Raw genomic sequence first — 60,948 nt, forward strand, 5'->3', positions numbered from 1 at the left:
CTTAAATGCTCCTTTCACAAGAAACTTCAAGAGCAACTTAAATCCAAGCGACTTCATGGCCACCATGAAAAACAGACGCATCGGGAGTTTGTAGACCAGAAAGACACACATCAATGGCTTAAGTCGGCGGGACTAAGAGGTGAAACTGAAGGGTTCGTCTATGCTATTCAGGACCAGGTGGTGAGGACCCGTGCCTACGAAAAATCTATCCTCAGAAGAGACACAGACGACACTTGCAGGATGTGTGGAAAAGAGACCGAAACAATCATGCATTTGGTATCAGCATGTTCGACTCTTGCTGGAACTGAGTACATCACAAGACATGACAATATTGCCAAACTTATCCATTGGCAACTACTGAAGGATCGCGGTAAAATGACTTGTGATCACGCTTGGGAACATCAGCCACAAACGATCACCACGATCAATAACAGCACCATATATTGGAACTGTGGCATACTAACGGATAGAACCATCAACTGCAACAAGCCGGACATCATCGTCAGAGACAACAACGTAGTAAATATCATTGAGGTCTCTGTTCCCCATGATATCAACATTGCTGTAAAGGAAAGAGACAAACGGCTCAAGTATCAAGACCTAAGGATTGAGATCGAGAGGATGTGGAACGTGAAAGCAGAGGTCACACCAGTCATCATTGGTCACTCAGGAATGGTGAAGAAGGGAATGGAAGCCTGCATAACCAAGATCTCTCCTCACCTTCGGATGTACGACATTCAGAAGGCAGCTATCTTGGGTACAACCAGATTGATAAGAAAGACTCTCGGACATTAGTAGTGTAAAGTTCCTAGTTGCACTTGAAATTACTTGGTGCTTTTTGTTAGAGCAAAGTTATTCAAGAAAAAAATACGGACTTGATCCTGTTTAGAGAAATAATAATAATAATAATAATAATAATAATAATAATAATAATAATATTAATAATAATAATAATAACAATAATAATGATAATGATAATGATAATAATGATAAGAATAGTAATATTAATAATAACAATATGTTATTGCCGGGATTATTGCATGCTTGTGTATAGGGGCCCCATGGATAACTGTTGTTGAATGGGCTACCCCTTATTAAATACACAATAAACAAACAATAGCTATCGCGTTGACACTTTCGCATTTTTTATTTTAGTAATTTATCCAGTTTCGGAATTCCTATACAGTCACACAACTCACATTTGCAATATATATATATATATATATATATATATATATATATATATATATATATATATATATATATATATATATATTGATTTAAGCTACGCCTACCATTGTTCTCTTCATACATTTCTTTCACAAAATATTGAAATAAAAGAGTTGCCAAACTGTTGTACATGTATAATTTCACACATTTATATATATATATATATATATATATATGAAATACGTAGGCATTTTTGCTGTTAAAGAATTCAAACGGTCCCGTTTGTGGGTCAGTGTTTAGCTTGCTATTCGCGCTCAGATCATTTTATTTGGTGACGTACGTATTACGTTTTTCGTGTTAATGTTTGCAAGACTGTTCAAAATATAAATCTTTCTGAGATCAGCACTATCAAATTAACTATTTATTGAGAAAGTTTCATGTTTATTATCACAAACGGTGCTTAAAAATACTCTTTTCCAAGTCTTTTCATAAAAACTATTCTCTGTTTTTACAAGCGTTGAAATGTGTTATTTTCAGAGCTCGCGCCTTGCTAAGGGAATACACCTATATCGAGATACGGGGTAATTAATCTTGTAGACTATATATCAGTGCCATGTGTGACAAAATATCTTAAATGTCCCGAGAAGGAGAATGAGCAAAATTTTTGACCTTTCAAAAATGATTTTTTTTTTTGTGGTCGAGCATTAGGCCTATACTCAGAAAATAATATCATATCACAGGCCTACATCCTTCCATAACTTTAGTACCTTGTGGAATTTTTTAGGGGGTGTATTACCTTCTGTACGCCAGTGGGTCCAGGGGCGTAGCTAGGCAATTTCTAGGGGGGGGGGGGGAGTGTGAAGGCCCTGATTACCGATAAATATTGGTACCGATTACCGACGACCATGAGTCATGGTAGAGCTCCCTTTTCTCCTCAGTCACATTTTCTTTCGTCATACCCAGGGGCAGATCCAGCTTTCATCAATGACCGGAAAACTATTTTCATTCACACTTTCCCCGTCGCGGCCGCCAAACTCCGATTTTTTTTTTAGGGGTTAGTCCTAACTAAATTTTCATTCTTCGAAACATGTTCGGGTATTTCATGTGACCAGAATATCAAATACCATGTGAGCGCGAAGCGCGACCTCATTTTTTAAATATTTATATAATGTAGATCTAAGAATTTAACATTTTGAGCAGCTTAATTTTCATGAACCAGATGCCTATCGAACTGAACGATCCATGCGAGCGCGAAGCGCAAGCTGAAACTTTTTATGCACTGGCCTGCAAACATGTCTGTTAAAGACTGTTCGCAGTGATCCACACTGTAAAAACGCTGTATAAAATTTTAAGCACGTTGTTTAAGTAAACAATTACAAAAAGTTTAAACAACATGTTGTTAGAGTGACAGGCTTAAACAAGCCTGTTTAAAGCTTTTTTTTTTTTTTTTACTGTGCATGAATCGAATACATATCTCTCAGATCCAAAAATGCGAGCGCGAAGCGCGAGCTGAAAATTTTGATGTTTCGACTTGAAAACTCGACTGTAACTATAAAGAGGATGGATATATTAACCAAACAATTGATGCGAGCGCAAAGCGCGAGCTGAAAATTTTGATTTCCGACCATAAAACCAGGCATTTTAAGGCGACCGCACACCTTACGACTGGTCTGCGACCCGATTTTGGAACAAATCACGTTTTGCTCATTATCTGAAGATGTGAATGGAACATATCATTTTATTTGAGGTTAGAATTAATTGAAATAATTATATTATAACAATTTTGAAAAATTGCAAGCCCTTATTTTGGAGTAAAGTCCAAATTAGTTTCAAATCGTAGCCAATCGTAAGACTGCTATGACGTCATTACGACTAGATATTAAATTCGCTTTTATTCTAAGAATGATGATAGCATAGTCACAAATTTGATCATAGGTATTCGTACGATGATTTCGAACATTACACAGTAACTTATTCCAAGTCTCAATATTAGCATCAAATTCTATTACATTTTATTCTGAAATCGGGTCGGAGACCAGTCGTAAGGTGTGCGGTGGCCTTTAAGCACTATAATATGAATGATATGCGTATGTAACCAAGCAATTCATGCGAGCGCGAGCTTTAACTCTAGTCTAAATTAACTAATCTGAAAAAGGGATATGTTAATGAGCACCTTTTGTTGCGAGCGCGAAACGCGAGCTGAAAATATTTGATTTACTGACCCGAAAGGGACCCTTGTAAGCACTGTCCAACATGAAGGAAAATTGTAAAGAGGATATGGATTTCACTATGTAGTGCTGCGAGCGCGAAGCGCGAGCTGATTTTTTTTTTTGGGGGGGACTTACACCGTTAACCAGGAAATACTAATCATTGTCTGTACAGAAGCGCGAGCTAAAACCTTTGATTTTACAACCTGAAAATTTGACATTCTAAACGCTTTTTGCAAAAAAGATGGGTAGTTAATCAAAAAAGTTATGCGAGCGCAAAGCGCGAGTTACTTTTTTTAAAGATTTAGACTTGAAATCGGACATTCCATGCAGTTTTTGTAATCACGAAATTGAAGGGTATCGATGAATAATGTAAGCGCGAAGCGCAAGCTTAATTATTCCATATTTTTTATCTGAAAACTATAAATTTTTACACGTTTTTATACAAAGAACAAACTCGGATTCCGCATATCTAATTGGCCAAGCTGTGACGTAGCTCAATAGACATAATGTGAGCTGAATTTTTTGTATTTGCTGACCCGAAAGAGGGATCATTTCAAGCACTGTCCAACAAGAAAGAAAAGTGCAGAGAAGATGTGGATGATGGATCTCACTAAATAAGTATGCGAGCGCGAAGTGCGAGCTGAAAAAAAGGAGATTAAAGCTTAAACAGGGAAATACTAATTACTGACGATACAGGAGATCTGAAAACTTTTGATATTTTTAAACTTGTAAACTTCACATTTTTACAAGTTTTTATATAAAGAATAAACTCAGATTCTGCATATGTAATTGAACAAGCTGTGTATCTTAATAAACATCTTGCGAGTGCGAAGCGCGAGCTGAAATTTTTGATGTACTGACCCGAAAGGAACTGTTAAGCACTGCTCAACATCTCAGAATCCGCAACTTTAGTTACAATTTAGTTACACCGACACACAGTTTTACCTCGTCGACCCCGTCCCCACTCCCCTCTCTCTCTGATTTTCTCCTTTCGTTGTCCTTTCATTTTCATTTTGTTTTCCTCTTTCTTTCTGCCCCTCTCTTTCTTTCGTGTTGTCTTTCTTTTTGTCTTTCTCTTCTCTTCTTTCCATAATATTTCCTTTTTCTCCCTTTTTTTTTCTTTTTACCCCTTTTCTTCATTTCTCCCCGACGCGTCGGCAGCTCAGATTTACCGACGGGGGGGGGGGGGGTGTCGCACCCCAACCCCCCCCCTTTAGCGACGGCCCTGAGTGGGTCCTTTATTGAACTTTAGCTATATACTGATAAAGGACTGTGCAGTGGCGTAGCTATGGTTTTTTCGTGGTGGGGGGCACTGGGGGTCTTTGTTTTTTAATGGGGAGCAATAATTTTTTTTGTGTGTATGTGTCACAGGGGCGGAACCATGCAGCTTTCGCCAATAGGAGATGGGGCCCGAATTTTTACCCATATTTTCCCCGATCGGCCGCTCAAAGTTGATTATTGTTTGATTGAAAGAGTAGTCCTCACAGTCACTTTTTAGCTTTATTCTTATAAAATAACATAAATATGAAATAATCTCGTAAGCCCTATATAATAAGTGCGAGCGCGAAGCGCGAGCTTTTTTTAAATAAACTTTCATGTTTTTTTTCCTGAAAATTTAACTTTCATTTGGGTAATGTTTGTGATCCTGAACAAGATGCTTATATACTCCTCCGAACGCCGAGCGCGAGCAGAAATTTGTAATAAATGATCTGGCCTGATCGAAAAGGGACCTGTTAAGGACTGTTTCCAGTATACCCATGAAGACGATACATATTTCAACAATTAAATAGTGCGAGCACGAGACGCGAGCTGAAATTTTTTTGACATTCCGACCAAAAAATTCTTTTTCTTTTTTTCTTTCTTTCCCTTTTTTTTCTTCATTTTTTTTGCTCCGCCAATAGGGGGGGGGGGGGCGGGCCCCTCGGGCCCCCCTGGATCCGCCTATGGTATATATACATAACTCACCAATCAAAATGCGAGCGTGCAGCGCTAGCTGATAGACCTACATCGAACGTTTTGACAACGTAATTCCAAACACTTTTTTACCCGGTAGGATGCGAAAGATATTGTATGTTTGATTTTGCCAGCGCCATAATGAGGCTGCGATGAATGCAAGGAATGCTCCCCAGGGAGTGGAAATTGTGCACTTTTCGTGCAGGATTGAAACGAATCCAATGACCGGGGTAATAATATGCTGTAACGCGCTTTGAGCCATTCTGGGAAAAGCGCTTTATAAAAATTGGATATTATTATTATTATTATTATTAATCACGAAAGGAATATGCGAGCGCGAAGCGCGAGCGGAAGAAAATTCAGAATTTAGACCTAAAACGAGACACTCTATTCATGTTTTAAAAATCATGAATATGACGGCTAGTTAGGTATTTTCCTACATTGATAATACGAGCGTGAAGTGCATGCAGAAAATTATTGATATTCTGATCTGAAACTGGATAATTTAAGCACGTTCTAAATTAAAAACAAGCTGCATATGTTATGTTATGTTATGTTATGTTATATCGAGGTTTTTTACCTGACTGCTAAGAAAGCACGAATGCCTGTGAGCAAGCAACCAGGGGACCGACAGCTTAAGGTCCTCTCCGAGGGATCTCAATATCTCAATATACATGCGTGCGCGTATTTTAGATTTAGACCTAGAATCTGGGCATTCTGAATACATTTTTTAATCATAAAGATCAATAATGCGAGTTCGAAGCACGGGCTGAAAACATTTGATATTCCGATCTGAAAAAAGGGACAATTTAAGCACTATTTCAAGCACTGTGTAGGAAAATTGCGAAGTGGATATGGATCACACTTAATAAATAACGCGAACGCGAAGCGCGAGCTGATATATTTTGAAAATTATTATTTTGACCTAGGCCGGGACATTCTAAGGACATTTTGTCATCATATGAAAATGATAACTATCTTCTTATTATTCCTAAGCGCGAGTGAAACTTGTCGATATTCCATTCTAAAAAAGGGCAAATTTAGTTATTAGAAATTCATGAAAATGTTACTTTCTTATTTTATCAATGTAATATATTTAATGAGAGCTTGGAATTTATTGATATTGAGGCCTGAAATCTGGACATTTTAAGCATTTTGTGATTATGAATAGGACACATGGCTTAATACACTTTTAACAATTAATGCCAGCGCAAATCGCGAACCGATTTGTGTTTTATAAACTGTAATGGAAAGGGGATTTTAAGTAGCTTGTTTTAGAGTTAATATAGATACAGGGGCGGATCCAGCTTCCGCCAATAGGGGGGGGGGGGGGCGAAATTGTTTTCACCCGTATTTTCCCCGATCGGCCGATTAAAGGTGATTTTTGTTTGTTTGAAGGGGTTGTCCAGTGGCGTAATGAGCCAAAATATTTCAGGGGGCTCGATACGGCATATTGCACAAATTAATAAGAAGTTGCGAGCGAGCGAAGCAAGCGAGCAAAAATGTTGACATTTTTATAAAAAAAAACACAGTTTGTGATAGATTTTTACATAACACTTGGAAAAAATAGGCCTATATGGCAATATTTCACCCTTATCCCTTTCCTTTTCTCTTTTTTTTCTTGGTCGTGAAAAATGGGAGGGGGGGGGGGGGAGGCAACACGCCCATGTCCTAACAGCTTTATTCTTATAAAACAACATAAAAGTGTAATCATCTCATAAGCCCTATTTAAATAATGCGAGCGCGAATGGGAGTTTCATGTATTTTGTCCTGAAAATTGAACATTCTGGGCAATGTTTGTAAACCTGAACAAGAAGCGTAACTAGATAATTACTGCGAGCGCGAAGCGCGAGCAGAAATTTTTAATATGGGTTCTGGCTTGATCGGAAAGGATCTCTTAAGGAAGTTTTGCAGTTAGCCATTAAGACGATGCATATTTTAACTATTAAATAATGCGAGAGCTGAAAATTTTTGATATTTCGACCTAAAAATTTGACATTCTATGCACTTTTTGTAATCATTAACAGTATAGGTAAATCATACCAAACAATTTATGATGCGAGCGCTGAGCGCGAGCGGAAAAAAATGAGATTTCAGACCTAAAAATGAGACACCCTATTCATCTTTTGTAAATCATGAAAAGGATGGGTAATTTGGTATCTTTCTACATTAATAATGCTAGCGCAAAGCGCGAGCAGAAAATGTTTGATGTTCTGATCTGAAACTGGATGATTTTAGCACGTTTTGAATAAAGATCAAGCTGCTTATTTCAATAAACATGCATGTGTGCGCGTGTTTTAGAGTTAGACAGAATCTGGGCATTCTGAATACATTTCATTTTTTATCATGAAAATCAATAATGCGAGCGGTAAATATTTGATCCGGTATGAAAGGGTAAATTTAAGCACTGTGTAGGGGAATTGTGAAGTGGATGTGGATAGCACTTAATATATGATGCGAGTGCGAAGCGCGAGCTGATTATTTATTATAACTTATTTTGATATTATTTTGACCTAGGACCTGGAACATTCTAGGCCTAAGGACATTTTGTCATCATATTAAAATGATGCCTATCTTCCTATTCCTCTTCCTAAGCGCGATATGAAACTTGTCGATATTTCTTTCTGAAAAGGGACAATTTAGTTATTAGGAATTCATGAAAATTTTATGATCATATTTATTAATGTAATAAGCCTAATGAGTAAGTGAAATTTGTTGTCATTGAGGAATGAAAACTGGATATTTTATGCACTTTTGTAATCATGAATAGGATTCATGAGTTGATATCTTTGTAAAAATTAATGCGAGCGCAAATTGCGAGATGAAATTTTTGATAAACTCATAAAAAGGGGATTTTAACTAGTTTGTCATAGAATTAATATATGAAGAATCTTATGGAATAAACACAGATAATATGTAGGCCTACTTGGAAAATCAAATAATGCGAGCACACAGCGCAAAAAGCTGCAAATGATATTCACAACATAAAACTGACATTTTACAGAGCACTTTAAAAAAATATCAATTAGTAAATCAAACAAAATAATGAAAGCTCGATGTCCAAGCTGAAATATGTTTTGTATATTGACTTCAAAACTTAATATTTTAAGCTACATATCAGCATATTGAGCAAGATGTGTATCTCATCGAACAGGCAATGCGAGCGCGAAGCGCGAACGAAAATTTAATATAGTGACATGAAATATTAAAAAAAAATCATTTTCCATGACTTCCCCTGACCTTATTTTATTCACTCGTCTCCCTCCTCTTATTATTCCTCCTTTCTTTCCCATTCTTTTTCTTTTTTTCTTTCTTTCCCTTTTTTTTCTTCATTTTTTTGCTCCGCCAATGGGGGGGGGGGGGGGGCAGGCCCCTCGGGCCCCCCTGGATCCGCCTATGGTATATATACATAACTCACCAATCAAAATGCGAGCGTGCAGCGCTAGCTGATAGACCTATATACATCGAACGTTTTGACAAATCAAATCTGAATAGGGATGTTTTGAAACTTGATGGAATACACGAAGACAATAGGAACCCAAATAATGCGACCGCACAGCGTGAGCTGAAAACGTTGATATTTAGACCATAAAACAGACATTTTACAGAGCACTTTAACAAATCAATTTTAAATAACAATAAAAAAAATAATGAAAGCTAGCTCGATGTCTAAGCTGGTCGCGAAATATGTTTTGTATATTGACTTCAAAACTTGATATTTTAAACTTCATATCAGCCTATTGAGCAAGATATGAATCTCATCGAAAAGGCAGTGCGAGCGCGAAGCGCGAGAGAAAATTTTATAGTGACATGAACGATTTTTTTGCATATTTTCCCCTCACCATATTTTAATCACTCTTCTTCCTACTTTTATTTTCCTCTTCTTTCTTCCTTCTTTCCCATTCATTTTCTTTTTTTCTCCCTCAGTCTTTTGCTCCGCCAATTTTTTCAGGGGGGCACCAGGGGAGGGGGGGCACACCAAATCTCAGGGGGCACGTGCCCCCCAGGCCCCCCGTAGCTACGACCTGGGACTGGGGTATCTGGGGGCACGATGAGCCCCCTTCTGATCTTGGCCGCCGTTCGCGCGATCGTCTCGAAATTTAACAAGCACGTCCTTTACCATACAACCCAGTATAAAAAAGGACTAAAATTATCTAAAATAATTATTTGTATTTGTTATGAATGAAAATATGCAAATTTATTTTGTGAAAAAAAATATGTACATATTTCCCAGTCCCAGGGATTAACGAGAACCCGGCCGGATTTTAGCCGAGATTCAGGATTAGCTGTGATGTAAATCCCCTCCCCTATTGGACAATACTATCCTCCTGCAAACCCAACTGTGATATAGGTCTACTTGGATATGGACATCCCTTGTTTATTATTCAGCGTGTTATGAGTATATGTTCCTCATTCGCACGGACATAATTGAGCGAAATATTTTGCTTGCACTTTTACCATTTGGGTAATTATTTGGGAATTCACCCACTTTGTGTATTAGCATGATTAGGAAAATTAGTATTTTTCAGTTTAGATCCACGGATAGAATAGGCCTTAATGACTAATATCTTTCTTAGACAGGAAAAAATGAGGAAAAGCGATCAATAGGCCTACCGTTTAATTAGGCCCTGTTTGTAACCTATGATCCTCAAGAAAACAACACAACTATTTTATAATGGACGATAACACATTTTTCAATGAATAGATCTAGGTTTAATCTTTATAATTTAAAACACCCATTAATTTTCCGCTACAATGTCAGCTGACAACTAGCTACAATTCCTTAGCATAGACCTATATGTAATTTTACTTTAATAGTTGTGTAGCATACCCTAGACCAAGTTCACCCGCCTGGTGGCCCCACGGAATTAAAAGTTTAGTGGGTGGCCTACGCTTCCCCTACAAACACCATTAGATTTTCTTCAAAACACCTCATTATAGAATAATCAGAGAAAATTTTAGATTTTTTTTGTTTTAATCAAGTTTAGGGTACATTAAAATGTTAAAACATTAAATTGTTGTCCTACTTCACCATTTCTCCCTTAATTGTGGTAAAAAAATGAGATACAACTCACAACTTGATCACTAAAGTCTTTAGCAGAAGTTTGGAATGATGGGGGTAGGGTAAAGAGATGCTACCGGTATAAAAGTGACTGCACGTTGAAAGGAAAAATAAAATAAGGATACCAGTATGGATGTTATTAAAAGCAAGAGTGGTGCTAAAAGTCTATCAGCAGAATCAAAACAGTTTCATTTTCATTATAAAATCATTATAATCATATCAGGGTTTTCAATCCCTCATCGGCAATAGGTATATCCATCAATATATGACTCAGTGATAATCATACAATAATTTTGGACATTTTTCGTGTAATTTGCATAATTGGTTTAATTGGCACTCATCAATTGAAAGTTTCTTATCCAATGGCCTATTGGCGAAATCGCCTCGTGGGCTGTTTTATCAACCAATGGCAGCGGAGTTCTTTCAACTCTCCATCTCTCATATCAATGCTCTTTAAACATGGCTGCTGTGTGTATGCGGAGAACGTGATATTGTCTAAAATTAATAAAGTCGGAGACTTCGTATCCCGTATCGACATTATCAGTATTCTGACGGCAGTAGAGCTGGTAACGTATTTTTATATATCAAAATATATATGTACTCTTGATTTTTTTTTTATCTAATAGATTCCCTTGAGATGCAAAGGCCCAGTAAATTTGGTGCGATGAAGGCTCCAAGCGGGGAAAGCCTAGTATGAAGTCCCCTTGGGTTTGCCGTGTGTAGCTTTCGTAATGCCCTGGCACTGCACTGAGCTGAGTAGAGCCGCTTATTACCGGCTCGTATCGACTATTGTGTGTCGCTGAATGCGATGCGCCTACGGCCGTAATGTGTCGATGACTTTACCTGTGAAGCTTTGTGGCCTGTGCCTGTGGCCTGTGGGCTTGCTACACGCAAATAAAATAACTTCTAACTTAGATCTACTTAACTTTCTGAAGGTGCTAACACTAGTAACAGGAATATAGATCTAGGCCTAGATTAGATCTAGATCTATTACTTTTATTAGTACATTTTTACAAATGATTTTTGTTAGTAATTTTGAAATTTTGAAAATTTGGTATTTGTTATCAGTCACCTCTGTCTGACTCTGACCGCCCTCTGTAAAAAGACAGACAGCCTCGGACTCTGTCTTGAAGAGTGGGAAAAATATGTAATCTAGATGGATTAGATCTAGGTCAAATTTGAAAATTGTTATTCCAAATTTAAACGGCCTAAATAAATATAGGTCTAGTATAGATCTAGTACAATATATAGAGAGGTTTAAATCTTAACCCAGGGAGCTCCGGCCCGCGCAGCGGGCCGGAGCCCAGGGGCTTACCGTGTACTTGACCATACTCACGGGACCTGCGTGATTTATGGTCTAAATATTTCTCCAAATGAATTGTGAAAACAGAAATTATGCACTTACCACGATTATATGGATGAAGGTCTAACGAGTGGCAGTTTCCTGACATCGAGGCACAGACTGGAACTTCAAAAAAACGTTCTCTCCTTCTACCCCCGTCTCGATCGGCCATTTTTGACATGAATCGTTCCCTGGGTTATTTAAATCTATGATCGTCAGTGTCGACTTTGTCTGAAAAAGTTTCCTCCACTGGAATTTAAACAAGATCTAGACAAGTTAAGTTTAGTTTAGTTTACTCCAACGATGTATGGTTGGAACTACCCCTTATCGACCACCATCGTATCTGCAAAAATATTTATCAGATTAATCTAGTTTTCGTCTCATTTGTGCAGAAAATTGAGCAGATCAGATTCCCATGTTTTGATCAGCGACTCCGATTCAATTCGCGTATATATCGGCGAACAACGAATACGACGGTTTTACATTTGCTCATTTGCACCCTTTTTAAACCGACCACCCGCAATACAGGTACACTAAGTTTACGGCCGATTCTTGTCGCGGTGGCGAAATATTTTGACTCTTCCAAATCATTTCTATGATGTCAACATGCTAAATGATCGTATCACTACTTCCACTGCGAGCTCCGGCACATGATTCGACAATTGACGACGGATATTTGTTCTACGCAATAATTTTAATGCGCGCAAGTTGGTCGGTTTCAAAAGAGGTGGTCGATATGTAGTGGTCTCACTATATATATAGTAGGACTAAGCCTGTTCATTGATCAAAGTAGAATGTCTATTACTGCTCTCCTTCAGACAAAATTCGGGCCTACATAATGTAGGGTTGGAATCAGTTGGTACATGTATCTCTACATGGATAACTTTGTATCGTAAAGAAAGTATTTCACAATCACTGAAGCTTGGATCCTTCACCATGTCCTTATTCACATTGAAAGAAAATACAAGATCTGTTGTGACCAGTTCCCAAAAGTGTGACTAACATATTAGTTAGGTAGGACAAAAAAAAAAATCGAAACAGCATTTCTACTAAAAAGAATTACCTTAATATATTCTTTATTAGCATTATTATCACAGACATTGCTCAAAACTTACCTCAAAATTTCCTAAATAGTGAAAAAATAAGGCTTAGATCTAAATACTCCATAAAATCATGTATGCATATTGGTCAATCACTATATGCTACACTGTGTGGGCTAGTGGCTATGGTAAAGTCTTTATGCTGACGTAGGACTGTTTGAGCCTCTGAGAAGAGCCGTGGAAACATGTCACATTAATAGATAATCAACTTGGCTGCCAGAAAATATGAAGATGTCCCGAAGTTTAACTACATTGTTCACTCAAAATATAGAAAGAAAATTTGAGGCCAACTCACCTATTGACTTTTAGGACACATGTCTATAGCACAATCTAGTGCCATTGCCTAGCCTAATTATTAAGCCTGAGTCATATCGATTATTTTGAAAACCGGTGTTCGACAGCTTTAATTCGATCGAACATCGATGCATGGAATTTTGAAGGCGGGGAAATCGAGTCATTTTTTGTTTGCTCCGGCCGTCGCGTCGATGCGCTATGCACGCACCGCATGCACTGACGGTATGCGCTGGCCGGGTGAGCGTTGCACAAGCAGATGACGGAGCAAATTTCGTTTGTATTTTCCATCACCACAAAACACAAAAAAGGCCGGGTACCAATGCAGAATTCTTCCCAAAATATCTCCAACAATGATATTTGCAGATGACAACATATAAGTTTAAAATGAAACGATATTAAAGACACTCTCCCGAAACGACAGGCGTGCTTGCCAGCGCCAGCAAACTAGTGCGACCAGCGGAGAGCGCTGTTACCTGCCAGAGATTGTGTAGTTGGCGGGGTAGTTAGATCCAAAATTAGCTCCAAATAAATTGATGGGAATAAATACGTAATTTTCTATGGATGGTCATTTGAATTGGTATTCAATGCTGATATAACGATTGTGAGGAAATATTGTGGAATATGAGTTATGACGATGTTCGAGAATTAATCCTGATAATCCATTCTTTATTTTAGAGTCAGACACGAGCATGTGGTGGAAATAAATACGAATGTCTCGGATCGAGCTTTAAATTCATATAAATTATTATTGGATTACGATTTAATAAGATTTTATGGCCATACTAAAAATAATGACGATGTCAGCAAAGTATGTTATGTTCATATGGAAGAATTACTAGTATTATAGTGGCATTATCTTTATTTTTATTCCATCTCTGGACGACGTCTCTGTGCTCCGAGAAAAGAAGCACAATGCGCATGCGCGTTCGATGACGTATGACATATTTTCCATTCATGAAATCAGAGCCCAAAGTTGGGCACAAACTAGCTTCAAATTGATAGGAAAAAATTTCAAACGCAATTTTCTCTGTTTTGTCATGTAAAATGTTATTATATGGTGATATTACGATCTTGAAAAGAGTTTCTGCATGTTGACAATGTTCGAGAATCAATCCTGACGTGATAATTATTTTTTTAGACAAGTGCACTCACTCAAGTCGATCGTCATGTGATGTCCGTCATTGAAAATTGATACGAAATACAAACGTTTCACATCAAGCTCTAAATTCATATTAATGATTATCATATGTGAATTATTGTTAATTATTACGATTAAATTGTGTTCTAAGGTCATGATATTAATATTGTTCATGAAAGCAAGATTTATTTTACGTTGATCGCGCCAATTTTCCGGCCATTTTCTGGTTTGATTAAGGCACAGTACTGCGCATGCACGATCGAGGGCGATGAATTCCATTCATGAATTCATCGTGCATAAATTATCTCGGCATGAGCAGACGAGTAAGACTCGAACTATGATCGAAATAAACTTCAAATTAATGGTGAATAGGCATCATAATTACACAATCAATTTCATTTGGGGGGCAATATAAATCAAGTAAGTAGTAGTCAAGTTGGACATTACTGTTATTTTGATTTTTGATGATTGATTGTGTGAACCAAACGAATCGGCCGGCCGACGTATTTTATTTTTTTTTTTTTCGATGCACTGATTTTGCAAAATCTGCACTGGCACTCGATGACATCGATCGAACACCGATTTTAAAATCAATTCGACTCAGGCTTACTAATTTTACAGTATTGTACTTACTGTTCTATTTCTATTGTTAAAAGACATATGAAAATTAATCATGTAATGATAACAGGAATGTGAGAGAATATCAGTAATTCTAACTGACATTCCTCTGTATAAAAGTATGGGAATGCTTTCAATTTCAGCTTTTTGCAACTCCTGCTTTTTCTCTTTTTGTTTGTGATCACTCACACCCTGTGTGTTTTAGCAGTCAGAGGCCCAGTTTTAAACAGTAATGAATATAAGATTAAGAATGACCTGTTACTACATGTAGGTGCTTTAGTCATTACAACTATTTTGGACAAAAAAATTGTTTTGATTAAAGGGATGGTCCAGGCTGGAGATATTTCTATCTCAATAAATGAGTAAAATTCACAGAGCAAAATGCCAAAAATTTGATCAAAATCAGATAACAAATAAAGAAGTTATTGAATTTTAAAGATTTGCATTATTCCGGTGAAACAGTTCTTCTAGGCCTGTCATCATGAATATTCATTAGGTGGGCTGATGTCATATTCCAACTTGTTCTTTTGTATTTTATTTTATGAAATTAGGTTTATTTCAAAAATTTTCTACCAGGCACTAAACCAATTGGATTGACAACTGATTAAGTGCATTAGTTATATACAGTATTGCCGCAACTTATTTCATCATAACAGAGACACATCATTTACACATGTATGAAAAAAGGAAACATGATTTCATGTCATAACATAAGAAAAAGAAAGTGGGGATGTGACATCATCAGCCCACCTAATGAATATTCATGACAATGTAACTGTTTTCACAAAATATTTATAGACTTAAAAATTCAATAACTTTGCTATTTGTTATCCGATTTTGATGAAATTTTCAGCATTTTGCTCTGTGAATTTTACTCTATTTATTAAATATAATATGAATAAATAATATAAATATTTTCAGCCAGGACCATCCCTTTAAAATTCGTATCCTAGGTAAAATACCTGGGACTTACTCAGATATGCTTTAGCCTTGTCTTTAAGGTCAAGCAAACCAGTATCCTTAATACCTCCACCTTCATCTACTCATATCTGGCCAGGTTCATTACCCATAAGGTCGCATGTCATAAGGTGGTCCAATTTCGCGAACAGGGTAAAAATGGTCAAAAATTTTATTTTTTTATATGTTATAGCTATTACCATTCTCTAAATAATGAAAAAGTTTTAAGTCTCGAATATCTTTATTTTTCCTTAAAATGACTAATTAACAGCTAATTATTACATAGACGTCAATGTAAATGTGAATTTTGAAATGTGTTTTTCTCAAATTGGACCTGCTGCACATAAAATGGTGTCAAAAGTTAATGCAACATTGGATCACCCAAGTAAATTGCAGTTATAATCTTGAAACATCAATAATTAAATCTGTACCAAAAATTGAATAATTATCTATTATTGTATGCATATTAATTATACTAATTAATTAGCAGTATTTAATTTCACATTTTTGCCCCCAAAATACCTGTCACTGTATTTATATGCTTGGCAAAATGACAACATCATGGGTAGAAATGTTTGTTGCAATGATACACAACATTTGTACTAAAAATTAAGATTACAAATTAGATAATTAACCAAATCTCTCCGGTTTACTAATTGATTAGGTTGCAGATCAGAGCTGACATACACATGTGTATTCCATTGCTGCGCATTTTCAAAATTGTCAAATTTTTATGACATTTAGTTGTTCCCTGCTTTAAAACGCCCAGAAATATGAGGATAACAGACATATTATAGTAAGTTGTTAATTTGGTTTAATTAATATTTTATCATTTACCGCATCCACCGGCTCCGCCACCCCTGTTACTTCAAACTTAATGTGCTATAGTTTTTGTTCCTGATATTGTATTGATCTAATTCATAGTAATATATTTAGCCTATAGTTCTAGCTTCAAAATGAGATATGACTCAATAAATTTGGTCAAGATGCTGTGATGTAGCAACAATTTATCCATGGCACCGTGTGGAAAATTGTTCATACGCCACCCTTTTTGCATACCCAACTTATGAAATGCGACCATAATGCAACATTCTTTGCAGAGCATTCTTGTTCTTGTGATATAGGCCCATTTGAATGACAACATACCAGATCACTAGTTATCACAATAATTATGTTACCAAGTAGCAAAACATGTGGTACGATTACTTTTGAAAACATTTTAGTTTCTCTACACAAATAAAATTATAGACTAATTTATCCTCTGTATTTGTATCAGATGTAGGCTTACTGGTACATTTTACAACTAACCATTCTATAACACACAGTCAAAGAGAGACACCAAACAGTGTTGGTCAGTTTCCTCCCACTATAAATAGATGAAGAAAAATTCTTTTTCATTTTGTTTTGATGTTGTCGGTGCTGATACTTATTCAGGGATGTGAAATGGGGCTATAAATTGATTGTGTTTATTCCATAGCTAAATCAGATCAGCAGCTTTATTCTGTTCAATACCATGTTGCATGTGCCCCTGTTGATGAAAGAAACAAAAATTGAGGAAATAACTTTTTTATATGCACCCTGATGTAGACAGAGAGAGGGTGGCTTTCAGGAGGCAGAGGCCATTACCATTACGGTTGCATGTGATTTCTAATGCACACTTTTTACTTGGTGATTTATTGTTTCCATGATACTTGTATCTGGACTGCCTATGGGATAATTTGCTAGCAACAACATAACTGTTGTGGAGGGTAACATGTTTATTAAGCATAATTATCTGAATTCAAAATGAAAAATAATTTTTTCTTTGCACGATAACTTTGTGATCATTCACACAAGGGCTGATTCAAAATGTTTAAATGCAGTTTAAATGATTGTTGAAAGCATCATTTTATTATTTTGACAACTGTTTGAACAGTGAATAAAAATCCTTCCCCAAAATTCAATAAGAAATAAAATTTTTACATCTTTAAATCCATGAAATGGTCCATTTATTTTATATATTTCCTTGAAATTATTTTGTTGACCACTATAAAAAAAAAGAAGAATATTCCCTTATTTCTTTAAGTAGTCTGGAAGATTGTTTTCAGTTGATGACACTAGATATACTAACATGAATGTGGGACAGAAATGAACTAGAAATGTTTTTTTTAATTTTCTAATATTTTATTCAGAGTGTCAGCGATTGACAAAATTGCAAAACGGTTATCCTTTTTTAAAATAATAGTTGTTTGAATGGTGGTTAAATGTTTGACTTGGATCTACAGTAGTTAATACCATACATGACTTAAACTTTCTTTGTAATTTATAGGCCAATGCTTTTACTTCAAGTAAGTTTGGTAGAATCCCACTTTTGGGATACACATAACTGGTAAAGCACCACCATAAAGTATGAATGCCTACAGTTGTGAGTTGTGACCATGATATTTTGAGGTCAAAGAATATAAGACTTGAGCTCAAAATGAGAAAACTTTTTTTTAAAAGAAATAAGATGAAAAAGCAAACAAGGCAGGCAAAATGCTTTCTAAATGAACTAGTGTTGGATTTCAATTTTCAAAATCATTTCCTCTTTTAATAGACGGCACCTGTGCATGCATTGTATAGGTAGTAGGAGCATGTACAATATAATTGAATGATTTTTTGAAAGTCAGTAATGTTTATTTTTTTGTCATAACAAAGAAGTAACTTTTATGTTCAGCTTTTGGTGATCCTTAATTCTTATTTTAATGAATCCCTTCTTAGAGTTTTGGACTAAATATTTATCTTTGTTCACAATCACAGCACCCCTACTTTCAAAAAGCTCCTCAAGTAAGTTTGGTAGAATATATAATTGTTTATAATTATGTTAATGGTATCTGTTAACTGTTTTATTGTGTTCAATGTTACCCGTACCTTTTGTAAAGTACTGTGATACAAATGTGAATTTTAGAGTTTCTAAAATACTATAAAAATGGGAGTGTACATGTAGTTTTTTTTTTAATGTTGTAGGCCTATGCATCGAGTATTATGCTACATGTACATGTGTATATACTGTACTGCCTGTATATATATATCTGTCAAGTTCAACTCACTTTAATTGATGGTATGCAGACCTATATTTACTGTATGTGACCCATATACATGTAGGTGTATGTACCTACATGCACCTGAACAAGCCATCAATGAATGTTAGAGATCCAGTTCTTTTATTCTGATATTGAGTGATCTGTATGAAGAAATAAAAGAGGAAAACTGTGTACATGACCTGAACTTGCCCTAACTGTGTGTGGCCTGTATAGCTTGGGAGTTTAGTACATGACCTTATGACCTATTCACCGCACTTCTTTGGAGGGAGTCTGCAATGACATGCGTAAATTTGTGTGCTTAGGATATGATTGAAAAGTGCAAGTGACTGTGCGAATCATTGCTGGGCTGTGTAATTGGTTTTGACATGTGTTACATTGCATTGCAGATTATATAGTTTTTGTTGCTACACGTATGTATGATAAGATACCAGGATGGAAATCATGCAACATTGTCGAATAGCTTTGACAAGTTCTTTTTAAATATTTTTTTATTAAAGTGCAGGTCCATCCAGACAAAAAGTTGATTTAAATGAAAAGAGAAAAATCAGACAAGTGTGCAGAAAATTTCATCAAAATTTGATGTGAAATAAGAAAGAAAGTTCATTTGATAAAATTTTGCTTCAATTCTTAAAACATTTATAATTATATGTACAACTTGGTCACTATGAAAATGAGAGGACTGTTGATGTCACCCAATCACTATTGTTACTGTATTTTATCATGAGAAACATATTTTTTTTACCTACTGTACAATGTGAAATAAGGTTCCTTGAATATGTTGATTGCAATGAATTGTTGCAAAATGTGATTCAATGTGTATGTTGCCGTATTGTCAAAGCTGCAAAAAAGGAATATTTTAACTGATATATAAAAAAGGTGTATGACATCATTAACTCTTTCATTTGCATCACACTCATCTTGTGTGTATAACTTTTTGTGGTAATAACTGGCACTTTCTTATTTTACATCTAATTTTGATGAAATTTTCAGCATCATGCTTTTTTGTCTCGCCTGCTTAGTAGAGCGAGACTATAGGCTTTTCCGACGGCGGCGTCAACATCAAATCTTAACCTAAGGTTAAGTTTTTGAAATGACATCATAACTTAGAAAGTATATGGACCTAGTTCATGAAACTTGGGCCGTGTTTATGCTTCCACTTTTCAAGCCAGAATCAGCGTTTCCAAACGTGATTAGTCCAAAACACGGTTGCGTCCATGCTTACTTTCATTTAAACGCTGTTTCAAAACACCCATCGTAAACTCACAAAAAGGTGCGTTTGTAAACGTCGTTTGACCAGAATCAGGCTTTCTGGGGAAGTATAAACAGAACCACGATCGTAAACGTGTTTAAATGACGTCATTTGGTACATGCTTCCGGTGAGATGAAAATCCGCGGGCAAATACAGTCGCATTGCTCCATGGTCGCATGTTACCTCCACGGAATTACCTCTCATCTCCCTTGTTTTGCATGTGTAGTACTATCACTAGTCTTCCAATTTGTCATCACGATGAACGTTGAGGGATTTACAAAAAAAAAAAAAAACCTGGAACATGAGTTATAATGAGGAGACACCGCCAGATGCCCCAGTAGCATAAACAAATAGATATTTTATTATTTTGTATACTTAATATTCTTTATTTTTTCTTACTATTATCCTCACCATGGTGGAAATTATATTAATTATATGGCTATATCAAGAAGCTCCATGCAATGACTAAAATATCGGAAATTGTTCGATGTTTATAGTCGACGTACCTTCCCCATAACAACACTCGGAAAAAAAAACTTTCGAAAAAGGGCGCGCCCAATTTGACCTCGCTTTCCTGCTCAACGAAAATTACGATGCGAAGCCAGCTGGAGATCGTCACTTTGCCTCTGCAAAGTTAAGCATAAACAGCACTCCCAGAACCACGTTTACGATCGGCGTTTTGAATCGACGTTTGAAAACGCTGATTCTGTCGTCGCAATGGAAGCATAAACACACCTTTGGACATAAGGTTAATCAAGTATTACTGAACATTCTGCCTGAGTTTCAGGTAACATGACCAAGGTCAAAGGTCATTTAGGGTCAATGAACTTAGACCATGTTGGGAGAATTATTTTCAAAATCTTAACTGAAGGTTAAGTTTTTGAAATGACATCATAACTTAGAAAGTATATGGACCTAGTTCATAAAACTTAGGCATAAGGTTGATCAGGGGAGTGTTTCATCAACATTTTCATCCGACAAGTTGTCAGATCTGACATCTTTCTCTGATGTTGATTGGCTGAGAGGTACTGTTACTATGGTAACTGTCGGATAAAATGGGACTTGTCGGATAAAACGTCCGACAAGTCCTTTCATGAAACGCTCCCCAGGTATTAGTAGTGAACATCCTGCTCGAGTTTCAGGTCACATGACCAAGGTCAAAGGTCATTTAGGGCCAATGAACTTTGGCCAAGTTGGGGGTATTTGTTGAATTACTATCATAACTTTGAAAATTTATGGATCTAGTTCATGCAACTTGGACATAAGGTTAATCTAGTATTAGTGAACATCCTGCCTGAGTTTCAGGTCACATGACCAAGGTCAAAGGTCATTTAGGGTCACTGAACTTTGGCCAAGTTGGGGGTATTTGTTGAATTACCATCATAACTTTGAACATTTATGGATCTAGTTCATGAAACTTGGACATTAGGTTAATCAAGTATCACTGAATATCCTGTGAGAGTTTCAGGACCATGGTCAATGGTCATTTAAGGCCAATGAACTGTGGCCGTGTTGGGGGTATTTGTTGAATTACCATCCTAACTCTGAAAGTTTATGGATCTGGTTCATAAAACTTGGGATATATTAAGAGTAATCAAGTATCACTGAACATCCCCCGTGAGTTTCAGGTCACAAAACCAAGGTCAAAGGTCAGTTGAGGTCAAACTTAGGCCATGTTGGGGTAATTGTTGAATTGCCATCATAACTTTGAAAGTTTATGGATAGAGTGAATGAAATGTGGACATGGGTGTAGTTGACATGTCTTAAGTCACCGTTCAAATGTCATTTATGGTCAATGTACGTGATATTACAGTATGTCATTATATGAATGGTATTTTTGTGAATGATTATTTATAGTAGTTTTCAAAGTTAGCACTGCTGCTATATTAAATCGCGTAATGCAGGCGAGACTGCCAGAGGCATTCCACTTGTTTTAATATATATTCTCTATTTATTCAAATCCATGGTTTGTTGGGATAGACTTGTCCTTCAGCAATGTATCCTGAATATCCTACAGGCTGTATGCATGTTTCAGGAATATGGCCAAGATCAAAGGTCATTTAAAGGTCAATGAACTCTGGCCATGTTGGGAGTATGTGTTGAATTGGCATCATAACTTAGAAAGTTTATGGATCTAGCTCATGAAACATCGACATGAGGGTAATCAAGTATGAATGATTGTTTTGCACATGTATGTCTTAGGTCACATGATCATGGTCAAAGGTCATTTTAGGTCAATGGACATATTTTATTATCATATTAGTGTTTTCTTCTGTGAATACATGTAATTATTCATTAGCTATTTTCAAAGGCAGCACTGCTACTATATCAAATTACGTGATGCAGGCGAGATTGCCAGAGGGGTTCCACTTGTTTTTTTAACAAATCACATTTTCCAATAAATGTGATTTTCCAAGAAGTTCATTTATTTTTTTTGAAGTTCAGCAATTCGAGGAATAATAAAATCAGAAATGCTGCCAGCCATTTTGTTAGAGTAAAGTCCAATTACCATAGGCTTCAAGTCGTAGCTAAGATGATGACATCATTACAATTTAGAATTAATTAGCTTTTATTCTATACAGGGAGGCTGTAATAGACTGGAATGTCGATTTTAGTACCGTATTCACACTTAAGATTTATACTATATAGGTTAAAATGTTAAATTGAGTGCTATTACAGTTTCTCTTAAAATGTGATTGCAATGGATCGTGTAGTGTGTGATGGGCTTCGGCCTGACGACTTGAAATTGATATTTCAATATTCGGATACCCAACACTGAAAACCGGACGGCGGACGGGTATCCGAAATTTTACCCTGAAATATAAAAAATAATATCCATTTGCACTTATTTGAGTTATATTTAAGATTTTCAGTTAAATTTGAGTTTTGAACCTATCCGATGATGGCGAGAGTCAGCGTGCGCTGATTAAAATATTTCTGAAAACCACGAAATTACGAGAAGCTGAATATTTTGGGTTGAATCTGTTTTGCAATCGGATTTGACTAATGTGAGTTAGCGGGAGGCTACGGCTACAAATGTAGATCGTATGACTGTGTAAGCTATTAGTAAATGACTATTATTTGAGTTATACAAGTCGGGCCTAGTTACGATCCCATTTAATGGTTGCGAGAGTTTGTGTGTTTATTTTTAGTTCCAATCGAATGAAATAAGATGCAATGAATTTGACCGAGGCGAGTGTAAGTGCGAGTCTACTATTACTAAAAGTCTAAAACCAGACAGGTCATTCAGCTCGCTTACACACGTGCTGTCCTGTCTGGAGTGAATCGTCCGATATATATTTGGTCACATTACACTCGCTACACCTTTAAATGGGATCGTACTTGGAATATTTTCATTTTCATGTCGGGTTTCTCCCCATTCCCCAAATTATAGCCAAGCTTCTCATTTCTCAACTTCTGAAACATAATCACACTTCTAACAAACATTCAAGACAAGATTTAATCACAGTAACAGTAACTAATCATTTACATTCATCACCAGTAAGTTTTACTGCAAAACACGTCGATTCACAACCGACCACATACTCGGCGGGCGCACATCATAAACCTTTCTGGCACGATACCGCCTTTTAAGTATTGTTGTTTACGTGATGATGGATATAAAAATTTATAGTGGATATGCCATTTAAACTGAAATAAAGGAAAATGTGTGTTTTGTAATATTAAATATTAATTCATGAAAGAGATTTTCAATTGACAATTATCATTCTTTCATTCTCATCATTCATCGCTATCATCTTCACCAATCTTGATAATCATTTAAAATCATTTTCACTAGCCATCACTAATCACTCATCATCATCGTCATTCATTTCAGTTTCACTCTCATTATCATTCATCACAAAGTGTGCCATTATCATAATCACCAGTAAATCAGTATCATAATAATTGACAGTACACATTAAAACAGAAGTCGAAATGAAATTGAGTTGGTGAGCTGAGCAGATGCCTCGATTAACAGGCATTTTAAAATTTATTTCTAGGTCAACTTCTTGCCAGTCAAGGATATTTTGATAGGAGGGAAGTAGTTCTCAAGTTTTCCTCCACACTTTTAACTTAAAAATAACGCTGTTTAAATGTTTAATCTACTTTAATGATTTAATCCCTTCATTCTAACAACTATCGTTTAAACTGTTCAAAAAAATGTTTTAAAAAGTTCACACAATTGTTTAAAAATACATGACGGGCCCTAACAGCTTTGCTTCAAACGTAAAACAGCATATTTACGGTGAACTTAATTTTAGTTGAAAGTATCAATCTGGAATAACTGGAAAATGAAGGTGGCCATGACACATGCCCCTTTTCACCTCTGCCTCTGTTGGAAAGATATGATTTTTTAAAATAATCTAATAAAACCCTAATAGCGAAAATTACGCTGTTTAAACTTTAAATGTTTAATCCCTTCATTCTAACAACTATCGTTTAAACTGTTCAAACAAGATGTTTTAAAAAGTTCCAAAAATTGTTTAAAAATACATGACGGGCCCAAACAGCTTTGCTTCAAATGTAAAACAGCATTTTTACGGTGAACTTAATTTTAGTTTAAAGTTAGGACTAGTTTAAAGGAGAATGAAACTCTTGGAGCAAGTTAGCTTTTGTGAAAGCAGAAAAATCAAAGAATAAGATCAACAAAAGTTTGAGTAAAATAGGACTAGCAATAGAAGAGTTATGAGCATTTGAATGTCGAGATCACTAATGCTATGGAGATCCTCCCATTGGCAATGCGACCAAGATCTATGATGTCACAGATGAACAACTCTCCCCTTTTGGACACTGAAAATATACCCCAAAACATTTTTACTCATTCTAATCATATGACAAACGATTCATCAATTATATAATGTTGTGAAACCTCTGTACTTGTCCTCTCATAAAGAGAACACCTCACCTTGTGATAGACTCTATAAAAGTGAGAATATAAGTGAAATAAGTACTAAAGTAATGAGGGAGTTGTACGTGTGTGACATCACAGATCTTGGTCGCATTGCCAATGGGAGGATCTACATGGCATTAGTGATCTCAATATTCAAATGCTCATAACTTTCTTATTATTCATTCAATCTTCCTCAAACTTTCAACAATATGTTTCTTTGATTTTTCTCTTTGATATGGATTCAGCTGGTTTCAAGGGTTTCATTCTCCTTTAAAGTATCAATCTGGAACAACTGGAAAATGAAGGTGGCCATGACACACGCAATCAACATTCATTCGACGTTTTCAACTTTTCATAGAGTAAAAAATAATCATCTTCATTGGTAACCAAAGTTGCTGTGAGAAAAAGTAGAATTCATTTTGCATTTGATGAATAAATTACAAGAAACAACATGACACACCCGAGTTAAACCCGATCAACATTTATTTGACGCTTAAATGGTTTCAAATTATCTTCATTCTTCACTCGCATTGAAAGTCGAGGTAAGAAAATATACGATGAGTTACGCATTTGAAATCATCAAAACATAAGATGGGAAAGAAAAACGATCTTAAGCGACACCATAGTAAAATCGCCATCGTTGTCAGAACGGAACAGTACTTTACTCCATTCACAGACGGTCATGCTCCAAAATTGATATAAGGTCTTGTTTCAAAACTGATATAAAAACGACAGTTTTCGCGGGAATATATTACCGAAGAAGATTAATTGATATTGGCGACTAAAACTTATAAATTTTGTTGGTGAGTCTTACTAAATTTAATGAGTTTTTGTGACAGGAAAGTGGTGAATCAGTGTCCACGGATACCTGAACCCGAAAAATTAAAACCGTTATCCGTCCACGCGGGCGGAAACCGTTCGGATATCCGTTTGGTTGTAGCACTAGATGGGCTTATATGTTTTTTTTTCAAAATTCTGACAGAAAATAAGTTTCTGTGAAGTGTTTCATCAGGAACTGGAAGAAATGGATTTTTGATATGGCATTCATCAATATTTATACATGTATATCACAATTTCAGTAAAAAAGTCTGGGGTATTTTACAGAAAAGGATTTTAATAATCAGAAGATTTTCAGCTAGTTTACATGTACATGCACAGTCTGAATAGTGTAGCTCAGCTAGTATTCATGAACAATAGCTATTGATTGCTTTTGCAAATGTGTTGACCTTCAATCAGTTATCCTTTATTGGATTAAGGTTATTTCTTGATCTTTTCTCCTTGCTATCATTCCCAATTTGCTCCTTACCATTTCCAAATATCAAATTTGTTGTAGAAATTAGAATTTGACATTCAGATGGACACAAATTTTGTGAATACTCATCAGCGTGAAATTTCAATTCAAAGCTCATGTTTAGTATTAGTATTTACATGTACTGTAGCATCTCCAATAATGATGATAATAATTGTGATATCTTATTGAGCACACACACCGTGAGATGCTCATGGCGCTAGCCCAGCAACAGTTCATTTGACCATGGTCAAAGGTCATTTAGGGTCAATGAACTTGTTGGGGAAATCAATATCAAAATCTTAACCAAAGGCTAAGTTTTTGAAATGTCATCATAACTTTAGAAAAAGTATATGGGCCTAGTTCATGAAACTTGGACATAAGTGTAATCAAGTACATGTATAACTGAACAACCTGCCTAAGTTTTACATGTAGGTCACATGACAAAGTTCAAAAGTCATTTAGGGTCAATGAACTTTGGTCATGTCGGGGGTATTTGTTAATTTCCATAACTTTAAAATTTTATGGATCTGGTTCATGAAACTTGGACATACATGAAAGGGTAAACAAGTATTACCGAACACCCTGCCTGAGTTTTGGGTCAAAGGTCATTTAGGGTCAATGAACATAGATTATGTTGGGGGAATCAAAACAAAATCTCAACCAAGGTTAAGTTTTTTTAATATCATACAGTTTGTAACTCTGAAAATATATGGGTATAGTATGGAAGGTTAAGTGTTCCAAAATACCCCAAAACACCCGATCAGGGGTTTTACTCTGTACGTGCAGTTATTTCTCTTTGCGCAAGCAACAAGAAACTACTGATCAGGTGTTTTACTCTTCATGTGGAGGGAATGAGAAACTACTGATCAGTGGTTTTACTCTGCACGTGCAGTAGTTTATCTCTGCGTGAGCAATGAGAAATGTAAAGAAAAACTACTGATCAGGGATTTAATTCTGCACTATTCTCTGCACGAGCAACAAGAAACTACTGATCAGGGGTTTTTACTCTGCACGTGCAGTAGTTTCTGTGGTTTATTTCCGATTCGTTTAATTCCAATTCGTCCAATTACCAACTCGTCTACTATCATTTGGTCTACCTTCAGTTCGTCCACTATCCACAAGGTCTAATTGCCAATTCGTCCATCCACCATTTCGTCTTATAACCAGTTGATCCATTATCCATTTAGTTCATAAACCATTTGGTCTAATTCGATAAGTGTTCATTGGGCGAAATGAATGAAAAGAAAATGGGTACAAGACCAACTGGTTATTAGACGAAATTCTCATAGACGAAGTGGTGATTAGACAAAGGGATGATTGGACCAAATGGTTATTGGACCAAGTGGTTGTTAGACGTAATGTTGATGGACGGAATGACACTAGACTAAATGAAAGTAGACCATGTGGTGAGTGGACAAATTGGCAATTTACCATTTCTGTCAGATGAGTGAGAATAGTCTGGGTGGGTGTTTCATAAAGCTGTTTGTAAAGTTACACACAACTGTACCCCCGACTGGAACATGTTCTTAGGTCATAGTTCAATTACATAGGGATATCATATAGCACAAAAAAGGATCACCAGTCGTGCGTAAAGTCTTAAGAACAGCTTTATGAAACACCCCCCGGGGGGGTGTTTCATAAAGCTGTTTGTAAAGTTACAAACGACTTTACGCACGACTGGAACATGTTCTTAGGTCATAAATCAATTATATAGCGATATCACATAGCACAAGAAAGGATCACCAGTCGTGCGTAAAGTCATTTGTATCTTACGAACAGCTTTATGAAACACCCACCCGGTCAGTTACAAGTAGGGGAAATGATATATGTGCTGCCAGAATTTTTGCTATTAAACAATGTGGTTGCACAAAATGCAGCTAGTCCGTTGACATGATTGAGGTGTGTAATATATTTCTTCGTTTTCCAAATACACTTCATCTCTCACATCAAACCTATCGTGAATATGGTCGTTGCTGTTTTTACTGTAAAACATACAGTGTGTCTTGATTATCTCCGAAACTATATTTCTTATAAATTAGACTGATATCATGAAGTTTTTGCAGGTTATTTCATTATGTATGCATGTGTTCATATTTGTTAGACATTTTGTACGCTTATTTGAAATCTAAAATTGTCAAGGCACATCTCAGTAGGCGTATGATAATTATGGTAATTATATCTGGCTGCATAAAATTTGTGTCCCTTACTTGAAACTGGACTTGGACTAATCTTGCTCATCTGACAGAAACTATTGCATGTGCAGAAATAAAATCCCTCATCAGGGGTTTATTCATTCGCGCAGAGAGAAACTACCACACGTGCAATAGTAAAAACCCCTGATCAGTAGTTTCTTGTTGCTTGCACAGAGAGAAACTACTGCACGTGTAGAGTCAAACCACTGATCAGTAGTTTCTTGTTGCTCCCACAAAGAGAAACTACTGCACTCGGAGAGCAAAACCGCTGCTCAGTCGTTTCTCGTTGCTCACGTGCAGAAATAAAACCCCTCATCAGGGGTTTATTCATTCGCGCAGAGAGAAACTACCACACGTGCAATAGTAAAAACTCCTGATCAGTAGTTTCTCGTTGCTCACGCAAAGAGAAACTACTGCACATGAAGAGTAAAACCTCTGCTCAGTAGTTTCTCGTTGCTCGCGCAAAGAGTACTGCACATGAAGAGTAAACCCCTGCTCAGTAGTTTCTTGTTGCTCGCGCAAAGAGTACTGCACATGAATAGTAAAACCCCTGATCAGTAGTTTCTTGTTGCTTCTGCAAAGAGAAACTACTGCACGTGCAGAGCAAAACCCCTACTCAGTAGTTTCTCGTTGCTCGCGCAAAGAGTACTGCACGTAAAGAGTAAAACCCCTGATCAGTAGTTTCTCTTTACTCGCGCTATGAGAAACTACTGCACGTGATCAATGGTTAAAAACCCCTGATCAGGGTTTTTGTGGTGTATTTTGGAACCTTTCGCCTTCCATTATATAGTTCATGAAACCTGGACATCAGAGTAATCAAGCATCAGTGAACATCCTGCGTGAGTTTCAGGTCACATGACCAAGGTCAATGAACTTTGGCCGTGTTGGGGGTATTTGTTGAATTGCCATCATAATTTTTAAAGTTTATGGATCTAGTTCATGAAATGTGGACATAAGGGTAATCAAGTATCACTGATTGTCTTACACAAGTCTTTGGTCACATGATCAAGGTCAAACATCATTTAGGGTCAGTGAACATAGTATTTTTTCATCATATGAATGGTGTTTTTGTGAAGGATTATTCTCTAGTCGTTTTCAAAGTCAGCACTGCTGCTATATTGAATTGCCTAATGCAGACGAGACTGCCAGAGGCGCCCTACTTGTTCTGTTTTTTAAAAGTAAATTTGACACCACTTGTAAGCCTAGAACTTTTGTGACATACATGTACGATTCTAGCCTGTATTATTAATTGTGAATGCATTTCAATTATTTGAAGGTATAGATATTACAGGCTACAAGGTAGGTCAAGTCATAATATTTTCAATCAGCAACATTAATGTTCATGAGTTTGGAGTTTAAAAGAATGTACACTTCATTTTATAATGCAATATTGTAATTAATGTTTCACAAGTCATTTTATACACTTGTAGATTTGAAATTTGTTTTTGCAATGAATTACATGAATCATGAATGAATTATATTTTTCAGACTTACATATTCCTGTGGATTTATTGGAAATATGAACTATTATGGACCTACTCCAGATGAGTAAGTATTATACCTTTCTTGTTTCTTTGTCATTCATCTATTTGAAATTGTCTTCACAAGACAAAGTAGAATAATAATAGCTGGATTTTTAAAGTGCTTTTTGCTCGAGTATACAAAGTGCTGCTATCAATTACCCCAGCTATAGCCGTGCTGCCTGCAGGTGCTCTAGCACTTGAGGAATTTCTTCCTACCAGGTACCCTTTCACCTCACCTGTGTTGAGTGCAGCACAATGTGGGTTAATTTCTTGCTAAAGGAAAACACGCCATGACTGGGAATTGAACCCACGTCCCTCAGATTAAAAGGTGGGAGTCATAATCACTAGACCACAACGTTCCCACAGGAGTAGGAATATATATGTTTTAACAGGAAAACACTTCAGTGGGAAGCAAGAAAATTAGAGAAGATGACTGATGACTATTTAAATGATCTCAAAGAAAAAATTAAAAAAAATGGTCAAAGAGAAATAATAAAATTTAATTTAGTTCTATAAATATACTTGTAAGTACTTCAAATTCGGATATTCATTCAGGGGTGGTAAGATAATTCCCTGTTTGTTGAAATCTATGATTAAAGTAAAGAATCAATAATATGAATTACTTGTGCACATAGTACTATAATTCTATTATGTTAATCTTACAGATGCACGGTGACTGATTTAATTTTTCATCAACACAACCTGTTGAAAGTATTATAGATTTGATTATTTTGATCAAATGTCAAGCACCTCTTTTTTATTCTTTTTTTGTTTTGTTTATCTCACATGTAATTTATAGGCCCTTTGAAAAATGATGTGCATATAAAATAAGAAAGCTATTAGATTATATAATTTGTCAATCAAATTTCATCTGAATGGGTGTTTTAATAAATGTTAATAGGAGAAATAGACAAATGATCTGGACCATATAGTTTTATTTAGGACTCTTCATTCTATTTCATTTTATTTCAATTTCCAACTAAATTACATAGTTTTGAGTTTAAAATCTTGAGATGAATAGACACAAATTTTGATAACAGGGTCAGGGTGCGACAATTGCAAGATTTGGATGATATTAATATTAAAGTGGTTGATTAATGGAAGGGCTATTAAGTTGGGTTTGTAATTAAATAGAAAGCAGCCTCCTATTTAATTGATAATTATTTATACTAGAAATTATATAATTTTATGTAAGATAGCAACCTTTTCAATTTTTCAACCTTACTTTTTCACATGGGTTTTATCACTTATGATTAATCTATCTTTTCATCTGACAAGGGTTCTTTTACTTAGTATACTGGTATGTATCACAGGGCTAGAAAAGTTACTTTTTCCGCTCATTTTTTGATTATGTGTAGTAAACAAGTATGACATTTATTTTAAATTATGAAGCATGGGGTCACCCACTTATTTTTAGGGGTTCAATGTACCAGATTTTCTGTCCCTTGCATAATTTTTCAAGGAGGATACTTACGGAAAGAAATTGATTAGACAGCTTTGGAACATGAATTGTCTGGCGAAGTGAACAAATGTTAATATACATGTAGATAAAATCAATATTAGAAAGTCAAAAAGGGGCCTAAGCCCCTTAATCAAGCAATGTCTAATCTATGCACAAAAATACAAGAATTTGGAAAATTCATTCTTGGGCAAAATTGACATCCCACTTTTGATCAATAGTTACCAACAAATGATATCATCAATAATTTCTGGGGGTTTATAAGTTTTTAAACAAAATTTGCATGTCAATTAATCAGTTCTGGTTGGTAAAACAATGCTTAAAGATAAATGAAAGTAGTTGCAGTAAACGCTGATTTCACAAGAAAGTCAGTAAAACCAGGGTTAATTGTCACTATATCATCAACGATCTAGATCTGGTACATTTACATAAACTGAACTTTGTGAAATCTTGAAATCTACGCCGAAAAATGTTCACACTGAAGATCACAACACAGATAAGCGCACGTGGGACAGTGTATTATTATTGCTTTGAACGTCGGCCCGACGCTTGACCCGAATCCCGTGCTTATTTGCTAATTTCTCAGCAAATACACAATTTCTTCCAGAATCCTTTGGCACATATTTTTATTTATACAAACAGACAATTTGGTGGTCATTTCATTGGATTCTGTATGAACTCATTTTGAAATCGTCACCACTACTGGCATTTATCTTTAATGATTGCTATTAATAAAAATACATGGGCTAAAAATATAACAAAGAGACGATAAGTTTGCCCCCAAAAACTAGCTACGCAAATTTGTTAGAGCCAATGCGAATTTCAAAATTTCTTTTTGTCTTGTATAGTAGGTGCCCAATAGCTTTCTATTGTAGATTTGAGAACTCCATAAATTTATGATGCATAGAAAGTCTGTTTTATATTATATACCCTGATTGTAAAGCAACCCACAATGCGAACTACTGTAGACTTTAATACCAAAATTATGTTCACTCTTTATAAGATATAGAAGCAGGAGTATAAGTATAACAAAAATTATAATGAAATGCAAAAGTACATGTAATGTTGACTCTGCAGAATATAGCGTATTAAAGGAGTCTCGAATCTAAATAATTGCAGCAAATAAAGAAAAAGAATACAATATTTTACTAAATTGATAGTGTAGTTTAGGGCCTACAGTATATGGTTACTCCAAAAATAACACATTTAACGTATTGTAAAAAATTTTTTTTTTGAATTTCATGTACCTGACTTGTACTTTGTGTGTGTGTATATATATATATATATATATATATATTTAAACAAAGTGGAAAAATCCCAAATTAGCGATAAAATTTCATTCAACCGTAAAATAATGCTAATAATGTGAAAGGTGAGGATATATTCATGTTAAATCTGTTTGTCAAAATATTTTGTGTACCTGCATAGATCCGATTAGAGCGGATTCTACTGCGTTGTTGGTACAGTGGCAGATACAAATTTTGACCAGCGCGAGTGATGTTATATTGCTACTGAATAAGTAAACGGAATTGTCAATTTTCCGTGTACACAAAGTCTATGGGGAAATGGAATTTCCGTTTTCTGACATGCTGAAACGGAATTTAAGATTTTCTGAAATGGAAAAGGCAATTTTTTGAAACGTAAAATCACTGTCCCTACATTATAAAGAAAATGTATTCAAATTTCTCATCTACAAATATGTGTATTCCTACCAAGAATTGCAAAGTATGAAGCAAAGTGCGTGAATTTCTGTTTCAAGTCATTTTACCTAGATGTAAAATGTGCAAAGGGGTTTCTGTATTGCACTTTACACATTCCTCCAAATTATTGTAATCAGGCAAGGGCATGCTAAATTAATTGAGCCAATATCCAGAAGAATTTGTCCCCAAAATTGAATCAGTATCGCCTTACATGAGGGAGCCCACTTATTGAGCAATCTGTTCAGGACCTGCGACAATCTCATTATTTTTCAGTCAGCAATTTTCCATTTTCTGTGTTTGAGGATCTTTTTTATTGTTCTTGGCTACCCAGTTTGAGGGTAGAGAAGATGCTAGTCTGTTTTCAGGTTTGTGGAATAGTTTCACATCAGAATCGATTATAGCTAGTTGTTTTTTGTCATGAAAATGAAAAACTCTTCAGCATTTTTTTTTTTGGGGGGGGGGTTGAGACTAGAGAACTTGTAGATAATTGAACATAATGATTCAACATGTTTATATTTTTAGTATCAGGATATTTTGCAATATCAGTTTGATAATGTCTGAATATCTAATCCTTTAAAAGCCTTGAATGAAGGAATTACAGTGTGTGCTGTGGAAGACATCCCTCTCATACCTGGTTATTTCCCGTTGTTTGAACTAAGATCAGGTTGCCTGCGCTTCTTCTAACTGCACAGATAATGCCATTCTTACCCAACCAATTCACTGGATGTTTGTTGTCATTGATGGAAGTTGGTGGGGTGGGACATACATCTTACACATTCATTGGATCAGCGGGGGGGGGGGGGGGGGGGGGGGGGGGGGCAAGTAAAGAAGGTGTGCAAGAGTATTGAGATATTATAGGATTGAGAGTGTGCATTGGTATTTTTATGACAAGATACTTCAATTAATAATTTTACACTATTTTTTTTTTTAAGTTTGAGATCTAGTTTCTTTTATAACATGTTGCAGTGTATTATAATTTTTAAATGTTATCGACATCGATATTGGAATTTGAGATATTACATCTACACGTATGCTTTTTTATTTTTTTTTTTACTTGAGTCAGTCAAGTCTTTGTAGTCCATTTTTACCCTTAATAATTGATTTCTTTACTCTTAAATGTGCTAGTCATGTTACATCAATCATGTTAACTAACAAAAGTGTGTGGTAGTTGAAGGCCATCACAATACAAAGAAAAATATAGAGTGGAAGAGATGAGGAATATTGCTTCGTGCCATGAGACATACTGACTTTTCTTTTCAAAATATTGGAAACCTAGATTTTAATCATTGCCACATATATGTACTTGAAAGTAACGCAGAAACAAATCACAATGCCCGTGCCCCACAAGTATTGATTTGTAAAATGCGTAAGTAGAAGGGCAAAAATCAATAGCATCTCTGAGTAACTGATATTCAAGTCATACATTTTAATCTCCTTGAGTGTTCCAGAATGCTTTTTGGTGTGGTTATTCAAAGATTGGAAAAAAAAGCCCAACAAACCCACGCAAAACATGGTATCATTTTTTGTAACCATTTACAGTGTTAATTACTATTATCAGGTACATATAGCTAGTTGTATCGTTTTCTGTGAAAGAACTTTTGAAAATCTTTATCAATTGTGCTTTATGATTCATCATAGTACATGTATATTCAGTATTTAAAATAAATTTTATTGTGTGTGATACAACTTCCAAAACAAATACATTACCAAGACAAGATTTTCATGTGAGATGTTACAACGCTGAACTTTTCTATAAAAACATGTATGTTTTTTTAAATCTATGTTTTCATTTTAAATGATCCTCTGGTGCTACTGCTAGGTCTAATGTAGATTTACATGTAAATGTTTAATCATTGTACAAGTAGAGTGTATGGATACATGTATTTAAATGTCAAGTCCACCCCAGAAAAATTTTGACTTGAATCGATCTAGAGAAAAATCAAACAAGCATATTGGGATGTGCATAATACATGTAACTGTTTTGTGAAAATGCGAAACTTAAAATTGTCATAACTTTCTTATTTTACATCCGATTTTGATGAAATTTTCAGTGTTCTGCTTGTTTGATTTTTCTCTTTATATTCAAATCAATGTTTTGTTTGGCGACTTGTCCTTTAAAATCAGAAAGGTGGTATTGATATTTTAAAAATATGGACTCCTGTCATTTGTAATTCTTCTGCCTACTTTGAACTGGGTCCTGTAACACAAAGGTTAGCAATTAATTGCATGTTTGATTTTCATGATTTATTGTACTATGAACCATGCAGTATATCGTAAAAAAAATGTTCTACGATCATTGCTATTTTAAAGCTCTGTGTTACGGGGCCCTGGATACACTTGCACAACGGCATCTTAGCAGATCATTTTCAGGAAAATGGCATACAGAAATAAAGTCTCTTGCATGGACAAAAGTAGAAAGATTTTCTTGAATCTTGAGATTAATCGTAATAGCCAATTCAGACTGATGATGCCCCCCAAAACAATACACTAAAATAGGTTATCACTCCATAAAGCCGAAAGGACCAAATCTGCATCTTTACCTTAATTTTCGGGGGGGGGGGGGGGTGTCCCTGAGAAAGTTTTGAATTAATATTTTTCCTTTCAAATGAACAAGTTTTGAGATTTGCAGTTATTCTTTCCACATTTGATTGTCAGTTTTAATAGAAGTTGATAATGGGCATTTTTAAGGCCTATGGTAGATGTTTTCCAGAACATTATTTTCCAATGTTATATATTATACATGTAAGAAAAGAAAAGAAACATCATTTAGGAATTTGATGTATGTTGATGGTACATGTCTTGCATCTACTGTGTCTTTCATTCACCTCTCCTGTCTGGATTTCAAATTCCTTCTGTTTTCTGGTGTCTACCATCAATGATATTGGTCAGATGAGCAGGTGGGGAAAGTATTTTCTCCTCTATATATCTTCATCTAGTTTCCTGAAAGTGCATCAGGTCTCTTATCCAGCAAACCATTAGGATCATTAATTGTTCAAATAATGGGTCTTTCTGACACCTTTTAGTACTTCATATTGAGGAGGAAATTCAATATGGGAGGAGGCCAAGGGTTGACCTTTTTCATGAATGACTGGCAGATTTATAATCTTATGCGAAATGTTGTGACTCATTCATCAGCAAGTGCATGTACTACAGGAGAAGCAATCATGAATAAAGGCCCAGTTTACACCTGAAAACATAGGCCTACTTGTATGAAAATATTATTTTTGTTATTGAAATTTTTCCAAGCATCCAAATGAAATGTTTCACTGGATGACATGATTGTTAGAAATCAAAATATTTCCCAATGTAGTAAATTGAATTTTCTTATTAAAGTCAAGTCTACTAAAATTAAAAATTAGGTTGAATAACTAGAAAAACCGCAGACAAGCACAATGCTGAAAATTTCATGAAAATCAGATGAAAAATAAAGAAAACTTTTGACACTACTAAAAAGTCAATGAGTTCATCATTGGCATGCGAATGTCAGAACAACGATATCACACACATTCTACATGTATATCTTTTGTATTTAAATTGTTTGAATCATATTTTCTCTTTCATCTCCAAAAAAGTAAATTTTGGTTTAATACATTATAGAACATGTTATATGAAATTCACTGTCATAATGAGCAAAAATTATGATACTCTAATATAAATATTTTGGCCTATTTTTACAAAAAAATTCAATAAGTGCATCATTGGCATTATGCAAATGAGTCGATAATATCACACACTTATATTTTTGTCTCGCCCACCAGAGGTGAAGGCGAGACTTGGTGATCCAAATGTCGTCCGTCCGTCCGTCCGTCCGTCACAAACCTTATGACACATAACTCCACGACCGTAAGTCACTTTTCAACCAAACTTGGATGGTAGATGGACTAGGGGAAACTGCATGTTATGCTGCAGTCGGAGGTCACATGGTAAGGTCAAAGGTAATTTTCAGGTCAACGTTAAGTTTACATGCAAGACTCTCTTATGACACCTAACTACACAACCGTAAGTCACTTTTCAACCAAACTAGGATGGTAGATGGACTTGGGGGACCTGCATGTTAGGCTGCAGTCAGAGGTCACATGGTAAGGTCAAAGGTCATTTTCAGGTCAACGTTAAAGTTACATGCAAGACTCTTATGACACCTAACTCCGCAACCGTACATGTAGGTCACTTTTCAACCAAACTTCAATGGTAGATGGACTTGGGGGACATGCATGTTATGCTGCAGTCGGAGGTCACATGGTAAGGTCAAAGGTCATTTTCAGGTCAACATTAAAGTTTCTGTGCAAGACTCTTATGACCAGTGTTATTCCATCCCAGTCATTTCAAAATGAAGTTTCGATACAATTCTGTTGCATGCCCTCGCAAATCTCGATATTTCTGGTTATTTTCATAAGTGGGCGAGACACAAAATAGCTTTTGCCTTGTTATTGTTTGAAGTACATGTTTTAATGTATTTTCATTTTTATCTCCAAAAATGTAAATCTTGGTTAAATTCTTTATGAATGGAACATGTTTAGTCAATATCATGATTATTAGATTTTTCGTGTATCAATGAAGAGCTTCTTTATCACCAGAGCTATAGACCCCTGTTACATCTGAGAGATTCCCTACCTCAGGCCGGCCCAGGGCCTACCTCGGGTCGGAAAGAAATCAGATGTAAACATCCCAAACCTACCTTGGGCCACCTTTTAGCGAACCTACCCGAGACCACATCCAGAGGTAGTCTCGGGTAGGTATCGGGCCGGCCCCGGTCCACCGATTCGTAGATGTTAATGCACACAAGCTTTCAAACCTATCTCGGTCCGTTCGCCAGCTGTCAAATTACGTCATAGCGCGCGCTATCCCCTCCCCAGCCCCATCGTTCTTCGAATGTTTTGCGGCATGCGACATGTGAATTGTGATTGATAAAGTCTTTGATTTGAGTGGAAAGAAGGAAGCATTTTAAACTTATCCTTTTCAAGTCGATCATATCTTCAACGACTGCTGGGATCATCAGCATTCTTCCAGAATCTCGGGTAAAGGTAAAGAGTCGTTTCGACTCTCTCTGGAAATGATCGGCACATGTCCCACCCTGTCATTTCTGTGTAGCAGCGAATGTAACGAGTGTAACGAAATGTAAACAACTTCAATTAGCGCGCGCAAATTATTCAGAGCCTAGATCGAGAGCGCCCTTTGGTGTCAGCAATCGGATACCGCTTGAAACCGTACCGATAGGGGAGGGAATGAACGCTGTGATGTAAACAGACCACATTTCGGACTCGTCCGTTCGCGAAGCTAATCCACCAATAATCCAGTCAAGGTTGCAAGTGTACTCGGACGGGTCTCGGGTAGGAAACCTTCAGATGTAACAGGGGTCATAGTTATTAATATTTGATATCAATATTGAGTATGAAATCTATGGCTCCCTCAATTGCCTAAAGGCTACGTTTTGTGAAAACCAGTATCGAGTGCATCAAACTATGTTTTACATCCGGTTTTGATATTTTTTGTTTTGCTTGTTTGCAGGGATGCCAACCAATTCTTTTATTGCTGGATATATTTTCCTTTTTTTTTTCACCCAAAATGTAGTGTTATAGTTATTTCATAATAAAATGAAGTTTTCCTCAAATTTTGGTTGTATACATGTGTTTTCATGTATTCGGTTTCAGGGCTCCATTTTTTAGACACGCAAAAAAAGGAAGTAGCATTGACAATTTACCAGACTGAATGTGTGGAATTTTTTCATTTTGTCAGAGGGTGAACACATGTACATGTACTGGATGCCAATAAATTTGAGATGAGGGAGTACAGCTGATCATATGTTATCATAATTCTCTCCTGCATCACTAGTATGCACCCACTGTGTAGTATATACATGAAGCATAAATGATTGAAGCAAGGGCCTGCAAGTAAATGCAGTGTAAACAATTGGGGAAATACAACTTTGGACACCTGCTTCTATTTACACTACCTCTCCTAGTACAGGTAAATTTCATTTTCACAATTCCTGTTAGCTCCCTTTGTCCTGCTAGTGTCAAGTGCATTGCCTCTAATTACTAGGATCCTGTCATATAAATGAATTTCTTTGTGCTTTTAATTTGGCTTTTCCAAAGCCTGATATAAGCCTTCCATATGCATTGTAGTCTTGATTGCAGGCATGGTGTTTAATCCCCTTGCCCTCATGATAATACATCTTAATCCACATGTTTAACATTAATGTCTCTACATGTGTTAAAGTGCAATTAATATTTACACAACCATGACAATACTGACTGATTTCAATGACAGTACTCACTGTGGCGAAGACAAGTGAACTGATTTTTTTTCTCCAAATATTGAAGGCTCCTGTATATACATGTAACCAATGCAGCTATTCCTATCTACAATGTACTTCTAAATACTTAGTACTTAATAATCAATTTACATTTATTATACATCATAATAAATTCTCAATTGAATGTCTGATTTGCTTAGAAAATATATTCATTTCCATGTGTTTTCTAATTAAACTATTGGCCACCATGTACCAACAGTCATGCATTGTCACATCACTGCAGCATACAGTTTGATACAAATAAATGAATACATGTAGCTCACCCCTGTAGTATATTTTATATTCAGTTTGTTAAGTTTAAAAAATCTCCTTGAAGGACAAGTCCACCCCAACAAAAAGTTAATTTAAATATAAAGAGAAAAATCCAACAAGTATAACTGGAAATTTCATCAAAATTGGATGTAAAATTAGAAAGTTATGACATGTTAAAGTTTTGTTTAATTTCACAAAACAGGTATATGCACATCCTGGTCGGTATGCAAATGAGGAGACTGATGACGTCATTAACTCTCTATTTCTTTTGTATTTTATTATATGAAATATGAAATATTCTAATTTTCTCATTTTTGAGTGAAAAAAACAATTAATTCTTCCCAGAACATGTGGAATTAGCATTGTTTAATACTGTATGGTTCAGTCAAGTTGATTGTCAAATATGTAAAAACATGAAATATTGTATAATTAAAAAAAAAAGAAATAGTGAAGGACATCATTGACTGTCTCATTTGCATGTCACTGAATTGTGCATATCACTCTTTTGTGAAAAATAAGCGAAACTTTGAAATGCCATAACTTTCTTATTTTACACCTGTTTCCTATGACATTTTTAGCCTTTTGCTAGTTTGATTTTTCTCTATTTATGAAAATCAACATTTTCCTGGGGTGGATTTGACCTTTAAGACCTTGCCATGAATAATTTACATTTCGTATATATGATTTTGTTTAGATTCTTGTTAATCATTTTGCAATGAATGCTGTGTAGTGCCTATACTTGTACTTTGCTAGATGCTATAATCATAATTATTGCACTGTACAGTAGTTCATAGTACCCAGTGAAATGTTTTTACAGCAATGACGTATATGACATTCTACTATATGACATTTTACTAGCACTCCATGATCATCTGCATAAGCAAACATTGATTTAATAATGTAATAGAAGTCAATATTTTCACTATTTAAAAGCAAAACAAATAGACCTACATAATGAATTTGTATAAAAATATAAACTAAAAAATACTTACATTTAGCTGCTCCTTTGAAATAGAATGTACAAAAGTCAAATTACAAGTAAGCTTTGGGATTTTGAATAACTTGTAATATTTTATAGAAATTACAGTCACTGTTAAAAGTTAAATTTACAATTTGCTCGTGATGTACTGCATGTCTTAGGTCTTAACATTTTGTACCATTCATAATTATACAAGTATATGGTTATCATTTTTTGGGTAAATCCAATAGATGCTTGAAACATGCTTACAGTATATACATGTAGATGATTTTCGAAATGAAATGATTTTTTATCTACTTTATATTAAAATCACCCCATAAATTCATGTAATGTTCTGTTTTAGGGGTCTGGGTCTCAGTCATCGGAAATTAAGCATGTAGAGGCTAGACCCTCATCAAGGTTTACTTTTAATTCCCCCCTCTAATTAATGTATTTGTAATTTTAATCAGAACTAAAGCTATTTGAACATATGTTTTAAAAGATCTGATCAAGGTATTTTATCTTTTAAACAAGGAAAATGAAGTACCAGAGGCATCTGCATGTATTAAAGAAGAAAGAAGGGGGTTCTTTTTATTAGGTAATTGATCAGTGATCAATCATTTGTTGTCGTTGTACCCATCAGGGTCAGACCATTTCCTTGGGCTTTGAGTACTCAAGAAATGAATTACAATTATACTCACAAACTATCAATTACACACACCGCTGCCTTTCCATTACATGTTACTTGATTGTATTCAGGTGCGGCTACCCCTCAGAAGTGATACAAATTAATTTCCGTTCCAAGCACTATTACTGGTAATTTGATGTAATGTGCAGCAGGCAACTAGGTTAATTGCATGAGAGTTATTTTCTTTGATAATTTCATTCCATTATTAGGTCAGTAATTGAGTGCTATTCATTTGATAACCTGAGTGCAACAACATTTGTTTCTCGAACCTTCATTTCCAAACTAATGTTTTGTAGTGAATCAATTTTGAATTATAAATCACATTTGCAGATAAAGCAAGAATCATATTGAGAATTCTAACACCAAACACTGCAGAATAGATTGTTTTGAAATGGAATTCAATCTGCAGGCTTCCATTGCAACATGTTCATCTGATTCTATACTTCATGAAAGCAAAGCAAGAATTAGATAAAGATCCTCCATTTACAATAATCATATAAATGAATGTGTGTGTGTGTGGGGGGTAGATTTAACAATAATCATTAATGGATAATGGTATATATATATGTTGAGTTCTTTTTAGTTGATACAATGTACATCTATGACTTATTTGCTCCCCAAAAATATATTTCGAAAACTTCTCAAATGTGGGTATGATTTTAGGATATTTTCTGCAAAGTTATCTCTCAAGTGCACTAAATGTGGTAATAGAAGCCACGATGAAAGTAATGTATGGTTGCCATTCCAACAAAAATAACTCTTGAATATGGTCAGTTCATGATGGACAAGATGTCTGTTACACTGCATTATCAGAACCAAATTTTAGTACTACACCTCTCTTCCTTCTCCCAGCCATACATTGCTCTTTGTTACAATGCACATTCATCTAACTTGATTCATATTTGTGTTTTTTTTTTGGGGGGGGGGGCTGAAAATTTGCCAGGGTTCATTTAGGGAATTTATTGAAAAGTCATAGAATTTGATATTTTCTTTTTAGAAAGTCATGATGAAAAATTATTTGAATATTGGCAACGCATTCAGGCTAGTCCTGCAATTACATGTATGTTCTGTTTCAGAACTGTCACCCAGCTTTTTTGCTATGCCAGTTTCACATGTGATTGATGAGTCATGTAAATTTGCAATTTTATACTCTGGAAAATCATTGAAATCCAATTATTTTGAAAATAAATATATTTATGAGCTCTGATTTTGTATGAGCAGAGCCAAGGGTCTACAGTCATGTAATTTTCATGAAATGTTTCTTCTTTGGAATATGTAGGTGAGTACAGGTAGATTTTTTCAAACATTGACTATTTTTACACTCAAGATTGGTTCAGTAATGATTTGGAGGAAGTCCTTTCAAATATATATCTACATATCAGGCACAATAATTTGTAACTTACTGTAATATCATTAAAAACTATTTATAAATTCATTGTACTGTAGACAAGATTTGATCTACAGGTATGTGTATGAATATAGAATATGACCTCTAGCTGTTTTTGTTTTCACAGTGTATGTGAATGTACAAAGAGTCAAAGACCAATTAATACCCCTTTTATACTGCCCTCTTCATTTTTCACCGGCGAACTTCGTCGGCGAACTTCTCCGCCTCGCATTCCTTACTTCCCCGGCGAAGAAAAAAATGTACCCTTTCGCACTGACATTTCTTCCCCGGCGAAAGTCAACGGGCAATTGCAGAACAAACGAAAGAAAATTGTAAACATTACTTCTTACCTATTACAAAAAGGTATCAAAAAAATTAATTACAACACATTTTGGAAGTATTACGATAAAAACAAACAATATCACCTTGTTTTTATATTTTAGCGCATTTTATACATGTAAAAAGTGCTTTTTAATAAATGATGTTAGTAAAAAAAAATTATGTTCGAGGGTATCTACTTGGCCATAGCATTCAGCTGAGCTTGCAACTATCGCGCGCGGAATCTCGGTACAGGGGACTTCGGGAGAGAAAAAAAATGACCTCTGACGTCATTAAAGAGGAGAAGTTCTCCGGATTGCTTTCATACTGGCCTTTTCACCGGCGAACTTCGCCGGTGAAACAGTTTCGCCAGCGAAGTTCTCCACCTCTAGAGGTGGAGAAGTTCGCCAGCGAACTTCCCCGGTGAAGTTCTCCTGTGTACCTTTCATACTGGACACTTTCCCCTTCGCTGGCGAACTTCGCCGGTGAAAAGCGCAATATGAAAGGGGTATAAAACTGTTGGAGTAATGAAGATTCATCAATTCATAAGATTTGTTTGTTTAAATTGTGTTGAATAGAAATCTGGCAAGGACAAGACAAATGCACTCCAATGTATACATGTATGTACCAGAAAATAAAATGTATTCAGTCCGAAGGATTACATGTACATTCATGATTTTTTTACAGGGAGTCCACCATGAAATTATTATAAAGATGCACTTTACATGTTGAAGAAATGTGGGTATGACAAAGAAATGAATATTGTCTTGATGAAAGAAATTACCATTGAACACAAGTGGGAAAACATGATTCTGGAATTGATTTTCCCAGTGATCACCTTTTCAGTCACTCATGGACTTTTACTTCAGTCAGTTTAATATTTGAATTTACATACATGTACTTCTTCTTAAAGGAGAATGAAACCCTTGAAACCAGCTGAATCCATATCAAAGAGAAATATCAAAGAAATATATTGTTGAAAGTTTGAGGAAGATTGAATGAATAATAAAAAAGTTATGAGCATTTGAATATTGAGATCACTAATGCCATGTAGATCCTCCCATTGGCAATGCAACCAAGATCTGTGATGTCACACACGTACAACTCCCTCATTACTTTAGTACTTATTTCACTTATATTCTCACTTTTATAGAGTCTATCACAAGGTGAGGTGTTCTCTTTATGAGAGGACAAGCACAGAGGTTTCACAACATTATATCATTGATGAATCGTTTGTCATATGATTAGAATGAGCAAAAAGAGATGTTTTGGGGTATATTTTCAGTGTCCAAAAGGGGAGAGTTGTTCATCTGTGACATCATAGATCTTGGTCGCATTGCCAATGGGAGGATCTCCATAGCATCAGTGATCTCGACATTCAAATGCTCATAACTCTTCTATTGCTAGTCCTATTTTACTCAAACTTTTGTTGATCTTATTCTTTGATTTTTCTGCTTTCACAAAAGCTAACTTGCTCCAAGAGTTTCATTCTCCTTTAATAAGCTGGAGAAGCATTGTCATCAATAGCTTATTATCAATGGAGTTTTATTAGTACATATAAAAACTATAGAATTATTTTTTTATATTATGCCTTTTTATCCATGTTTTATTTCAAAATTAATTTTAATACAGACCTATGAACATGATCAGCCTATCTTATGAATACAAGGGCTGGTTTATTTTGAATCTTCATCCTATGCTATGACTAGCACTTAGTTGAAAATTCAAATTATAATGTAGGCCTACCCTATTTACCCATTCATATGATTGTTGATAATGTCCACAGGAATTTGAGAACCACTTTCATAGAAAGGAGCATAGCTTGTATTTTAGAAAAATATTATTGTTATATAATATGTATCAGAACTCCCCCAAAGTTTCTTTGGTACACCCTCCCTCCCCCCAAAAAAAGGGGGAGGGTAAAAAGAGCAATTACTTCCCCAATTTTTGCCATCTTAGCCAGAGTTTACGTCAAATTGAATTTTATTGTCTCGCCCACAAGAGGTGAAGGCAAGACTTACGGATCCAAATGTCGTCGTCTGTCTGTCCGTCACAAACCTAATGACACATAACTCCACAACCGTAAGTCGCTTTTCAACCAAACTTGGATGGTAGATGGACTTGGGGGACCTGCATCTTATGCTGCAGTCGGAGGTCACATGGTAAGGTCAAAGGTCATTTTCAGGTCAACGTTAAAGTTTACATGCAAGACTCTTATGACACTTAACTCCCCAACCGTAAGTCACTTTTCAACCAAACTTGGATGGTAGATGGACTTGGGGGACCTGCATGTTATGCTGCAGTCGGAGGTCACATGGTAAGGTCAAAGGTCATTTTCAGGTCAACGTTAATGTTTACATGCAAGACTCTTGACACCTAACTCCGCAAATGTAAGTCACTTTTCAACCAAACTTGGATGGTAGATGGACTTGGGGGACCTGCATCTTATGCTTCAGTCAGGTCACAGGGTAAGGTCAAAGGTCATTTTCAGGTCAACGTTAAAGTTTACATGCAAGACTCTTCTGACACCTAACTCTGCAACCCTAAGTCACTTTTCAACCAAACTTGGATGGTAGATGAACTTGGGGGACCTGCATCTTATGCTGCAGTCGGAGGTCACAGGGTAAGGTCAAAGGTCATTTTCAGGTCAACATTAAAGGCCCTTATGACAAGGGTTATTCCATCCCAGTCATTTCACAATGAAGTTTAGATACAATTCTGTTGCGTGCCCTCGCAAATCACGATATTTCTTGTTATTTTCATAGGTGGGCGAGACACAAAATCGCTTTTGCCTTGTTTATAGGGACTATTGCATTGCTAAAATTATTATAATCATGTAGCCTACCTGTAAATGAGGCTTTGATTCCCTGAAAAAATTAAAGAGAAGCACTTGTAAAAGTAGATTACATACTGTATGTACATTGTTTGTCCATTTATTCTCTTTCCACCGTTTAATACTACATGCCTATATTGCCTTTTGCCTAGTCATAAAATATTTATCAAGAAATTATTGATTTTTCTGGTAGAATAACTACATATTCACAATTACTTGATTTGTGAGTGGCCTCGACTCTGTAAAAATAGACAAGAAACTGGGCTTTATTAGATTTATTTTATAATACAACACAGTGAGTACTATGCATGTATAAAATAAAATGTCTTGTTGAAATGAAATTACCTGTCAGATGATTCTAAATTAAATATATGTAGTTTACTTTATCTTTGATGGGAGAGAAGGATGTTCTTTACATGTACATTTCAAATGATATTTTACCTGTTTATCTAATCCCCTTTTAGCTATCTGGAAATATCTTTATACCTCCACTTCTAAAGACTAGAGAATTAAGATAAGGGGTTATTTATAATTCACCCATATTAATTAGTGAACTGTGTTTATTAAATATTTACCATCATTTAAATGTAAACTCACAATACATGTACATGTAGTTCTCTGTGCTATGGTACCTTGTTCAAGGCTAATTGTAGAAAATCCACCAGATAGCAACAAAATTTATAACTCCCGTATAACATTGAAAAATATTCATATGTAAAACTGCCCCCAAATTTTGTAAATATTGAATTGGATAAATTTTTTATTAAAACATTGTTTGGGGATACTTGTAATTATGATCATCATAATTAGTATTACAAGCATCACCAGCTAATATAAAGTACAATCAAAATCTTTGTGTATCAAGACATCAATTGTCAATAATTCATGAGAGCATAGTTTTTTTTATTGATGGATTTTTATTTTTATTATTATTTTTTTGGGGGGGGGGGGGGGCCAGGGAATTAGATCCAATCTTGAGTCATTTGTAGGTTTCCATTTCTAATTTCATCCTACTTATCCCTTGAAATCAATATTTCTCTTAAATTACAATATATGTATAAAAATGTAGACCAAAAGCTTCAGTCTCTGTATTTTGGTTGTTCCGCTGAACTACGTTGGCTCCACTCACCATACATAGACTGAAGGGGATGGGGCCCCGTACCTACAGCCAACGTATAGTGAACTAGCGTTTTATAGATCGCGATTTAAAACTGTTTTTTAAGCAAAATTGAAAGTTTCATGGTTTCCATTATCAGGGAAATATAAATAACTGAAGTAATTGCATACCTTGGGCCGGAGTTATTGAAAAAAATCCTCTGGATGATTGAGAAATCTGTCATCTAAGACATTTTCACCTGACCTGACGGTTTTTCTTGCAAGTTGCCATCTTGAATGACGTCATTATCGTTATTAACTTAATGTCTCGAATCGATATATCGCGATTATAACTAGTACTAGTACTAGTATAACTAGTATCGTTTATCTTCGGTTTCGTTCGCATATGGAGCAGATCGTATAATATCGAAAGCAATATCGATATCACATTCGTGATTGTTGACGTTCGTTTGTAAATATTTTATAGTTTGGCTGCCATTTTGACCATTTTTATCGTGTTCAACCCAATTAAACATCAGTAAAGGATATTTTTCATGCCTTTTTCATCTATATCATTTTAAGTATTTAAACATTGAAATATCAAGTTTTAAAAGTTTGTTGTTTATACATTCTTAGATTGTAAATTCAATGTGTAAAATTACATCAAACTTTGGACTGTGAATTGACAAAAGGGAGGGAATGAGAACACATGCGAGCCCACACGTACACCCTACCGTCGGTAAATGGGGATTACAGTAAAATGTCAGAAATTGTTGAATAAATCCCCAGAAACGACGGTTATTCCTGTCTAATAAAAATGGTACATTCCAAAGCTCATTTTACCCTCCCCCCCCCAAAAAAAAAAATATCGTGGAGATATAAGGTGGTTTCAGACCGCCTTGAAGTTCGTCAGTGCCAGGTATACTCTGATCGGGAAATTGATTGGGAAATTTACCCCGATCAGAAAATACCAGGTATTTTGGTAATATGAAAGCAAACTACGCGTAATTTCCCCGAAAGAAAATACCCGCTAAATAGTAGGTACTTGGCGAAATTACGAGAACTTTCGCGGGGATTTTTCCAAGGTCGCAGGTATTTTGGCAATGTGAAAGCAATTTACGGGAACTTTTAGCCCAGCGTGTCGTTGGGCGCGGGCACCGTGGGTGGCTGCTGGGCTAGTGGTTTTGAATTTCGCGCCTTGCCTGCTTATTAGACCATACTGCGCATGCTCCTAACTTCAGGAATTTATCCCGAAGGGTATGTTTCGGGGTGGTGTGAATGCAGGAATAATTAATGGGTATTTTTTAGCCTAAAAATGTTCTCGTAATTTAACGGGGATTCTTGTGATCGAGGCGGTTTGAAACCACCTATAGTTGTACACTGAAAGCATGAGTTTATGAAGTCAGAGAGCCAGGTAGAGAGAGGAAGAAAGCAAGATTTGGGAGCTTAACTATTGTTGATTCAACATCTGTGACTAACAGGAAAGGCAAACACTAAAAGGATCCCAGCCCAAGCTATTTCTGTCTCTAAATTCATAATTAATGAGTGAAAAAATGGAGAGTACATGCACTTCTAGTTGTCGGAGGGAGGGTTGTGACACATCATCAATACACATGCTTAGAATATTTCAGTAAGTATGACTAAAGAATGACACATGTATGTTCCAGAGGATACATCAAAATTAGCACAATGTGGAAGCAATATTTAAAGTCACGTGAAAACTATTACATTAATTTTGCAAAATCATTGGGAAAGGATTTTTTTTTTTCTGAGAGGACTTTTATAAATCAATTAAGTACATTTTCAATACATTTATTATATTTTTATCAAGTGGACACACATTTTAATCAAGTATCATAACTATGCATGGGGTTATGTTGTAAAATATGTTATTAAATGCAATTGGATATACATATTCATATGCTGGATATACATATTCATATGCTGAATGTTTTTCCAACATTTTGTCTTTTGTATTCTACATCAAAACTGTAAAGTGACACATATGAACAGGAAAGGAACTTAATTCTCCTCATGAGATAGTAGTTTGGTTTCAGCATATCCCGTACATGGAAATTAGGAAATGCGACCTATTCATTAGATTCATTTGTTCATTGGTTTCTCAGTTGAACATGAGATCTGATAATGAAATTATAATTTTTGTTTGAATTATTAATTTAAAACGAAAATAATGGTTTAGCATTATGACAATATCATGCTTATATTGTATTATCAAATTCCATGTTTTCATCAAAGTATTGCATTTCAAAGGCTATGTATTGCACTTTCTTATCAACTATATTGGTGATATCACTTATTTTTCTTTCAAGAAAAATATCCGTAGGAAAATCCTTGTGTGATTTGTATGTATAAAGACAGAAGATTTGCATACAAGCTTAGCAAGTTAGAATTTAATAAAAACTTGCTATTAACAAAGCTGCGGTCCTGCAGATTCATGTACCAGATTGCAAATTTGCAATCGCATTATTGATTACCATGGTAAATGCAAGAAGTCATTGATTCTTTTTTATCTCACACAGGCAAGTTTCAGGCACCTCAGGAATAGACTTGTTTTCCTCTCATATCTTGTATATTCTGGAGCTTAATTTATTCAAAGAATCCCCTTTTCATTCAAAGTGTGAATGATCCTATTATGTACTTGAAAATTGCACAAGTTTTCAATAACAATATTTCTACATTAATTTGAAGTAAGTTGAAGGTATTAAGATGAAATCCATGTATTTCTTTGATGCTTATTAGAAGTTATTACATGTTATCCTCTGTATATTGAACACACGATACATACTTTTTTCCCTTACATAGCGGTGGATTTGGGCACCCGATCATCAAATCTGAACCTCAGGATTATCCTGTGATTAAACCAGAGCCCCAACAGGCCTACCCAACCATCAAGGCTGAACCGCAAGATACATACCACCAATACAACCATCCTCATCATCAACATCATCATCCTGGTGGTGGAGGGGGTGGTGGAGGAGGAGGAGGGGGAATACCACCATACAATGGTGGTCATTACATCCCTCCTCCACCGGTCATCCAAACACCATCACCTGACCCACAACAACAACAGAAACCAGGCAAGAAGGCAAAGCAGGAGAAGCTTACTGATAAGTTGAAGGAGAAAAAACCAAGAAGGAAAGTTGATCGTTTCAATGGGATGCCAGAGGAAGAGGTTGTGAAGAGGACATTACCAGACATATTGGTGCACAATCTCGACATTGTTATAGTGAGTGTATTTGTTTCTTTCTCTAAATTATAGTATTAAGATTCTATTAGAATAACATCTCAAGCTTGTTGTTGATGAGTTAACACGGAAGATTCATTTATCCCTGCTATAATGGTTTTTGTCTCGCCCACCGGAGGTGAAGGCGAGACTTAGGGATCCAAATGTCGTCCGTCCGTCACAAACCTTATGACACATAACTCCGTAACCGTAAGTCACTTTTCAACCAAACTTGGATGGTAGATGGACTAGGGGGACCTGCATCTTATGCTGCAGTCTGAGGTAACATTGTAAGGTCAAAGGTCATTTTCAGGTCAACATTAAAGTTTACATGCAAGACTCTCTTATGACACCTAACTCTGCAACCGTAAGTCACTTTTCAACCAAACTTGGATGGTAGATGGACTTGGGGACCTGCATGTTATGCTGCAGTCGGAGGTCACATGGTAAGGTCAAAGGTCATTTTCAGGTCAACGTTAAAGTTTACATACAAGACTATCTTATGACACCTAACTCCGCAACCCCAAGTCACTTTTCACCCAAACTTGGATTGAAGATGTAGTTAGGAGACCTGCATGTCATGCTGCCATCGGAGGTCACATCGTAAGGTCAAAGGTCATTTTCAGGTCAACGCTAAAGTTTACATGCAAGACTCTTATTACACCTAACTCTGCAACCGTAAGTCACTTTTCGACCAAACTTGGGTCGTAGGTGTACTTAGGAGACCTGCATGTTATTGTGTTCGGAGGTCACATGGTATGGTCAAAGTCCATTTTGAGGTCAACATTCATTTCACAATGAAGCTTTGTTACCATTCTGTTACGTGCCCTCGCAAATGACAGTATTTCGGGTTATTTTTTATAAGTGGGCGAGACACAAAATCGCTTATGCCTTGTTGAATGATTAAAAACAATTTTTTTTTGTTTTTTTTTTTGAATCCATTTTAAAAGTGAACCCCTTTTCATGGCCCATGGGGTTTCAATAAGCACCCTAAGCAAGTATTTTCAATGACTTTGAAATGCACTCTAGGGATCTGCTCTCAGACCTGTTGTCCTGGGCATTTCACTTGCAAGGTGTATGGGGGATACATCCTTTGTGAATCTGTTTGGGGGTAAATCACACTCTAAACACAAAATGTTGGTCAAAAAAATTATACCTTATTTATTAATATCTTATCTTGTTTTCCCCTCGTAAATCAGAGCCTAAACACAAATGTTACTGTGTGAAAAATACAGGATGTAAACCCTTTTTTTCCAGCATTTTAGTGTGTTTTACACCCTCACGTAAAATGTGCCATATCTAGAAGTAGCCTTTTTACACATTTGTTTTGACACGCATGATATGCACTTGTCAGTGAAAGTGCCCCCTCTCGCAAAGGTCAATAATTATGTAAATTATAATTGAGTATCTTCTAACATGCCAACCTTTAATGGCCAGAAAGTAATTGTCAACCGTTGGAATCAAATTTGGCAGTTTGCCATCTAGTACCATCTCTCTGCAACGTTTTATTTTTCTTTTAAAGAGGCATTAAACTTAGAAATCAGTAAAGGAAAGTGGGCATATTTTAGACCTCCTCGGTCTAGGTTTTGTTTGATACAAGAATAATCTACGCCAATGTATTTGGGAGTGACAATAAACTGATTAGATTGAGGGGTCATGTGATCAAAGGTCACAGTGGCCATTATGTGTATTATAATCTTTCTCATAAGCGAAGATCTGTTTGAGGGATCAATTTCAAAACCGGGGGGGGGGGGGGCCCACTTACATTGATGAGTGGATACCATGCGCGACCAAAAAAAACGCGTAAAAAGGAAGTCTTTTTCAAGATTGGTCACGTTACGTACGTAACGTAATAAGGGTGTCAAAAACACTAAAATAATGAAAAAAGGGTATCTATTTTGTTTGGAAAGCTAACGTGTTTAGGGTCGAATTTGCGTGGGTATCAAAAATTAAGTCTAAAGTGTTTTATAAAGGGTGTACTTTTTGCCCAACAGTCAACACTACGTGCTTAGAGTACGATTTGCGCGAGGTGTGGGAGGTGGGGCCGTACTAAACCCAATGATGTAGGTAAAGGTAATACCGAAGACCGACGTCCGTGACATAACAATAAAAATATCGCTGTACTTGTTTAGGGGTTCAATTCAGGGAATACTTGCCAAGAGTATCGTTTTGTTTCCAATACTTGTTAAGGGTAAGGTTTCACACGGAAATACTTGTTAAGGGGTGCATTTTCAGAATATGGAAAATACTTGTTTAGGGTGCTTTTCGAGACCCCATGGTCGCGCATGGTATCTACTCGGCAATGGAAGTGGCCCCCCCCCCCCCCCCCGATCCAAACTTTGCTCTTGTATACATTTGTGAATTAGGATCATCTGATAAGATTTTGGGGTCACTAGGTCAAAGATCACAGAGGTTGTTATTTGAAAATTTAGAAGTTGGATGTGTAATATACATGTATTCTTGGTTTGTCTATGGCAGAGGCTTATAGGTGCAGTCAAGAATCCATCTTGTTTTATTTTGATGATTGCCTGCAGCTGCTGATTTGTTTTATTCTAGTGAATCTGTTCTTGATTATTTGCATTGGAAGATATAAGCTAATACAATTTCCTCCATTCATTTAAACCTTCCTTTACTCTTTATTACTGTTCAGTCAGCAAGTGTGTCATGACCTATTTCTTCCTCTCTCTTTTAGATTGGCATCAACCCAGGTTTAATGGCTGCATACAAAGGTCACCATTATGCTGGACCAGGAAATCATTTTTGTAAGTTTAATTTACAAATTCATTTTTGCTTTTAGATTACTCATATTGAATTACTATTTTCAAAATTCACGAAGGCTGGTTCTGTATTTCATGTTTTTCTGTAAATCACTTTATTTTTAATAGTTTAGAGAAAAGAGAGATATCAAGATACAAATATAAACAAAGAAAGAGAGAGAGAGAAGGGGGGGGGGGTGGAGATATCGGCTTGTGGATGTTGTTCCATCTGTTCCTACATGTATGATGCATGTTATTTGGAGAAAACTTCTCTGATTATTTTTCCCATGATTATCTGAACAGGGAAGTGCCTGTATCTTTCTGGTCTTGTACCTGAACCAATGACCTGTATGGATGATGTCAAGTTACCTGACTTTGGAGTAGGTTTCACAAATATAGTCGGCAGGACGACAAGAGGAAGTGCAGATCTTAAGAGGTAGGTCAAGTTGATTGCTTTTATCATCTCATTGCATAGCCTGTATAATCATATATATTGATGCTCTCTGAAAGTTACATAATTCTTCATTCTTAGGGGCATAATTTCTGTGTCGATGGCATAATTTTGTTTGCCAGAGATTTTTTACATACGGCAAAAGTTTTATGCAATGGGCCCCTAGTAGACATATTCTTGACTGATAGAATTCTTGAACCCTGCACCAAACTGTTTATATGTTGTCTGATGTATTTGCTCCATTGCGACTGAAGCATATATATATACACATACTTTGATGAAATAATTGTTAAAGCAACTGTCTTTACAATATTAACCGTGTTAAAGCTTGCCCTGATTAATTGAGTGTATGTCTGTGTCTTTATTGATATATCAACAGGAAAGAAATTAAAGATGGAGCAAAGATAGTGGTTGAAAAGATTCAGAAGTATCGTCCATTAATAGCCTGCTTTAATGGCAAGGGAATATATGAGATCTACAGTGGAAAGAAAGACTTTGAGGTTGGTAGACAGCCTGAAACCATTCCAGGAACTGAAACAGTAAGTCAAATAATCTGAATTCATTCAATACAGCAATGTAAAGACAGTAGAATCCAGTTAAATTTCTGTATGAAAAGCTTTCTTTAAAGTTCGCATTCCATTCTTATTGACGGAGTCACATTATTAGTTGGAAATGGAGCAATATATGTGAACAAGTGCATTTTGAAAAATATATTTCATCGTTCTTATATAATCATAAATGTAATTCTTGGCTAGGTTAATTTACAAAGCTGGATCAAAATGCTACTTCATGTCAAGAGTATTTCATTTTGAAAATTACACACAAATGCACTAACAGCTGAACATTCAGTAAATGAACCACCATAATGAGCCCATATGTATTTATTTGAGAAATAATGAGGAGTAATGCCCAATGATATAAGTAAATTTTGTCTTTGGAAAGAATGTGGTAAGTTTCTGTTCTCTATTATCCGTTGCTCATTTTCAGGTTATATATGTTATGCCTTCTTCGAGTGCGAGGTGCTCACAGTTTCCGAGAGCACAGGACAAAGTTCCGTTCTACATAACACTCAAAGAGCTGAGAGATAAAATGAAAGGAACTCCTCTGTCAGAGATAAGAAGACCACCAATAGAGACCATGCCACCAACCCCTGTCAAAACAAAAAGCAAGAAGAAACAACAGCAGCAGCAACAGCAACAACAACAGATTCAACAACAACAACAGATGCAGCAGCAGCAGCCACCTCCACATCCGGCATTACCACCACCACCGCCACAGGTATCGCATCATCCAGGCGTGAAATCAGAGCCAGTTGATGGGTCATATCATGGAGGAATGGGGGGCTGTGGGTTCCCTGGTCAACCACCTGTTCATGGTGGAGTGGAGATTAAGAGAGAGCCTGGCCTTGATGGGCCTTGTATGCCATCAAATCCACCGCCTTACTATCATCATGTATCCCAGCCTCAACCACAACTTCTGCCCCCACCACCTCCCCAACAAATGAGTGGAAGTGGTGGTACAGGGTTTACCCCCTTGCAGAGGTCTGAGAACTCCTTTGGTGTGAAGCAAGAGGCTGGAGATTACACGTTATGTTCGTCTGGTTGGAATTCAGGCCAGAGTATGTCTGTCATCAAGCAAGAGCCCATGTCACATAACTATGGACAATATGATGTTCAGCATGTACACAATCCAAGCATGCTGGATCTAATGGACGATTTCTTGGATCAAATACCTTGCATCAATAACCAGGGAATACCAATAGGTCATCGGCAATTAATAGGTCAGGGACCTGCTGGGCCTAGAGGGGCAACTCCCCAACAAAACCAGCCATACAGCAACAACATGTGCCGTCCACCTGCACCTCAGCAGCAGCAGCAACGCCAGCCACAGCAGTCACCTCCCATTCCACCATCACAGCCTCCACAACCACCAGCATCAACAGCATCCCGGTCACCACAACAGAAACAACAATCTCAACAACCGTCAATACCACAACCTGCACAACATGCCAACATCCAACTGAGTTCTATGCAGGAGAGATCAAGTCCCAGTAACCCTATGATGCCAGGGTATAATCAGTCATCATACCAGAATATGCCTGCTGCTGGCCATCAAGGCTATCTTCAACAGGAACCTAACCCTGGTGGTGGAGGTACAAGTAATGTCTAAAAATTCATCATCTCTCCATCCAGTATGATCACCATCAGGTGAGATTGTTTTTTATGTCAAATCATGTCATAACCTAAAACAGTTGGTACTTAAAATGGTCTGTATCCCATTAGATGAAATTGGTCACCTTGCATTCTGATTTTCTTCTGCCAATTCTAATTGTGTCGTTATTGTCATGCCTTTATTTTTTCTTTAAAACGATCCAAGTTATGAGACCTGAGGAATTAGTTAAGAACATTTTGATAAACATATGTTGCTCAGTATGTTGAGAGTCGTATGTGCGTATTATATGTACTAATTTGCAGCTTCACTATTTTGATTTGATGTTAATGTTAAATTGCAGAAATAGGATGTATAGTTTGTATATTGCTGCTAATTTGTGTCATTTACGTGTTATATGCAAAGCAGTGTCATAATCATGCTATCAAATACGCATTGCTAAATTGAAGAAAAACAATCTTGAGGATGATATTTTAAGCATTCCTCATGCAGAATCTTTGCTATACCAAATCATTTAAAGAAAATGATGTATGTTTATTTTTTTTTCATTTTACTGTAATTTTTGGAGTCCAAATCAAGATTATTGGGTTTTTTTTTCTAGAGGATAAAGATACTATGCAAAAAAAAAAAGAAGACATTTTTTATAAAGTCGGGGATTAAATTAGCTTGCTTTTGTTTTGATCAGATTTGAGCCCATTTAGAGGTTTACATGCCCTTATGAAATACTTGCCCTGTAATGATTTCACCTCCATGAGTCAATGCAAGTAGTATGATGAAATATAAGACTGAAAAATCTATGAGTAACACTTAGCACTTTGTGCTGGGATGGAAAAATGACTCCGTACTAGTGGATGATGGAGTGAATAAAGATTGACTTGGGTCGATTTTTATTGACAAAGTAACGACCATAGCTCTTAAATGGGGCCTGATGCTAAGAATTTAAAAGGAAAAGAAAAGACTTTGAATTCCATATAGATACTTGGCAGAGTGACAAGACATATTTGAATTTTGTGCTATAGAATTTCCACGAAATGTTTGAAGTTGAATGTTGCCTATAGATTGGACCAATTTGCTACATCATGTTGCTTGTTACATTCAACATTAATTAGTCTGATTTATGCAAGGTCATAACTGTCTGTTTTGTGCTATTTTGTTAAGTGATATTAACTATTAAATGTGAATGACAACATGGAATATGTTTACTCTTCATTCACATTGGATTAGCAGTTTTTTTATGAGAAATACTAATAACAAAGCTCTGTAAAGCTCTGTGTAAAATCACATTATCAAAAGAAAGTGTACAGTACATTACAGTCCAACATCACAGAAAAGGAAAAATTACTTTGAGTAAACATATTGACTTGTTGACATATAGATTTGAAGATAAAGAGGTTTTCATTTAGTCTATATATTATTTTAGAGTTCATTTACACTTGTACATGTAAATATTGACATGCTGTCATTCAATAAGGCTTGATCATACAAGGATGAATTCATTAATTGCATAATGTAATCATGTTTAAATGTACATTTTAACTGCTCAATACATGTAGCCCCATTTGTACATGTTTATTTCAATGGGAAGATGAAATTCTATATGCTGCTATAATTAGACTGCTGTAATAAGCTACCTCATTAAATTTTTGAATGGGTAATGTATTTTAACAATGGGATGACATCCTTAACTTAAGGGAAGAGGGATACTCATTGTAGAAAAGCAATGAGACATCTAGCCATGATATGTTTTATAATTCATTCTTTTCCCTTTCCCTCTTATATTATTTTCATGCCATCTTGCTATGCTGAGGGCATCTATTCATTTCTCCAGTTACCTCAAATGTCAGAGATATGTATGTTTTCAGAGTTCCTTTTTAAACAAGTATTTATTTAGCATCAGATGTTCTCAGCCAGTTTTTAATTGTGTTTGCATTTTCCTTCATGCAATGAGAGTGCAATGTATGCATAGTACAGGGTAACAAATGTGAGAGTTCAAGGGGAGATGTATTGCTCAAAGAAACAAATGAAGATGATAGTGGATGCAATCTCAAGAAAGAAATGATAAGAACCAAACATGAATACTTAAACACTTTTACCAGGGCATTGCACACAGTGTGGTTCTCCACTGTGAAGTAGGAGAATGTATAGATTTCAGACAAAGTGAGATAAGATAAGGATATATCTTCATGAATGTATTGTGATGTACCAAATAGTTTGAAGGAAACAAACTCTGAATTCCAAAAATGATCTTCAATAGAAGATACTTTCTACTTGTTTTTTCTGAAAGTTCATTCTTATTGAAATGATTTCATGATATGTTTTGAGGCATTTGGTATAAAGTTAAGTGTTTTTTTTAATTTTTTTAAATTTCATTAACCCTCTTTTAATGTCGGAAGAGTGGACTCCTTTTATTTTCCCTCCCCCCAAAAAAAGTTCATTTAAATTTTGTTTTATAGGTGTTATTAAATATTCATGATTAAAATAATTATCATATCTAGAATTATGTCTTTTGATATAACTTTAAGAATTATGAACCCTCAGAAAAGATTCAAGACTTTTAACCAAGTATTCTGTTATGAATATTCAGAAAAGGAAGACACCCCCTTCCCCCATTTCATTGTACTCCCATTTCTTCAAAGATGTGTTAACTTTATGAAGTAAGGTTTGTTAATATGAGAAATATGTTGGTATAGAAGACATGTGCACCAGTTTTCCATAATATAAATCTCTATTTTGGACTTAATATAATCTTATATTTTACTTTGTAATTGTTTATAATACCACATTTGTATCTGTATAAAATGAGTCAGGACCCTTCTGAATATGTGTTAGATGAATTGTGATAAAACTAGAAATTAGTGAACAGGAGTCGTTAGTCTTGAGACCATTTTGAATTGGCAATTGTTTCATTCCTTGATTTTCAAGATTAGTAATGATTTGTTTTTCTAATTTTCATTTTCTCCAAATATCATGGCCATCCTATGAATATTTGAAAGGGAAATGATTTTTTTGTCAGCATTCCTTGGTAGGACTACTCATTAGATTGTTTTGATATGTGAAATGGGACAATAGATCTTCCTCAATATATGAAATTATAATTCATAAAGTTTAAAACATCTCAAAGCTCTGTAATTGTAAAGGGAATGCAAAGAATTACAACCAAAAACCATGCAAGACATACTCTAGTTTTTGCCTATCTTCCTATATGTCAGGTTGAGTGGAAGATGAGAATTAAGTGCCATATTGATCTAAGTTAGCTGCAGGTGAATGATAGGGTGATAGTATTTAGAAGAAAAAAAATACATGTAAATTAGCCATATACTCATTGCTATTACCATGATCATCCAAATGATCCATTGAGAATTAGACACACAAGATTAATATGAACTACACTTGTGTACCCTTTGTCATTGCACTTTCCCTTTCACTCACTTACATGTATATCATTTTTAAAACACACAATAAGGTTGTATATGTTGTTTTTATATTTCAGTATATTTTGAAGTATGAAAGGATATTTTATCCATACAAAAAAGCTTAAATCTGATTTAATATTGTTGTATTTGTAAAGGTTAGAGAGTGGAAGCAAATTCTGATATGATTCATCAATAAAAGATTATGTCATGCTCAAATCTGTGTGGGGGAGCATATTAACTGCTCAAATGCACTCTTACCAATAAATATAACCATGACAGTGATACAGAGAAAGCAAAGCAGGGGAGGGAAAAAAAGAGCTAACCCGTGCTCAGAACATTAAATGCTTGTACGTGCCAATGGATTTGCACAATTATGATTTCAATTTAGCCAACCAAACATTCATGGATGTTGTCATTGAATTGGCATAATAGGCTCTATGTATGTGGATGAAGTGAGTGAGCCCTTGTATGAATACATATCATGAGAATAACTACACGTTCACTGCCAGCCGCATATTCTCCAACGTGTAGAAACTGCCTGTGTATGTTTGTGTGTGTCGCCCCCTGGTATTAAGCACTAGGTTATTGCATTTAGTCTTTGACTCAATCTGGTCTTTTGTTCACCCATAGGTTTGTATGATACTTTTAAGGGGTCATTTAGATGCCAGAGAAAAATTTAGCTTTGCAATTGGAATTGTCATTATGGTATAAAAGTACATGTAACAGTGTTAAATAGCTTGAATGTAGGTTGCTATAGAAGTGATGTCAAGTATCATATTTCCCTTTGGCTAGATGTGAATAATTTAGGAATAATGTGTATTCTATCAAATCTGTTTCAGTAATTCTCGTATGTAACTTGTTTTTTATTAGTTCAAAGATATACATTGTATTTGTTCATTCAGTAATTTCATGTTATATTCATAATGAAAAAAATATTTAAATTCTTGTAGATGACCAAATGAAGTAAGTAAATAACTGTGATTATGACTGATAAAGATCCCTAATCACTGTAATTCCTGCCTTTCCCAGATGTATGGATAGATAGAGATAGACTAAGTTCACTTGAACCCAGTCATTTCCATGTTCATGTATTCATTCATAATAGATGAGGAACCAATACATACAGTGTGGGAAATAATGAGATTCACATTTCATTTTTTCATTGACTTTCCCTCGTTAATTTGAAAAATTGCTCTTTAATATTTCAGCAAGCCAGCTTTTTAAATTGTTAATGTCAACCTGTAGAAGCAAATAGAATCACACATACTAAGTGTGTAGTATTCATGATTTCAGTAGGTTTCTTCTTTTTGGTTGTTGTTGCAATGTATGTATGCAGTTCATGCTGGAGCCCTAAAAGTAGGGTATTTGCATACGTCTGATAGCAAATACCATAAGGTTGTGGTACAGAAATAAGGAGAAATGAGAAAAGAAAAGGAAAAAGTCTAGGAATTGGGGGTAGCAAATACAGGTTTGAATGTACAGCCAGAAGAAGTCTTTGTGCGGTTTGATTGGGTTATTGTACAAATATGCTTCATGCAAGTTTATTGCATGGTTTCTATTCTCTAGGGAAAAATAGAGAAAGATGACTTTATATAAAGAGCTAGTTGATCAATTTATTGAATATCTTATATTTTTCACTAAACACAACAATGAGAAATGTGATTTCAGTTGTGTTTGGGAGATATTTGCTGAAGAATTTGATAAATTTGAATTATTTGACATTTTTAAAGATTAATTTTGATGTTATACATCATGTTGGGCAAGGAACAGAGATTTCATGTTGTGTATTGAAAGCCATAGAGAAATTGCACTTACAGAACATACAAGTATGTATTCTCCTGAAAATTGGTTAGGTAC

At 35.7% G+C, this 60,948-nt stretch overlaps 1 protein-coding gene across 1 annotated transcript; it reads left to right on the forward strand.

Annotated features, from left to right (window-relative positions):
* Positions 1-49,519: 49,519 nt before the first annotated feature.
* On the forward strand, positions 49,520-60,509 carry LOC129256883 (trithorax group protein osa-like). The gene is made up of 5 exons (XM_054895094.2): positions 49,520-50,305; positions 52,995-53,064; positions 53,362-53,494; positions 53,889-54,048; positions 54,497-60,509. Exons 1-5 carry the CDS (start codon positions 50,237-50,239, stop codon positions 55,676-55,678), a joined length of 1,614 nt encoding a protein of 537 aa, XP_054751069.2. The 5' UTR covers positions 49,520-50,236; the 3' UTR covers positions 55,679-60,509.
* The last annotated feature ends 439 nt before the right edge of the window (positions 60,510-60,948 follow it).

This window comes from Lytechinus pictus, chromosome 3 (assembly GCF_037042905.1).
Source record: "Lytechinus pictus isolate F3 Inbred chromosome 3, Lp3.0, whole genome shotgun sequence".
Taxonomy (NCBI): Eukaryota; Metazoa; Echinodermata; class Echinoidea; order Temnopleuroida; family Toxopneustidae; genus Lytechinus; species Lytechinus pictus.

Excerpts from the sequence above, each read along its gene's own strand:
- LOC129256883 (XM_054895094.2), top strand. The coding sequence starts at position 50,237 with ATGCCAGAGGAAGAGGTTGTGAAGAGGACATTACCAGACATATTGGTG. Across the intron at positions 53,495-53,888 it reads GGAAGTGCAGATCTTAAGAG|GAAAGAAATTAAAGATGGAG; the intron begins GTAGGTCAAGTT and ends ATATATCAACAG. Across the intron at positions 54,049-54,496 it reads CCATTCCAGGAACTGAAACA|GTTATATATGTTATGCCTTC; the intron begins GTAAGTCAAATA and ends GCTCATTTTCAG.